At 37.8% G+C, this 72,089-nt stretch overlaps 1 protein-coding gene across 1 annotated transcript; it reads right to left on the bottom strand.

The window, feature by feature from the left end:
* Positions 1 to 4,738: 4,738 nt before the first annotated feature.
* SEL1L (SEL1L adaptor subunit of ERAD E3 ubiquitin ligase) lies at positions 4,739 to 58,889 on the bottom strand. Its single transcript, XM_046647154.1, has 21 exons — positions 58,733 to 58,889; positions 53,478 to 53,515; positions 52,413 to 52,644; positions 35,733 to 35,900; positions 33,983 to 34,088; positions 32,976 to 33,138; positions 30,233 to 30,286; positions 30,083 to 30,142; positions 28,530 to 28,611; positions 28,016 to 28,170; positions 25,051 to 25,107; positions 22,719 to 22,787; positions 20,769 to 20,846; positions 19,643 to 19,705; positions 18,229 to 18,316; positions 17,731 to 17,879; positions 16,798 to 16,963; positions 16,166 to 16,240; positions 15,242 to 15,414; positions 11,257 to 11,385; positions 4,739 to 8,889 (listed from the first exon to the last, which is right to left on the bottom strand). Exons 1-21 carry the CDS (start codon positions 58,800 to 58,802, stop codon positions 8,680 to 8,682), a joined length of 2,385 nt encoding a protein of 794 aa, XP_046503110.1. The 5' UTR covers positions 58,803 to 58,889; the 3' UTR covers positions 4,739 to 8,679.
* Between the last annotated feature and the right edge of the window lie 13,200 nt (positions 58,890 to 72,089).

Genomic DNA, 72,089 nt, shown 5'->3' on the forward strand with positions numbered 1-72,089 from the left:
GACCAGTAGGATGCAGCGGAATGACATTTGGGACTTCCAAGGCCAGGTCCTAGGAAGCATTGCAGCTCTACTGGGCTCTTAGAATGCTCATTCTGAGGCAATTTGGAAGACTCTGAGACCCCCACATGTGAAGAGAGTGATGCTGGCCAGCGCCCAGCTGTTTTGGCCAGCCCAGCTCAGGCTCCAGGTGTGAGTGAAGGAGCCTTCTTGGATATACTGGCCCTGCCAGATGTCAAACAGAAACAGGCTTAGGCCCCAGTCACATGGCTCCTCAAACCATTCAAGCCTCTTCAGCAGAGGCTCCAGGCATGGTGGAGCAGAGATGAGCCAACGCTGCTGTGCTCTAGATGTTTCTTTTGTGCCTTTAATTTGTAAAGCAACAGTAGAGGCCTGCAAACCCTACTCTAGCAGCACAAGCTGAAAACAGAACAGTGTGTTAGCATGCACCAGAACAGGGGTGACTTGTAAACTGGAGAATGTCACACATTTTATTGTTACTCTTTCCTGTTCCCCACAACACTTTGTCACACCTCCATTATAAACCTTACCATGTTGCATTAAGGAGACAGCATAGCATACTACTTAAGAATTTGGGTTTTGGGGCTGGCCACGTGGCTGAGTGGTTAAGTTCTCGTGCTCCACTTTGTCAGCCCACAGTTTCCCTGGTTCAGATCCTGGCCATGGACCTAGCACTGCTCATTAAGCCATGCTGAGGCGGTGTCCCACATAGCACAACCAGAAGGACCTGCAACTAGAATCTACAACTACACACTGGGGGGCTGCTTTGGGGAGAAAGAAAAAAAAAAAAGAGATTGGCAACAGATGTTAGCTGAGGTGCCAATCTTTAAAAAAAATTGGGTTTTATAGTCAAGACAGTCTTTCATTTAAATTCCAGTTTTGTAACTTATGCTGAGTGAATTTGAAAAATTGCTAAGCCACTCTAAGCCTCAGTTTCCTCCTCTGTTAAATGGGAATGACGTGACTAGTACCCATTTCATGGAATATTTAAGATTAAATTCAACAATGCGTGTAAAGCAGTTACTGCCTGTCACATATTCACATACTGTGGTCAATCAAATGGTGACGGTGAGCCCCAGAGGACAAGAGCCTGATCTTTCTCATCTTTCAATTCGTTGTACATTTCAGTGCCTGGAGCATAGTAGGTGATTAATACAGGCTGTTGAAAGAATGACAAGGTGAAACCCTACGTTATAAACTTTCTAACAGAAAGGGCAACTTTGCCTGAAAATTATGTGGAGCCAAGCATTTTAGGACAGTGGAATGCGTCATTTCCACCATGAAGTCCTGTAAGAGTCAGAGGTTAGCAGAAAAAATGTCAATTCAATTGCTTTTGGCATTTAAGACCTCCGAGGGCTGGCAGGACCTTAACAACCATCCAATGAAACCAGACTCATGACGCATGTGTAAAGTGAGTGGCTTGCCCAAGGCCATCCACCCGAGGACTAGAGTCCAGTCCAGAACTCTCGTCCCCCTTACTATGGCATTCCTTCCTCCTTCCTTTGCATTTCAGGGTCCATTGAGGCGTCAGGACTGATCACTCATCTCTTTTATGAAGGGATTTGGCAACTCAGGAGGGTCAGTGGGAGAACATCATGGGAATGCAAGACCCAGCTATAGGTCATGGAGGTTGTGTGTGGACCCTTCCGTGATGCACCTGTTTCACTTGTCATCACTACTCTTGATTGGAATAGCAGAAGAGTGGAATAGCACTGGAACAGCGACTCGCAATTAAGAAGTCCCTTTTGTTATTGGTAACAGGTCTAATGGGATGCAATTTAGTTTTTCTGTAGTTAAGGCTGGGGTTTCATCCCAGTCCGCAGACCTTTTTTCTATCTCACTGCTCTAAGGCATAAATGTCCTGTCCCTAACTTACTTTGCTGTGTCCAGTGAGACCTAATAGATTGTTCTTTGGTTTAGCGAACTTCAGTACACAAAGTATCAATTGAATTAGTTATGCAGTTTTAATTACTAAGTCTTAAATGAGTGATGAAATATAGACACCGATTAAACGTAAGTCTTCTTCAATTACTTCTTTTCTTGCCTTTGAAATAATACAGGCTGCTGTTCACAGCTCCGGTGTGGACAGCTCCCCTTGAGCATTTATTTCATTGAGAGTCAAAATGGGGACCATAGGAAAATAGTGTGCGGTTTTCACGTCTCTGTCCTGGTAGTAAATTTCCATGCCTCGTGTAAGATGTTACCAGCCAAAGAACATTGTCCAAATAGTATGCAAAAAAAAAAAAAATAACACACATATGTAGGCTGGAAAAATTCAAGTCAATTCTTTACTAGAACATAAGGGAAATAAGACCAGCTGGATGATTCCCTCCACTTCCTCCCCCTCCACCCTTGCACAATCAGGATTAGTTTTTGTCTCAAAAGATTTCATCTAGAACAAAAAAACTCAGTTAATCAAATTTTCCTAAGAAAAAAAATTATAGGCAAGGCCTGGGTGAAGCGTGGGGAAACCCAGATGCAAACTCTGAAACCCACAGCTGCGCTTTCACATCTTGAAATAAATCTGTTTCTAAGAATGGAGGTTTCTGTTGTTCACATGTAAATCTTAAATCACGCACAACTCAATGACGTCTTTATTTTCAAAGTTAGAGTCCTTGTTTCGGTACTTGACTCTCATATCTAATACTTACAAGACTTATGAGAAATTCTTTTCAATTCTGACAGGCTAATTAACAGTTTTCTAATGGGAGGCAGAGAGAAGGCAAAAGGACACTGGATTGGGCAACAACAGAAAATATTTATATGAATGTTCTGAAGTCAAGTAACTGACCATGTTCTACTCAACTTACTTTAGAAAAAATTATGTGGGGTTTTTAGAAGTGGCATTTGTCAGGGAAGTGAGAGAGTTCTCCCCCACTTTTCCTTAAGGTTCTTATGGCTGGTTAAATAATCAAAGAGGCAGGTTAGCAAGAGAAAATCAAACAAAATTTAATAGCGTGTATACATGGGAGAAACCCAGAAGAAACTGAGTAACTCGGCCATCTGGCTGAGTCCGCCTGTTTAAGTACCCTCAGCTACAGACAAGGAGGACATTAGGGTAGTGATTTGGGACTTCAAAGGGAAGGAAAACAATTTACATAGAGATGGAATGCAAATGTTTGTTAAACAGGTTTTGGTAGGCCCCAAAATGGGTTTGTTGGTGTCCTTTTATCACACCTATTTTCCATCACACTATAGCTGTCACATGATATGAGCTGCTTCTATGTTCAAGTCTTTTACACAGTTTGTAGGGGGAAGGTCGGATGCTCTTCCTGAGTCTTTTGAGCCTTTATTATCTTCAGCTCGAAACAGTCTGTATACCAGAGTGGCCCATCTTGGGGCGGCCTGCCCTGAACCCCATCAGATTTAATACACAATTCAGTATTAATCTTAGGTCATGTTTAAAAGAAATTAATCCAGATAAAAAATATCTGGGCACTAGGAAAATCAAGCGTTTTGCTCAAAGTCTACTACTAACCATAAATTACAAAGTTGGCAGAATTTTCAGGATCCAATCATAAGGTTGTTCAATCTGATAGTTTGAACATCAGAAAGGGTGGCAGAGATGAAATTGGAAGAAATATACAAGACCCGTAACACAGCAGCACCTCCTCTTGAACTGGTCAATTCTACAGCTCATTTTATTTTTACTTGACTAGTCAAGTATTTGGAAGATATCCAAAAAGTAAAAGAATCTTCCTTCTCCTGGTTTTTTTTTTTTCACTTTCTACTATAGAAATTACTTGTAATTTTTCCACTTGTACATATTCATATACATGCTGTAACATAGTATAAGCAAATTTCAAAGCTGGTATAACCAATCAAAATTAGTGTCATCAAGGAAGTTAAAGGAGAGAGGCTGTTTTTCCTCAAGTTGCATCCAGTGAAGACTCATTTTAATGACTTGTCAGAAAGGCGCTAAGTGGTGAATCCCGCACTCCAACTCCAGGTTGAATGGTCAAACTGCTGATGTTATGGCTCTGACATCTGACTGCCCCACAATTTTTATTTTAGCCAAGGTCAGTCAAGGTCATCTGGGGTGGGTGATTGTGCTCCCACGAGTAAAATTTGAGGTCCAATTTCTCACTTGCCACAGTCTGCATCGTTCAGACTTTTAATCCAAGGATCTGATGCTTCTAAGCTGGAACATTTTAGCTCAATTTCCTTTTTGAGTTGGCTGCGGGGAAGTTTGGGCCAGATCTGTAGCCCATTTCTGACATGCATTTTGTGTACGAAGTTCACTCTCAATTTAATACTGTTTTCTTTTTCATTTCCCCTTTACTTAGATCATCTGAATTATCCCACCTAAATTTGATCGTTGTATAGTATGCAGCTCTGTAAGCCCCCTTAAAAACTTTCTGGGACAAGGCAACTGCATAAATCAAAACGTTAGATACATTTTACTACAGTCAGGATTAAAGTGAGGCATATTTACTATGTATCACAGGCTGATTCAGGTCAAATATCTCAGATTAAAAAAATGGTAACAATTCTTAGCAAATTCATATTCTCCGTAGGGCAAAATTCAACTTAAGAGAAATCTGAATTTCAGGAGTTAAAAGTGAATGAAAGATGGATTCACGGTGCCCCAAATGAATGTTTCCAGAAGCTTCTGAAAGTCTCAAAAGGTTCATTAAAAATTCAATCATTCAGGTTTAAAAAAAAGTCTGACTGGAAAGCTGCTTGGTCGTGGGACTAATATTATAGTATACAGGAGGACCAGAGGTGGAATCTTTATTTCACAAGTTTCAAGATACAGTACAAAATGAATCTGTACATCTCTCTATTAACAGAATTTGTTTACACAATTATATTACACTTCACCAGCCTTTATACTGCATTTAATTACATACAAAATAAATTTACAAAAGTCTACCGTGGTGTTCCTTCCAATGCCAGTTTATGGGCTTTTTAAACTTCTACTAAATATTGATAGTGGTTACACCTTGATCATATCAACATTATGATTTTTTTTTTTAAATCAAAGACAATAGTGTCAGCTTGCTTGTCATTCCTAATAGGAAAAACAGTGCATGTGAGATGACTCCCTGCACATAACCAAGACATTCTTGTCATGCACACAAAATTGGATTTTTACTTGTGCAAATAGTCACTTTAAAAAATAAAACATTTTTACTTGGGGTATTTCCACTTTTCTTGAAATACCAACCGGAAGGAGAAATTTAGCTTCTTGTCAATGCCTAATACACATTCAGAAATCAGGTAGTGCCTCAGACAATATGATATTCAGAAATTTTATATTTTCCTTTGAGAGCAATGACTCGTGAAAAATATTTTCATGAATTCAGAAGTTCCTTTTGCTTTATTTCTTGCACACTTCTAGTCATAATATTGTGTAACAGATTAAATTCACTTTCAAAACAAATACTAGCTGTCGTTGGGACAAATGTAGCCCACGTTGCTCTTCTTGGCAGGTAAAGGGGCTGTTTACTGAAGCATTTGTTTTGAAATGTGCATGTGAAACGTCAGTCCAAACCTCTGTAAAGGAAGGTTTTTGCAGATGTAGCTAGACAATAATACACATGCTACACACGTGAAGAGTTGTGGTCTTCATTTATAGGCTTGCATGCATACCTCCAAGACGCTGCTTTGAAGAACAAACATGAGGAGCACAGAAAGGAGGGGAAAACAAAGCAGAAAAAACAAAAAGAAAACCTAGACAAAATAGTTTCCTGGAGGCAACAGCAGCTCCTTATTTATAAAGCATCAGAATCAGATCATCGCCAGATTATGGGCAGAAGTTTCTAAAACTTCCCAATGGTACACAGAAAAAACCAGCTAAGCAGTAAAACTCACAAATTAACTTATATGCACAAGGGTAACAAATCCTCAAGAGTATTACTGTTAACGATTCACAAGTTATTCTCACAGAAGTGCTAACTAATGAATTTTGGAAAAAAAGGTGGTTTTTGATGTACTTTTTCTGTGCCATTGAATATTAACCAAAAATAAGATAAGCTTTACTCAGAAAATAGAAAAAGAAACTGCAAACACAAAAAGAAAAAAAACCCCAAGACCAATGCTACCTTTGTAACATAAAAGAGAAGCCAAACAGATATTCTCAAGACCCTGAAACAGCTAACCAATAAACCAAACGCACAAGAGAACAGCAGCTGAGAGAGTACTGCTGTCGTCAGCTTTGAGGCAGGAAGACAGACTATAAAAGGGATCAGGAGAGACGGGCCACCATGGAGAAATGAAGCCGCACTCTATCTGCGAACTCTAAATTCTAACATTAAAACTCCTGAATCCTGGAGTTAGTTTAATGTCACTGACATTAACTAGCTTTAGTTATTGTCATTTTATTCAAATGGATGCCATTTGATTAGGTAAGTATTGAGCATTATTTTAAGAGAAACACCAAACCCAGTTCCTATTTGCTATCATGTCCCATGAACAGAAAAAGGGAGCAAAGCATTGTGAGTGAGCATGAGGACTGAAGTCATGAAGCCATAGGAACTAAGTTATTTGAAATATACCATTCAAATTTCTAGTAGCAAATGACCCAGGATAAAACAGGAGGTGGAAAAAAGCCAAGAAAAAGCTATTTGGAATATTAATAATAAAAAGGACATGGCGAGTGGTAAACCAACAGGAAGTCTGCAACTGCATGAACAACAAGACTGCGCTTTCCCATCTAGCTTTAGGTGGGGAAAGATTTCAGGAAATGTGTTTTCCAAGTACTAATGGAGGGAAGTAAAGATAGAGATAAAAATGTTGCTAAAGGAGAAATTAGGTGGACAGGGGAGGGAAAAAAAGGAAGTTTAGTCATCTTAAAGGGTTTTTAAACTTTTAAATAAAGTACAACAGTTCCTTCGAAATGAAGCGTGGCTGCTGCCGTGGATCAGACTTATTCTGAAGGGCAGGGAGATGAGGCAGTGGTGGGGACGCCAGTATATCGTACCAACTGCACTCACGTCTCTCAGTGTAAGAGATCAAATCAGTCTGAATATTGACAAGAGCTACCCCAAGCGACATTACACTTTGGAGGGTAGAATTTCCTACCTTTCAGATATGCTTTTATCCACATGGTTCTCTCCGTGACCACCCCTGCAAATTTGGCAGCAATTATCTAGGAGTAAAGTTTCCTGACCAGGCTTCTCATAATACTCTAAACCAAAAAAGCATACAATTTCACATTTAAAGCCTTCATGTTCATTATAGACTAATTAAATCTAGTTCTAAATACAATCCCAACTTCAAAAACCAGTCTTACAACTCTACAGGTAATAAACTCTTCAAGTCTTCTGGCAGATGAGGGGTTATGGGAAAAGAGTATAGAGGTTGATATAAACAGACTGAGGTCAGTAAGCATATAAGCCTGCTCAGATACTAACATAGTCTCCGACTGGATACAGGCTGGTGAATACCACCATCTGACAATAAAAAGAAACACCATTCGGTTTACGTTTCAACTTTTCCATTTGTATGATTTATGAAGTTCTCATTTGTCTTTGTTGTTGTTTTCGTTTTCCATACAATTTAACCTGACAATTCTGAAGTGTAACAGCCTTGATTTTCTGAACGTTACCAGGGGCGGCTGGTGAATGTGAGAGCTTAGCAACCGCTGAGTTTAATGCATCTTAGATTCTCTGAGTTTCAGTATTATAGTGGTAGTCACTGTATGCCACATCTTGGCAATAATATTTCATATTTAAAGAATTCAGGAGGGTGATTCTGTTCTTTTGCAATAAGAAATGCAAAGTAAAATAAATCCTGGGAACAAATGCTTCAACTTTGGGGAAAGTGTGTCTCTGATTTACTACCCCACCCAGAGTTCTTTAATATTGTTTTCTGATTTCTCCCACCTACTCTATCCTGACTTCCAGATTAAGGCTCTGTATACTCAAAACAAACAAGCAAATTATACTGAGTAGGTGGGGCAAATTCACATGCTGGCTCAAGGAGTCAGTTCACAATTTTTTATATATATTCCGTTTCAAAGAAGTGAAGTTCACATCAAACTCTAACAAGGCCTTTCAGTCTCTGAAGGAGAGAAGCATGGTACAAAGTATGACAAATACCAGTAATAAGAAACCTCCCAACCTGCCCTTTTAAAATAACAAATATGTGGAATATGTCGACTTGCGTGTGGCTCGGTAGAAGTTTCTGTTATTGTAGTTTTGAAACACTTTGAAGACTATTTTTTCTTTACTTAAAAGGTAAGTTCTATTTTCAGACTTTCAAATATGTTAAGGTTAAACTTGCAACAGACTGGGTTTTCCTTTTTACATTGATCAGTTTTTAGTGTCGATGCATGAGACCTTAAAGATGGTTGATAGAAGAAATTATGCACATTGAGAGAACGACCAAAAGGACCCAAGAAAGAGAGCTGGATACAGCAGACATTACTTTGAGTGTCTCACACATGTTTCCAGGGGGAGAGGGGAAAAAAAAAAGGGGAAGCCACTGAGAGTTGTTATTCCATACGGCACTGAAACAAACATTCAACTTAGTTTAGGTAAGAGTTACTTATCCCTGAAAATAAAGGCATCGGATTCTAAGCAGCTTTAGGAATTCAATGCTTCCTTGTGCCTCTTCCAGGAGGTGGCCACTGATCCAAAGTCCTAAATCAAACGCAAATGTTCTCAGCAAACAGTTTCCTTGGTTGTCACTGATCAAGGCTGGACACAGTGGCTGTTACTGTGGCGGCTGTTGCTCTGGGGGGCCCTCCTGCTGTGGTGGCACTGGTCGTGGCCCTGGAGGCCTGGGTACAGGCAGATCTTGGTGCTGCCTCTGCCTGTAAGCTATAACTGTTCCCAACAGCAACGCGATGATGGTCATGAGGTAAAGGTCCCACTCAGGTCCCAAAAGCTGGTCCATATCAAGTTGGGTGAATACATCTCGAATCTTAATGAGAATAATATAAAAATCATTATGATCACTAAAATGTCAGAGAAGGAACTAGGAAAGTTACATCAAAACTAGAGATACAGAACTTATTAAAATAACTGGTTTTAGAAACATTTTACACTGTGTTTTTAAGAAGAGGTTTTAAAAGCTTTCAATTGGAACTCAAAATAATGTGTCTCAGGAACTAGTTATGATTTCGTAACACTATATAAAGTGTCTAACAGGGTTTCTTTCCATCAGTAAGCAAATGCACTAATTTCTAACCATTTTTCACAGAAAAATACTTGAAAGGAACACTGGGGATGATGGAGGACCAAGAGGAAAAGCCCCCAGCATCTTGGCACGCTCGTCACCTATCTGCTGTGCTGGCACACCACTGTTCTAATGACAGCCGGGGGTATTTTACTACTTCTCCCCTGCAGTTGGAGATGGCAAGAATTCAAATGTTCGACAGCTGAATGAATAATGCTTTTTAGTTAGGATTTAACTAAATATTTAACACCTGAATTTGAACTTAAACGTTATGTTCTTGGTCTATGATATTTCAATTGCTTTAGTGTCACTTAAATTATTCCTGCTATTTTCCGACTGCTACTTACCCATAAAGAAAGTAAATATGGGGTATAATCCTTTATGTTTAAATAAAATTACATGTAAAAGGTCCCCATAATGTTTTCATAGGTACAGGTGCTAAATTTTTCTGGGAAAAAATTACATGAAACTAATAACTGTGTTTCCTGGGGAGGGACCTGTGATGGGAGAGTTTGTGTTTTTCTGTTCTGTGTGACTTTCTTACCATCAATAGTTATTACTCTTTTTTGTAATTGGAATATCCAGGTGGTAAGAGTATGGGGCATTTTACTGTCTTCTTTATACTTATGAATTAAAAAAAAACAAAGATATAACCTACTTAGTATGGTATATTGCATGACTGAATCCTAGACCGTAATCAACAGTTTATTAGTGATAAAAACTGTGAGAAACAAGGATCTGAAATAGTCCTGAGAGAGAGAAAGCAGGCTGCTACACTGTTAGCTTTTTAATTAAAGGAACAAAGATCGTTTCAATTAGCAGAGAGAGTACAGCACACCACGACTTATGCTATCAAGCAATTATAAATCTGACATTACAAAAGTACAAGCAACTGGGAGGACAGAGTCCAACATCTCCACTCCTCTGGAGCCCTGTACTTGGAGGACCTCAGTAGCGCGGCTAGGGTTGCAAAAGCAAGAAGTCGAATTTCTCTTTATAGATGCAGGAGCAGCATGGACTACATTTCTATCTGTGTCATGTAGGAGGGAAAGCCTGTTCTGGATTCTAATGCTGAAATGGCATATCGACCTTTTCTGAAAGAGGTTAACAAGAGGTTGAAACATCATTCTTTTCTGGTCTGGAATGAATTATAATAGCCCTTGTGTTTGCACACATTTCAGGACTTTCAGAGTTAAATGCTGCACCCGTTAATCCATTACAAGGAACTACAGGTACTGAAAACAAAATGTACAACTGGAGAAACCAAGGCCACCTACACACAAGTACTGGTAACTAAAGCTGGCAGTTTTGAAAGGAATGGGTAACTCATCTCCTAGCTAGGTTCTACTATTAGCTTATTTAAATAATGCAAGGTATTTTTAGAGGACAAAATTCCGGTGGTGTTTCAACGTTTCACTATCAGAAGAATCTGAAGTACAAGAGCCTGGGCAAGTTCACAGGTTCTACTTCTTCTTCCTTTTTTAAAAATTCTCTTTTTAAGTGACTGGTGTGAGTCACTGCTAGGCAGTCATCTGACTTACTGTTTACTAAATTTAGTTAACCACTGTTTCAAATTGCCTTGGGTTAGCCTCAGTTTTCCTTAATGCAGAAAATATCTGCATCTTGGAGCTGGCCCCGTGGCCGAGTGGTTAAGTTCGCGCGCTCCGCTGCAGGCGGCCCAGTGTTTCATTAGTTCGAATCCTGGGCGCGGACATGGCACTGCTCATCAGACCACGCTGAGGCAGCGTCCCACATGCCACAACTAGAAGAACCCACAACGAAGAATACACAACCATGTACCGGGGGGCTTTGGGGAGAAAAAGGAAAAAATAAAATCTTAAAAAAAAAAAAAAAAGAAAATATCTGCATCTAGGAAGAAGGCTTTAGCATTGGGAGCCGCCCCATCAAATGCTACCTGAAAACTTGGACTGCTTTGGGCTGCATTCATCCCTCACCTGATGAGGTCTGCTGGTACTTCACCTGAGGGGACGGAAGGAAGAGACCAGACACTTGCAGGACACTCCTCCCCTCCCCTCTCTTTTAAATACAAACCTCGTGACTGAGAAGGTTACATCATTTGTATTTTAATTAAGAGAGGCATGGACCACTTACATTTGTTTCCCGTATGTACTGCAAGAAATACACAACGCCTAATTTGCAGAGTGCTAGGAAGACTGGGACTTGTGCATCTGGGCTGGCTTCCGCTGCCATGTCATAAAAACGTTTTGCAAGGTGAATATCCTATAAAATAGGTAATAAACCAAAATCAATTTCTTGTTAAAATAAATAAAAATAATTATTTAGTTTATATATTAGGAAAACTTATTTTACCTTTCAAGTTTTCATTTTAAAATTTCCCTTACCTAAAGAAAAAAACCCAAGCTTTAACTGGGTAATATTTCTTTAATTATCTAACTGCTTAATTTTGAAAAATTGAATTGAAAAAATTTAAGACTTAGCTCATGTTCCTCCCATCTGACATCCCATTTGCTGTGCAGATGTGCTGGATTCAGCAATATATCTATGTATAACACTTTTTTCTTTTAAAGATTGGCACCTGTGCTAACATCTATTGCCAATCTCTTTTTTTCCTTCTTCTCCCTAAAGCCCCCTGGTACATAGTTGTATATTCTAGTTGTGAGTGCCTCTGTTTGTGCTCTGTGGGACACCTCAGCATGGCCTGATTAACAGTGTCATGCCTGCGACCAAGATCAGAACCAGCGAAACCTGGAGCCGCCGAAGCAGAGGCACAAGAACTTAACCACTTGGCCACAGGGACGGTCCCTGTATAACACTGTTAATCTGAAGATTTCCAGGGAGATCTATAAACCTCAAGTTTATTTTTTCCTAAATTTTTTCCTTAAAACTTCAGTCAGTGTAAGCAATTCCTGGTTTCAGTTTGGAGCAGTGATCTTCAAACTGGGGAAGACATACTCAAGATTTTCCAAAGGGTACCTGCACAAAGTAAGGGACTCATATCGTGTGTTCCCATGTCTTAGACATATTTCTGTAAAGGGCAAAAGAAGTCATTATTAATTTTGGCTCAGACTAGAGCGTTCTGCATTCAGATATATGAAAATGGGATGGTGGGAGCTGTGAAATTTTCATTTAACAATCTCACTTCTTCCATGCCCAGACTATTGTCAAAGAACACCAAACTCCTAGGAGACATGGGAAAGAAAGGCTAACGTTAAAAATGACTTTTTCCACATGTTTAAATATAAGCAGTTATTTTCAGTTATTCCCTATACTTGTCCCTTGGGTGTGTTATTGCAAAGAAGAGCACCTTCAAACAACAGTAGCAGTATGATTAGTGTCTTTGAGTTTTAAAGAAACATTACAAATTTTTTTTGGAGTGCTGTATTTTTCAAGATCATAGATTAAACTTTATGTGACAACAGACTCTGTGTGGATGATTCAATAGGGTAATTAAATCTTGTCTATCAATCATATCCTGAATTATATATTCCAATTATAAGCAAGCTTCATCTTATTTAATACTTAATGGTTTTCTAGTTATTTCAGATGCTGGACTGATTAGTTTTTAGTAGTATGAATGTCTCTTTCATTTAAAAAATAGTAAAAAAATAGGAAAAGGTGATCATGTCATAAAAACTAATGGAATTATTCTGATTTTTATATATAATTTTTCTTAAAAGTTGAACCTCAGGGTTCCTTCCCCCTACTCTTATCAAAGGAATACTATGCCTTTTCTCATAGTCTTTATTTACAAGAATTTATATAAGCTATAGATTGTTACATTATAAATCAAATTATGAGATGAGAAAAACACTGATTTTCTTGTTTTATAACCTATTATAAAAACTTGAATTTTGATTTTTTCAGTAAATTATTACTAAGTGTATCCCATAAAAACCATAACATATGTGTGATCTTTATATTGGTCAAACACATATTAATTTTATTTGAATTAATAAATGAAGTCAGACTTTCTGATAGAAATGAAGTCTGACCCGGCTGGCTGGTCTGATGGGGAGAGGCTTGAATAACTATGCTACATGGCGGGGATCTTCCATAGACTGCACTCAGCCTGCAGCTCCCGAGTCTTGACAAAACTGTATTCAAGTATCTAATAGTAACATAAAGGAAAACCATCAAAATTTACATATTGGAATAAAAATTAATATTTAAATGTGATAAAATAAAAAGCACTTTGACAAAAGATAGTGCATTAGCAAAATGAAATGAACAACTTTCCTTGAAGCACCTTAGGTCAACCAAGTGTCTCTAAGTGACAGAGTAAGGGGTGTAATAAGCTATTTGATAAGCTTTGGTAACACCTTTTAGGTATTCCTCCCAGAAACTGAGAAAGTGAATGACCTCAGGGATAAGGGAACACATCTTTCTGCATATCTCTAGTTTCTAATTCTTTGTTTTCAATAAAATTGAAGGGCGATGTAACCAAGTTGTCAGGTGACAAATCATTAAAAACAATTTTAATGATAGATTACTCTAATTTTTGGCATATGTTATGGGGTAAATGTTTGTGTCCCTCCAAAATTCAGACATTGTAACCCTACCCCCTAAGATGACGGTATTAGGAAGTGAGGTCTTTGAGAGGTTATTAGGATTGGATGAGGTCATGAGGGAAGAGCTCTCATGAATGGAATTAGCGTCCTAAGAATCTCGAAAGAGCTTGCTGCTTCTCTCTTGCTCCTTTCTCATGTGAGGACAAAAGTGAGAAGACCACTGTTTATGACCCAGGAAGTGGGCCCTCACCAGACACATAATGACCTCAGGGATCAGGGAACACATCTTTCTGCATATCTCTAGTTTCCAATTCTTTGTTTTCAATAAAATTGAAGGGCGATGTAACCAAGTTGTCAGGTGACAAATCATTAAAAACAATTTGAATGATAGATTACTCTAATTTTTGGAGACATAAATGTCTGTTGTTGAAGCCCCCCAGTCTATGGTATTTGTTACAGCAGCCTGAACTGACCAACAGAGCAAGTAACTCTAAAGCAGTTCCAAGAATTAAGAGACCTTGATATAATAAAATTCTTCCCATTCCCATACTTACTTATGTGAACAAACTTCAAATCATACATTTATAAAAATGAAAAATAGAATTAATACTAAATCTATAATACTTAAACTAATTTTTAAAATTTAATTCATCTCATTAAAGATACATTGTTAATAATTAAAACAAAAAGCAAAATTTTATCAAAATTTATAATATTATGTTGATTTGATCAACAGTATATCAATAATTGGCCAACTATGACGAATAATTTCTCAAGAATTTCTCTTAACACCTAGAGCCTATAATCACAGGAAATAAAATTCAAAATTTGAATTTATATACTTGTTTGCTTCAGATAAGTACAAGAGAGTGATCGGTAAAAGATCTAAGCATTAAAAACATTACATTACTATACAATCCTATAAGAACGTGGACTGAAACTGTAAATTCAGGGAGAAAAGGAAAAGATACAATTTTCATTTAATGAATTTGCTGTGTTTTTAACAATTTAATAATGGAGTATCAAATTATTTTGGTATTTAGTGTAGTCATTTTATTTAAAAAGTTAGTGTTTAAAATAGCTATAACTTAGACCCTTTGAAACTAATGATGAAAAACTTTAAATGTCAAATTGAAAATGTGCAAGAGGAAACATAGTTTTTAAAAATTCTTTTAAGGGTACACAGGGAAAAGCTTAAGACTATGGGTCTAAGGAACGTTAGACTTCATTAGGAAGGTATAAGAATCAGAAATCAGTTTATCAGTAGTAAACATCTTAATTCATTTCAAAATAATTTAGAAACAATAGAATTTGGGTGAAGATGGACAGTTTCTCAAACAAGGAGTTATCGAGAGAGGAGCACTGCAGTTCCACTTCCATGAGTCTCTGGCTTAACAGCCTAAATGACAGTGTGGATATCAATGTGTGTGTGCTCGAGGATGAGAGAGATGCAAGGGCAGCCTTCTGAAGCATTACACAACTGTGTCATAACTTCGAACCTAAAATCTGAGCACATTCCAAAGAAAGCCTGTTTTCTATAAAAATGCTGACATTCTCCCCGAATCACAATTACAGTATTCAAACATTCTTCTTGAAGCCATGCTCACCTGTTTAATGCCTAGTCCTTTCTCATGCATGTACCCCAGATTAAACATAGCTTGTGCACTGTGTTGCTGCTCAGATGCCAGACGATAATGAATAAATGCAGTCTCGTAATCAACGTCAGTGCCAAATCCATAGAAATGGTAGTCTCCAAGTTTAATTCTAGCCACAGTATAGCCTTAAACAAAAGTTAAATGAAAACTGCCAATAAATAAAGTGTTTTTAACACAGACCAAACGATTATTTCTCCTCCTGTTAACATGCTTACATAAAAGACTTTTAATTTGTAGTACACAAACTTTATAACAAATCCTTCAGCTAAGCTATAAATTCAGTAAAAATTTAAACCAGAAGTGTCGCTCTTCTGAAGAAGACTTTGTAATAGTCAAGGAGAAATAAAACAAGGTGGGTGGTACTCTCAATTTCACTAATAATAGGCTTCAAATGGTCATGCTCTATTCTATCATGTCATTTACATTTAAAAATAGTTCAAGTGGACCACTGTTTAGGCTTGGAGAAGGGATAGGCAGACAATGTTGAGTAGTTTGTGCGAAAAGAAATATTCAAACGAAATTAGAATCTTCTGGGTTTTAGACTAATATTCTACTATACATTCTATTCAATTCTCATTTCACACAACATACTGGCCTCAAACTAAAAACCAGAGAGTAAACCATAGCATATCAATGTCCAGTACAAAGCCCTTGCAATTCAGTTTAGAAATTCTGGGACTAGAACTTTCATTTTAAGAATAAATACCAATCATGATGTAAACAAGTTAAGCAATAGTATCTGTGCTTAGTTTTAAGGTGATAAATGACATGATTAATCTTTATGGGAGATAAAAAAGCACAACAAAACCAAATGTAAAAAACATAAAGAAAGGTGCATAGGTGAAACTCTTATCCTAGAATTAACCCACCACTCACCTTGAGAGGCAGCCCTGTTCCAGTGCAGCAAAGCTCTGGGGTAAGTTTCATTCTCCCCGACGATGGTTGCTTCTCCTACAGGGAAAGATGGAATAGAAATCAGCCATGTGAGGAAAGGCACTAGACCTTTAGGCTTTGTTTGCAAACTAGGGTGGATATGTGGAGCATAATTTAAACAAGAATTGGGATATAACAAATATTAAATGAAAAAAGTATTGAAATCATATAAGTATTAGAATAAAATGCTGAGTTCCAAGGAATCAGTGCCTTCAGGACATTACTCCCTGAAACACGTTGTGTCCACAGAACTAATAATGAGACCAGCCACCGAGCCACTTCTAGGGACCTACAGACTGCTGGAAAGGCAATGTTTTTGTATCTGCTGTGTTTTGAAAAATGTATTTATTTAAAGCAGTTAATTTTATGATGAATGTCAAATCTATTCCTACTGTCAATTCTAATTATGAAACTTTGAAGGCTTAGAGATCTGAGGTAAAATAACTTCAGCACGTGTTAAGCTCTATTTACAGCAATAAAGAAGTTAAAGTCTTTGTGGCTTTTCTTCTTAAACAGGTTAACCTGAGGCGAACCCTTGTACTCTAAACCCAAGGCAGAACTCAAATGAACCTTACTCTGATCGAGAATGAAGGCTGCATTGCTTTGTGCCACTTCGTAGCCTTGTTCGGCCAGCAGGAGGTACTGGATCACGGCCGCATTGTAGTCGCCATCTTTATAGCTGTTATAGGCAGTCATAAGCCTCTCGGACCAGCGGCCTCGTTCACATACATTCTTAAACAACTGTGAGAACAGGAAAGGAAAAAATGTCAATTAAAAAATAAGATATGCCAGAAAATCATTTTTGCACTTTGGCTATCAGTGATTGCTAAGCTTGTTCTTTGAATCTCTGGCAGTTTTATTAAATATATATAAAAGTCTGGGATATTTATCTGAAGCTTTCTCTTAGTCTTTAGAACAGGTTTACAAAAGTAACAGCAAACAACTATATACCATTTACTCTGGCCAGGCACTGTTCTAGTGATTTATGTATAGTCTGTATATTAACTTGCTTAATCCTCCCGGGAGGTTCATGAGGGACCACTCTATGAGGTCAGTCCTGTTAACAGCCGCTGTTTACAAGTGAGGAAACCAAAGTGTAGAGAGGTTTAGGAACTTCTAAACATTTATCAATGTCACTCTGAGGTGCCAGTTATGAGTTTGCTCAAGAAGAAAAATTCCAGTTGGGAGATATTAGATTCCCCTTTGCAACATCTGTTTAACACACACTTTTTTGACAATGACTATGTCTCAGATACTATCTTAGGTGTTGGCGAGACTGCAGATAACAATCTCTGATGTTGTAAACACTGATTCTAGTAGGGAGAGACAAATGAAATAAATAAATGTGATAGTAACACATAGACTCTCCGAGTCTCCCCTCAGTATATCTATGCTCACAGGCTGAGTCTGCTTCTACTCTAAGGAAATCATGCAAAGAAAACCAGAAATAAAACGGGAGACTTTCCTACTGGGCAAATTAATTTCCTGTGTACAAGAAAAGCCCTCACCTCCACTGCGGTGTGACACGATCTCATCACTCCTGTGCCGCTGGCATGCATCTGTGCCAGGTTATAGAAAGCCAGGATGTGGCCTCCCTGAGAGGCTAAATTAAAGTACTTCAAGGCCTGCTTATAATCCCTCTTGACTCCAATACCATCTGTGAGGAAAATCACACGACAGGTGAGGCGTAGTCTCAAACAAGATTCAGCTGAAGCATCAGCAAAGCTTTACATAAGGAGCCTTACGTTAAGCCTTTCATAAACTAAGCGAAATTCAGAATTCTTACTCAGGAAAGATGTCAATCTTATTAACACAGATTTATCTATTAACACAGACTAATATAATTTACAATGAGAAAACAAGATGCACAAGTCATTAAGTTGGGAGAACATTAATCAGCCCGAATTCAAAAGCTCTCATTTCCATATCACAGTGGCATCTAGTAGAAAATAGGTAATTTAGATCTTGGTGTATCCATCATTAATTCCATTAGATTAATTACTTACTATAATACATAGAGCCAAGCTGTAGTTGCCCATCCACCCAGCCTTGTTCAGCAGCTTTCTGGAAATACTTCAGTGCCAGATCATAATTCTGTAGAAAAAGAGGTTACATGATCACATGATGAGAAAGCTCAAAAAGAAGTTAGACTCATTCATTAAAAAAAATTAAAGTGCACATAAAATATTCTTGAAGAGCCACTGAAAGAATTACCTTCTAAGTTTTTAAAATATAAAGATGGTAATATACTTTAATTCATAGGGGGATATTTACAACTGTGAAGAAAAGCAAATAGAGTTTTTGTGAAACAATTGGTATGTCTGCTCTCAGAAAGCATCAACGACACTAGTGAAACACAAGGACAGGATTAACACAGTCATATCTTTTCTATTAACCAGCAAATCCTTTTTAAATCTCACTTTTTCTAATATTAAGTAATGAAAATTATCTTCTCCTTATCCATTCCTTCCCTGTGTAGCTTATCAAACACCCTATGATTATTAGATTTCAAATATCATACATATCCATAGAGAAAAATTAAAACAAAGATCATGACTGAATTTTAGTATCCTAAAATGACTAGGAGGAATCAAAATGAGACCACATTACTGTCTTTTGTGCTAGAAAATACCTGTAGATTAGAATCCTAAACCTAGCTCTTAGTTTCAGGCCCAAACTAAAAGAACATATTGTTTGGAGAGATCATTTGAGGGGAAAAGAGGATAGCAATGAAAATCCAAGGGTATCCAACTGAGGAAGCAGCACAGAAAGAAGAATGAGAGGCAATGGCCCGGAAAACCAAGAAAGCTTACAGTCACAGAACTCCAGGGAAGAAAGAGTTCAAGTGACAAAGAACCAAAAAATGTCAACTAGAGTTGACACTTCGGAGGTTACTGGTGACGTGCATAGAGCAGTTACATGAGGTAAAAGCCTGACTGCTAAGATCTAAAGAGTGACTGGAAGCAGCTAATATAGTTCATTCTCTGCAGAAACATGGCTTTGCAGTGAAGGGCTGGACAGAAGAGACGTGGTAGCTAGAAGGGCAAAGGGTAGTCCCTCCTAAATGGGAGGGACTTAAGCATTTCCGTAGGCTTGAGTGAAGAAGCAGTAGGGAGATGTTTAGGTCTTGGAGAGATGGAAGAGTAGGCAGGGTGGAGGAGCATAGATGGAAGAATGAGAAACAGCTTCACACCTTTATGAGAAAGTGCCAGAGACAGAGCCATTCTAAGAAGGCACCTGGAATGGTGGGTATGGGTCAATGGGTGGTAGGGAACCAAACTCAGAGACAACAGGACAAGGTTCAGCTTTGGTTAGAATGAAATAACCTCACCTGGGCTAACTGGAAGCTAGTGAAGGAATACTCCCCTACCTCACCAGCTGACTGCGTGTTAAAGTCAGAATGTCAGATTGGAAACTTACAACTTGAACCCCTCTCCCATAGAGGTAAGCCATGCCAAGCCCACTCTGTCCAACTGGGTTGCCCTGCAAACCAGAGACAAAAGGGTGAAAGGATTCATTAAAAAATAAATAGGCAAGAATTAATGACTGCAAAAGAAATAATTTACAAGCATACGCAAAACATGTCTTAGCACTTTTCAATGCAAAACAGAATTTTCACCTTCCCATCAGGCTACATATGATACTGATTTTTAGAGACTGGGGGCTTTCAATAATTTGATCAAAAAGAGTAAATAGTAAATTCATTTAGAATTAAATTTTGGTGACTTACCTTACGACCATCTGTTTCATAAATTTATGAAACAAAACATGACTAATGTATTTCATCTCTAAAATAAAAGTCGGTAACTTTTTCTGGATAGGTTTTCATTGGTAACCTCCCTTGCCAATAAAGAAGGAAGATGCCATGGGGTAGAGTCAACCACTAATAAAACCCAATATTGGGACTAATTGACAAAGATATGCTTAAGATTACTCAAGTGTCATGGAGCAAAGATGATTATTCTTTTGAGACCTAAAAGAGAAAAATCTGGAATTCACCTAAACTCAGAGGGACACAAGGCATCTTTTAAAAAAGTGTCACAGCCCTCCTTTGGGAAATACTCAAATGATATTTGGAAGCACAGTAACGTGTAGTTCGCGAAGAGATAAGTGTAAACACTGGAGGTGTATGGGGTCTTAAGTATTCATATGTAGTTTTCTTTGGGCCAAAGAAAGCCTAAATTATGTATTATGATTATCAAAACTACCAAGTTATGTAAGTTTTAAACCTCAAGTTGCAATACAAATAGGACAAATTATATAACTCTCAATTCCATTACTAAAATCACTATTTCCCTGATCAGGAAACTTCTCAATGAAATTGAGACAGAGACTTAATATTCAATAATCTCCTAAAAAAAAAATTAAACTGCTTTTTATTGGGAATGTTTTTCTAGTCAATTCATTCACATGAATCATTTAAATAAATGCTTTCAATAATTTATGGTATTAGTTGGTTATGATTAATCCTTCAATATAATAACTTATTTATTAAAATAATAGCAATATGGTACACATTTCAATACACTGAGTCATGAGGTCTTACCATGTCAGCAGCTTTCTTAAAGTAGTGAAGAGCAGTCTCATTACTTTGAGGTACAATATCACTGCCCTCTGAGTACATCTGGAAAACAGATCTCAATTTTATTAAGAGCTAGAACTCTCTCCCCCATTACATTTTTCTCCTGTCTTGTCTTATTTTGGTTTTTCTTAGGTCTCATGAAATTGTTCAACAAAGTTTAAAATTCCCCACAGGGTATTTTAGAATTAAAAGCAAAACCTTAAAAGTAAATACTTTTATATCATTATATATTTTATGTCATATCAAACATAGGACTTATCTATAAACATGAATATATAAAACCACTTCACAGGTCAATCTCAGGAGAAGATTTTCATCTCAAACTCCAAGATGAATCTTTTTTTCACTCTATTCCAAGGCCGGGTGATAAATTACTGCAATCAGTGATTAAATGAGGAAAAGGAGAGCTGTTAGCAATGTCCACTCTCCCTTCTCCTTCACCACTACTTTCCCCAGGATAAGATAAAGGGTAGGTCTTAAGTTCAGGAAAAGAAACAACTAAAAGGCTATTTAAAAATGTTTAAGACACTGAATGATTAGAGTGTCAGGTATGGCCCATGAAAAAGGGCCATGAGAAAGAAAAGAATGACCAATACTGTTTTTATCCATGTACACAGTAAGAAAACAACAAAGAAAATCATTTTTTTTGTGATAGGGCTAATTAGTAATTCAGAGCAAGACTCTGAAATGAAAAGTTCTTATGTACTTAACAGAAATAGATGGGAAACACCAATTTCTATGCTGTAATAGTTGGAATGGGTACATGTAGGGTTCTCAGGCCCCAGTTAACTAGTTGCGATCATGTGGCAAATACTAATTAGATTTTTCTGTTTGTAAAAACTTCTAAGATATATTTTATCTGAGCCTCCTAACCTTAGAATTTGGTTACAGATGAAAATATCCATTGGTTTACACTGTATTCATTTTCAAAATAATGAAAAACGAAGTTTGAAATTGTGCCGTGACACATGGAATCTATTTAGGAAGTCTCTAGGTGTAAATGTTTCCCTGCTTAAGAAAAGAAGAGCACTGAGAGATGGGAGATGGCTGTCACACTTAAGATAATTAAAAGGTCTGCAGACAAATTCCAACAAACTCTACCTGCCTCTATTCAGCATGGAAGGAAACAGGCAATTATGACAGACTTAGCAAAAAACTGCACAGCATAAAGGATAAATTCCTGGGGCTGGCCCTGTGGCCGAATGGTTAAGTTCGCACGCTCTGTTTCGGCAGCCTGGGGTTTGAGCGTTTGGATTCTGGGTGCAGACCTGCTCCACTTGTCAGCTGTGCTGTGGATGCATTCCACATACAAAGTAGAGGAAGACTGGTACAGATGTTAGCTCAGAGCTAGTTTTCCTCACACACACATTTACACAAAGAACAAACTCCTCATTATTGTATATGATACATAAAAAGTAAGAGCTCAGACAGTAACAGCTAATTTTTTTTTTTAGTGAGGAAGATTGGCCTGAAGCTAACATCTGTTGCCAACCTTCCTCTTTTTGCTTGAGGAAGATTGTTGCTAACATCTGTACCAATCTTCCTTTATTTTGTATGTGGGATGCCACCATAGCATGGCTTGGTAAGTGATGTGTAGGTCTGCACCTGGGATCCAAACCTGTGAACCCCAGGTCGCCAAAGTGGAGTGTGCAAACTTAACCACTATACCACCAGGCTGGCCCAGTGATAGCTAATTTTAACAGAGAATTAACATAGCTATGAGTAAATGCTATGTTACATGTAAGTTACCTAAGAAAATACCTCAGAATAGCATTTACCTTAAGATACAGTGTTCTTACATTGGAAATTTTATTTCCAGTTTATTTTTGGTACACTGTAGATCCGGAATACAATATGTGCTTACTATGAAAACACCTCTTGCTATACATAACACATTCACAGGAGGTACAGTACCTTTCCCAAGAAGGCCATGGCATGTGAATTGCCAGCATTAGCTGCTAAATTGAAGTAGTCAAATGCTCTCTGTGAGACAAGAATTTATTAAAATAGTTAGTTTTTAATAGAATCTACTCTTGGCTTTTAACCAAAATAATTATTTCAGGAACATTTAAAAAATCTTGTTAAACTGCAGTATCTCAGTTTAAGTAAATGGCAATACCATGTTGCTCAAGGTACCCATCCCTCTTCACTCTCATATCCAATGCATCACTAAGTCTTGTCACATTTACCACCAAATACACCTTGAATTCATCTACTATCCTCCATTCTCACAATGCGACTCTAAGCTACACTCTCTCTCACCTGAACTTTTGGAATACTCCCCTCCCTGATCTCCTTGCTTTCACTCTTGGCATCATCCAAAGTGACTGCTCGTAAATTTCAACATGCTGGTCCTTACAGCCCCTTGGCATGTTGCAAGGAATATACTGTCGTGATCACACACTGCCAATCCCAGTATTGCTTCATCTTGCTCTCTGTGTATACCAGCCATGTTCCTTCCTGCCTCAGGACCTATACACATACTGTTTTTTTTGGCCTGGAATGATCTTACCTCTAGACTCAACTACTTCTTCTCAGAGAAGTCTTCCCTGACAACTGCCACCTCCCACTCATTAACCTGTTATTGGATCCTTTAATCCTCCTTCTTAACAATAATCACAATTTATCACATATTTCTTAGTATGATCATTTTAAAAATATCTAATGCTTCTATTATACCTGAAGCTCTGTAAGGGCAAGGACCAAAGCTATTTTGTCTAGCACTGTATCCTGGATGCCTAGCAGTGAATGGCACATAGTTGGTACTTAAACATTTGTTGAATTAATGCAATTACATACTCGGAACTCCTTTTCCTCCTTCCGTGAAGCTGGTCAAATCATTTATCATTGTGTAGTTGCTTCACAGGTAGGCAGCATACACCACCACCAAGAACATCCCAAAACTTGTGTAAAAGGTAGGCAGCAAACTCTTACCCAGAATTCTATTCTCTCACCTGACATTTTTATCAACCAGTTCATCTGATGCTTCACTGGCCTAATGACCTACATTTTAATGACCTATAGACAATGAAAGCTGTCAAAATGCCATCTAAATTAAAAAAAAAAGCACAGATATTTGATATAGTTTTGGTGATAAGTGTATTTTGTTACAATCTAAGTCTTAATGTTCATGGGGTATAGTATATGAAATAACCTGAATAAGAACACTTAATTGGCATGTAGCAAAACAGAGTTTTATTAGTCTGACAAACATTTACTGAGCACTTACTATGTGCTAGGCACTGTCAGGTGCTGGGAATTAAAGTGGCAAACAAGGCAGGCCCAGTCCATGCTCTTTTGGACCTTATGTTCTGGCAGACAAAACAACTTAATTATACAATTAGCTAATTTATAACAGACAAGGGCCACAAGGAATACAGATTTTCAGAAATCATAACTGTGGTACACAACCTATTCCAGGAGCGGGATCAGGAGTCAGGGGAGACTAGTTAGAAGAGATATTAAGAGTTGAGTTCTGGAGGAGGAGTAGGGATTAGCTACATGAAGAAAGTAGGTGGGGTAATATTCACTCTGGACTGAGGGACTAGCATCCAGAAGTCCTGAGACAGGGAGGTTTTTAATATTTTCAAAGACCTGAGAAAAGGTCAGTGTGCCTGTGACTCAAAGCAAGGGGCTGGTGAAGTAAAGATACAAGGCCTTGGAGGTGATGTTAAAGGTTCTGGTCTCTAAGCTACTGGAAGTTGTAGACCACTCAAGAATTTTAAGCAAGGGAACCACACAATCAGATGTGTGGTTTACAAAGATAGGCTATTGCTTAGGAAAAGCAAGCAGTAGATTATTCACCCAAGTGACAGGTGTACTGATGGAAAGAAGGGAAGAGATGAGTGATATGTAGGACATAAAGCAGCCAAAAGTCGGTGACTGTATACTCCTAATTTCTCACAAACTCAACACTGAATTTTCCTCAGTTGTATGAAAAATTTTACAACAGGAGTTTTAAGACTCACCTCTATCACTTACCTCTAGAAAACCAAAACACTGTTTATGTATTTTTGGGAATATTGAGAACTAGGTGTTAGAACTAATAAAACCTTTCGCACCACTATGTGGTATAATCACATTTTTATTCTTCAGCTTCCTCAGGGGTTAGTTACATCTTGAAATGTCATTTGTGACGGTTGTCTTAACACAAATTTGATGCTATCATTGACTTCACAAGAAATACATCTGGAGAATCATTTTTTGCTACAACATGAAGTGCAAAGCCCAAGGAACAGAAAGTTACCTGATGATTTTGCTCTACTCCACGCCCTCCATGCAGATGCAGTTGTCCGAGACCAACCTGAAAATTAACCAAAATGAGGCAAAAGTAAATGGTAGCATCTGGCAGGTAAATAAATTCAACCAACAAAAAGCCACTTGGTCATAAAAAGGTTTCTGTTCATAATTCAAGAAATTAAAGATTTAGTCTTAACTCCTGAAGATATTACACTACTCTAACGAACCTACATTTTTTAAAAACTAAAAATGTCTGCTTTTAATTATAAGGTATCCTTCTGAAATGGAGGTGAAATAAAGGTATTTTCAGACAAACTAAAACTGAATTTGTCACCAACGAATCTACTTTAAAGGAAATACTAAACAGTGTTCTTTAGGAAGAAGGAAAACCATCCTGGGAAGCTTGGAGATGCAGTAAGAAATAAAAAACAATGAAAAACTAAATTTATGAGTAAATGTAAATTATATGGACTGTATAAAAGAGTAATATCTTGCAGGGTTAAAAATATATAAACTAAAACACATACAAGTACTATAAGGTCTGCATTGTCCAGGAAATAGTGAAAGTGCTTGTTCATATCAGACTTTGATAAAAAGAGCAGTAAAAGAATATCTAACTATCATGCTAGTAGAGGAGAAGAGATGCAATAGCAAAAAACACTCAAACCAAAAGAGGGTAAAGAAAGGAGAGAAAAGGGAATGTGGAAAAGCAAAATAAAAGAAAGCAAGTTAAGACAGAAAATTTAAATCCAAATATATCATTAATTACTTCAATTAAATGACTGAGAATGGATTAAAAAAAAACTACTCATATGATGCTTACAAGAAACATAGATACCTTAAACCTAAGAAGGTTGAAAGTACAAGAGAGAAAAGACATTTCGTGTAAGAACTAACCAAAAGAAAGTAGTGTAGCTATGCTAGCATGAGGCAAAGTACAATTTGAAGCAAAAAATATTTCTAGAAATAAAAGAGGACATTTCATGATATAAAAGTTAGTTCAATAGAAAGATAACACTATTAAGTCTGTATGTAGTCAATGTGCCCTAAAGTATATATATAAATCAAAATTGACAGAATAGGAGACAAATCCACAATCAGAGTGAGAAATTTAAACAATATTGTCTCAGCACTGGACAGAAGCAGCAGACAAATTCAGCAAGGATTCAAAAGATTTGAACAACAGGATTAAGAAATATGACCCAATTGACACATACAGAACACTGTAACCAACAACTACAGAATTTATATTCTCTTTAGCACACAGAATATATGCCCAAACGGACCAAGTGATGGGGCATAAAGCAAGAAATCTCAAACAACTGAAATCATACAGAGCATATTTGGACCACAGTGGATTAAACCAGACATCAACACCACAAAAGTAGAAAAATCTCCACGTATATGGAAACTAAGAAAGTCACTTCTAAACTACACATGGGTCAAAAGAAATTGCATTATAAATTAGAGCTAAATATAATGAAAATATGACAGTGGGAGAAAGTATTCTACCAGATATGAAGGGTTATAAAGCTATGAAAAATAAGACAGTATTGGCACAAAGACGTGTATGAGAATATGCACGGAGCGTTATTTGCAACAGCCCAAATCTGGTGAGAGTAAAATGGATAAATTGTGGGTTTTTCATACAATCAATCTCATATAGCAATGCAAATGAATGAATTACAGCTATATGAAAACACATGGATTAATTTCAGAAACCTAATGCTGAGCAAAAGAAGTTGATACAAAAAAAATGTCCCATGATTTTTTTTTTTACGTAAGATTCAAAAACAGGCCAAACCACTCTACAGTGTTAGAATTTCTGTCAGCTCAGTGGGTTACCTATGGGGAGGAGGGGGTAGTTAGTGATAAAGAGTTCTGAAGAGGGGCTTCTGGGGTTCTAATTATGCCACACAAGAGGCTCACTTGGTGATAATTCATTGAGCTGTACATTTTAGATTTGTCTACTTTTCTGTATTCATGTTATAGTTTAATATGTAAAAAAAAAGAAAATTATATACTACACACCATACATGGATTTTTCTTTTAAGTCAAGTTTTTCAGTTAACACATTGAAATCAGCTTTCCACTTAAAGTAGTATTCTACATAATTTTTAATGGCTGCATAGAATTTCATTATATTGGAGTGGCATATTTGAGCTAAATAACTCCCTATCATTGGCATTTAGATTGTTTTGAATTTTAATTGGTCTGTAATGTGAAGAAAAATGTTTAATCGGGTAAGATACTTTATTATAATTTCCATGAGCTAAGATCTGGATTTTTCACTGTAGTTTTTTTTAACTTAAGACTCCCTTTTGTTAGTCTTAAAATTAATTGTTCTTAAAAAGTAGCTATTGCTCATCTCTATATATTGCTAAATCAGAAAGAACAGTAAATTTAATAGAAAAAAAGACAAATGAAGTTCTTTTTAATACCATCAAAATAACCCACGAAACAACCAACTACATGATACTTTGATGAGTATCACACAATTTACACTAAACAAGCCTCCTTCTGCCTGTGACCTTATGGTCATGAAAATTATGGTCTAAGGTGAGCAAAGGACACAGGACCAGTAAATAGTTCTGCAGAGCATCCGAAATTCCAAATGTTCCCAAGACATTTTGTTTAGGGAAAGCGACAGTTTTCATCCTTGGTGACCCCAGTGAGAGCTTTCATCATCACTGTAATACTGCTCCGTTCAAGCATCAGTTTTCAACTGTGGTGCAGAGAAGAGTTGCCTGGTCAGCTTTTAGGAACTATTCTATTAATGCCTGGGTCACATCCCAGATGAATCCAAATGGAACATCTTGAGAGTGTGGGACTAAAACGTAGCTAATAATAATGTAGCTAATAACTGCTCAGAGCAATGGAAACGTTACTTACAGATCTAAGTGCGTGCCCCTAGCATTTACACACTAATATACAATGCAGTAAGATATTCCAGGAGATGTTTAAACACATACCTGTGCTTGTACATCACCTTTTTCCGCTAGGAACTGGTAATACTGAATCAAATCTTCTTCTAGCATTCCACTGTTCATTCCGGGATTTTCCACCTCATCAGGCAGCCGTATCCTCTGTACCACTGAGCCTCCTGTCAGTGAGATATCACTAGCAACTGAAATGGGACAAAGTAATAATGTGGATGAAAGTCAGAAGGATTGTCCCACAAAGAGAAGTACAATTCCAGCTGCCAAACGTTGACAGACACTATGTTAAAGGAAACTGTTTCTATAGTAGTCTATGGAGTACAAAATAGCAATCTAAACTAAATTCAGTTTTCTTCCACAAAATAGTTGAGAAGCGGAATCCAAAGCAAAATTTTTTTAAAAAGTACTTAATCAACTAGTGTAAAGACATTTCCACTTGAGAGTCATTCACAATATTTCAAGTATCACAAAAACAGATGCATTTAAAATTAAGTCTATAATTTTTTTTCTTTTTTTTTGGTAAGGTGAAAGGCAAAACAATAGATACCATGATTGGCAACAAGACGATAATGAGTCAGCGCAGACTCACAACTCTGGAGGACTCCAATGCCAGCCCAGTATCGGTAACCCTGTAAAACAGCTTCAAGTGAGAAGACAGCAGTTTCACAGGCCTCAGCGGCACTCCTTTTGGAACAAATAAAGTTAACCATACTCGGAATATAATTTTTCTGTCCTTTGATCCAGGTACACCGTCACTTCATTTATCCTGAGTTTTAGGTTCTGAGGTAATTTATTCAGCAAGTTCAACAACCAGACTATAGCTAAGAAGTAGGAAATACAGACTATAAAGCTCCTAGAGAAATCAAAATAGATGCCAAGAACTTTACGTATGAAGTGTGCTAATTTTACGTATAAAAGAAAACTACTTAGCCTCTTTAGAACACATTTTAATTTTATTTTAGATACAATTTTAACAAAAATGGGTTAATCTTCCAAACTAGCAAAAAAGCAACAAATTAGCAAAATTCGGATGATATGAGACAACTAGAAGCAGGCACAATAACACCAGCAATAAATGACTTCAGAATCAGGGGAAGATAGCTAATTATAAAGAGCAGAAAATAGAAAGTAGCGATCTCTGGAGTCATTTACAACAGACTCAAATAACTTTGCAAACTCTAACAATCCTTAGGGGAATACTGTATAAAAATGAATAGCATTTAATGTTCTTATTCCGTAGCCACGCTATTTAAGAAGACTGGTAAATAACAAAAAAAAGATTGTCAAAAAAATTTAACATACTTTTGCCATACAAAAATCTAAGTTTCATATTTCTTGAAAATTCATCTAAAAGAAATTTTTTAAATACTATTTGAAAAATAAATGTTACTGTAGATTAAAAAACAAGTGGGAAAAAACCCTTCAGAATTAGTGAGGAATGTCTCCGAAAGTTAGCACAATCCCTTGTTTTTACTTGCTTAAACTCCTTTAATGGTTTCCCTCTGTAACAGGACAAAGTCCAAACTCCTTGGCATGATGTACAGTACTGCAGTCCTTTGGAATATAGTAACACGAGTTCGAGGTCACGTGACTTACCCAAAGTCAGTTTATAAAGCAGAAGGCAGATTAAACACCTCAGCAGAAAAGAATTTGGTGGAAGGATTCTATATTTACCACTAAGTCATTTAAGTGATCAATGCCATCAGATAACACATAAGAGAGACTCTTTAATGAACTTCATAGGACAGTTCTTTGTATAGTAAATCTTTCATCAATTTAAATGCAAAATCAGTGTAATCCAATCTGAAAAATGATTCTGACAATTCCAACTTACAGAAAATTTAAAAAGAGCCATTTATCAGATTTCTATTTTAAGGGAAATCAGCCAAACTAATGATCAAAGAAAAACTGTGAACTCTACTATCTTCATCCACATGTAGATTCAAGAATTAACAAGAATTTGAAGGAAGTTCAACTGACTATTTGGTCTTAATGAATATAAGTAAATCTCAATCAGGAAAGCTAGACAAGTTGTGGCCACTTGTAAACCATAAATTCTGTTACCCAATATCATTAGCCTTCCAAATCAGTCTGACTTACCAAAACCATGTGGGCTATGAGGTTGCCCCCAAGAGCTCCAAAAGTATAATATACAAGGGCCTGTGAAAGAAGAAAAGATGTGTAACTAAACATGGGCTCATATTTACTCAATTCAAATTGTAGTATACAATTAAGTTTTAATAGTATTACCTTTGCCTGACTTGAATTAACACCAAGTCCAGAGGCATAGAGAAAGCCAAGAGCCTGAAATAGAACAAGAAAACTGAGAATTCCTCCTTTGGTGGAAGTTTATCCAAGACTGACATAGTTTTTTGAACTATGAAAAGATGCATGCATCTTTAATGCTAAAACATTTGAATTGCACAAGTATGCACAACTGTGGAACTAAAGGACCTCAGAAATGCATTCAAGGTTTTACAAAATATACAATGAAATATAACTTTAAACAAGTCAAAAAGTTTGGCTTCAAGATCAAAGACAATTTAATAAAATATTAACTAGAAAAACAAAGCTCCACACACTTAAACTTGGCTTTACTTTGATGAATAGCTACTATGAGAACAAAACAACTCCTATATTACATCAACACATTATCTGTTTATGCAAGGGGGATACACAATGAAAATGGACAAGAGATTACCAAGATGGACTATCCCAGGAATAAAAAGAGCCTGCAAGGGGTAAAGGGAGAATGGTGCTTCATAATGCTAAAGCACACACAATTTAAAAAAACAAACAAAAACACAACCAAACAATGCAAATGCCCTTTGCCTTCTGAGGATCATCCTTGATGACATGAAAGTATAAGCTAAAGTTATAAAGGCAGAAGGGACAGGTATCAGTGCTCATTAAAATCCATGAGCTCTTTGATATTTCCCAGCCTCCCTTGTAGTTTAGGTAGGGCCACGTGCCTGGGATGTGGCTGGAAGGGATGTAAGCCATTTTTAAACCTGGCCCTTAAAAACTTTCCAGAGAATTCTCCAGCCCTGCCTTCTCCCTTCCTGATGGCTTGGAAGCCTTGTGCTCCAGATGGTATAGCTACATGACAGAAGCAGTCCTTGACCCTGAGTCACCATTTGGAAGAGAGTGGTACAGGCAGGAGAGCTGCATAGAACCTGGCACAAACAAGAAATAACTCTTTGTAGTGTTAAGCCACTGTGATTTTGGTGCTTTGTTTCATTAGCTAGAATTAATTACTGTGGGGAGAGTGCTTTGTCACATATAAAGCACTGTGGCATTGTAGGGTTCTATTATTGGAGGGAAAAGATGCCTTAAAAGTAAAACTATTCTTCAGAGCAGAATGTGTCTGAAGATAAAGACTAAGTGTGTGAATTTCATATAAAGTGATTTATGCAAAGAAAGGAAAAAAGCTTCGAAAACAAAGGGGAACAATTAAGATATAACCTGCTTATAAACTGAAACCAAGACTATGTAAGACTTGCAGACTGGTAAGGTAATCAGTCCTGTGGAAAACAATGGTCACAATTTCTGTTATTGTTTAAAGAGACTGAAAACAGACTTCCTCTAACTATGACTAGAAATTTTGTTAGATCTTTAAGCAAATCCAATGCCTTCAATAAACCTGAATTATCCTTTTTTTTGAGGAAGATTAGCCCTGAGCTAACATCTGCCACCAATCCTCCTCTTTTTGCTGAGGAAGACCAGCCCTGAGCTTACACTGGTGCTCATTTTCCTCTACTTCATATGTGGGACACCTGCCATGGCATGGCTTGATAAGTGGTGTGTAGGTCTGCACCTGGGATCCGAACCGGCGAACCCTGGGCTGTGGAAACAGAACATGTGAACTTAACTGCTGTGCCACTGAGCCGGCCCCTAAACCTGAATTATTGAAGCCATTTTAAATGAATGCGGTGGTCCCCTAAATCCAAGTGTCAATCTTACTAACAGGGAAATCAAGAAGGTATTATGTATCAACTACTGTGATGCAATATGGAACACAGAACATCCCCTATAATGCGGTCTAGCTGACTATCCCCTAGAATGCAGTCTAGCCAAAAATATTTTGAGTTCATCAGCCTTTAGCTGTGACATCTAGTTTATTGGAAATATAGATGATGAAGAAACAAACTAAAGGACACCATGAAGAAGCAAATAGACAAATTGAAGTAGGACATTCTGCAGAAAAACTGGCCTTATCTCTAACAGGAAAAAAAGAAAGGCAGGGGCTATGCTAGAAATAACAACCAAATATAAGGTGCAGTGCTGGACTGGATACCACTTTGGACAAAACAGGTATAAAGAAAATGTTTTGGTTTAACACCATATGAATATGGTATGGGCATTAAATGACGTAAAAATTTACTGGAATGGAAAGGGAAAGGTTGTTTACTGAAAAGAGCAAGTTATGGAACAGCAGACAGTGACATTTTATTTTAATAAAGAATTCACATGTACATATACACACAGAAAGGTCTAGAAGGGTATGCCTGCACTAACATGGTACCAATGCTCATGCCTGGTTGATACATATGTGATGTTTACTTTCTTAGTTTTTTATTTTGTGTTTCTAGCTTCCTATAATGGACATGTACTACTTCTGTAATAAAATTTTTTTAAAAAAACACCAAGATTAACAAGAGTTGGACCATCTGAACTTTGGAAAAAAAGGAATGATGAATAATCTCAGATAAAAAATCAATTACCTTTGTGTTTCATTCTCTACAGATATAATTTTGAAAACTACAAATATAATTGTGGCAAAACGCAAAAATGCCTAAAGTGAACATAAATGTTCTTAGACTAAAGAAAAAGACTAAGAAGATTGGTAAAATGATCTGCCACAAAATAACATTTAAAAATATTTTACCTTCCACTCTGACTTGTCAAAAGAAGTCAGGGCATAAAGAGTAAACTGCTCTTAAAATAAACAAGTGCAGTGAGTTGAGAGATTCTCCACCGAAAGTACACTTACAGTTTGTCCCTTGGGAGAGCCTTCCTCAGTCAATTTCTCAAACATCTCTTTGGCTGCCTGGATATTCTGTGTCAGGTAATCACCAAACAAAAGAGCATAGGACACTCTCTCCAGGGCCTTGGTATGGTTCATGCCTGCTGCCTTTTGAAGATACCGATATGCTCTTTAAAGGTAAGCAATTAAAAAACAAATTAGCAGTATTTTGGAACTGCCATTAAATTTTTTTTCAAGATCTACTAAAATGCAGCATAAATAATATCTTTATTCTACAGAATCCCTCTGACATCTTATTTCTACTAAATTGTATTACTTATGTATATAGAAAACATGCTGTCTACTTTGTTTTTATGGAAGGTACTAGTTCTCTCTGTTATCCTAGTATCTTAGAAGGGTCTAATTACACTAACAGTAATTCTAAAAACTCCTATTAAAAAAGTTAACTGGATTTGCAATGAGAGAATTGTAATACCATGGTGTCCAGTAAATAATCTAGTGATATGATAACCATTGCAGATAAATCTCTGTACAGACTATAACAAAAGTCAGCTGAAACTAAAGGGACATAAAATGTCAGAAGACAGTCACTTGTTTTATGTTCTTTCCAAGTGCAAATTCCTAAATTCCAGTCTGTGTCTGCAAGAAAATTACAAAGCAAAACCAAAAACAAAACACCTGACAGCAATTCCTTTTGTTTGTTTCATGTAATTTTAAATTCTGAATAGCATATGTATTCTTTGTTCTCAGAAACTACTGCAACTTCAGCCAATTATTTCTGTTTTGCTCACTGTTCATTCTTGTGATCAGTATTTATAACCTTTTTATCCCAACAAGCTAAATCTGATAAAAGCAATACCACTAATGTCCATATATCATATTAAGTTATCTTGTAATGCAACTTAAGAAATCCTCTGTCTTTGGCACAATACTTAAAAAAAAAAAAGTTCTTAGCTATTTGTCTCAGTAATGGCCCATCTTAGGGGAGGAATGGACTTGGCAGTGCTACCTACTCTCTTTTTTGGCTTTTCTTATTGCTTCCATTGAGGATTTTCATCCCAGTCTGGTACATCATCTCAGCTTCCTGCATTTGACGTCTTTTAGCAGCCTCTTCTTCAGCTAAAAACAAAAAGTAGATACATTTAAATGGAGTTTAATTCTACACCAATTATTTATCAAACATCAGTACTGACTCTTTCTCTTGGGTAGTCATACAAACACGGTTAATGATCATTCACTATTTCCAAATGTGACTCTAAAGAAACATGGTCTAAGTGTGGCCTTTACCTGACAAAAGATTTTTAAAAAAATAAATAAAACTCATTGAAATCACTTTCTTTTAGAGAAGGCAGTATCAACCTGGTTTCGGAGGGTACTTTTCTGCTAGAAATTCTAAAACTTTTTACATAATTCAACTAAAATTTCAGTAGAAGCTTATGATTATATGCCAAGATCAGCTAAAATCATAAGAACGAAAGAACATTAAATAAAAATAGAAAAATACTGTGTAGTCAAAGGACACTTTAGCCTCACCTGAAATACTGACATCTTTACAAGGAAAGTATCTGACCAATTACATAATAAAAAGTTAGTAAAAAACTGACTTTTATTAAATACAGATTCCAATCTAATAGTTCAAGTTCTCTATTTTTTTTCCTATTCACTGATGCAACACTGAAAATCACAGAATTGTTACAGATTTCTCAAAATTATTTTGCAAGTGTAATATCCATTTTAACAGAAATCTACAACTCATTAAGAGACATTTGAATATTTTATTAGGACCAACATTTATACAAACAGAAGTGAGTTGTTCTTGCAATATAGAAAAATCTGATGTATTAAACTGGAGTACCTAATCATACTAGCCTACATCCAAAGATGGACTAAACTTGATATTATCTTCTAGGAACGGTTAAATATTCTATCAGTCATTATTTTGAAAATGTTATTTGTTATGAAAGGATGTACATTCAAGATTTTCTGTTGTTCTTTTATAGTTAGAAAGTTTTTCCTGAAAACACAACTTGCCTTTAGAGCTCAGCCCCTTTATACTCGACATCAATATTTAGGATGGTTAAATATACTATATTTATCAAATATTATCTTAGCACAGCACATTTTATTCAAAGTATTTTAAAAAGGTATTATTTTTCTTCTAACTACTATTAACCTTTGCCATAATGTTCTGTTTCCTTTATTGCCAAAAAATGTTTTACATTAATTAATTTAGCAGCCTGCCTGAGGATTTACAGAACAACTTGTGCACACCAACAGAAAACCATCTCTAAATAAGACATGAGTGCGATAGGCTGCCAAGTGACAGCCTGGAAACAAGTAAATACACTGCATAATTCCTGCTCTTAAGTCCATTCTTTAATGTTATAACCAGGTTATCAGTACTGACCATTTCTGACCAAGGTGAAAAAAGGATAGCTAGAAAAAGGCCTTAACAATGTTGATGGAGAAGGCCGGCCCCATGGCCGAGTGGTTAAAGTTCCACATGCTCTGCTTCGACGGCCCAGAGTCCGCGGGTTCAGATCCTGGGTGTGGACCTGCTCCACTCATCAGCCATGCTATGGAGGCATCCCGCATACAAAGTAGAGGAAGATTGGCATAGAGGTTAGCTCAGGGCTAATCTTTCTCAAGTAAAAAAAGAGGAGGATTGGCAACGGATGTTAGCTCAGGGGGAATCTTCCTCACAAGAAAAAAAAATATTGACTGAGACATAAAGCAATATAGACACACCTGAGAAATACTTACTTTCACAAAAGCCCCACTTTTCATCTGCTTTATAGTCATAGGTTGTAGCACACCACAGTCTGCCATCTTCCCTCCCATCTGATGTACATTCATCATATTCTTTATCCAGGAAAAGAAAAGGGAAGTGGCAGGGCTCCCCATGTGCTGTGCCTTCAATGGCAGTCAAAGCTGGAAAGGTAAGAAAAAAAAATCTAAACATGAACAGCACCTCTCATATTCAATGGAGTGAACACTGTCAATTCCAACTATAGAATTTGAAGACAGATATGATTTGTAATGGGGAACATAAAAGGGACAGCACTGATTCTGTTTATGGACAGCCTGAGGGTGAGTCAACTTAGTGAGCATGGCTAGCTGACTACCCAGTTTGATACCTAGCTTAGAATTTCTGAAAGTCTTGAGATATAATACCCTTAGAATGTTATAAGTCTACTATAAAACTCTTGCCCAACTAGGGCAGCAAAAGATAAGGCAAATGCAAACGAATCCAGTGTTCAGCACAACTCTCCTTTTTCCTATCTGAATGGTGTAAGTCAGTTTCCTTAATAATATAGTTATATACAGAAAATGATCCACTAGGCAAAGTTAATCACTCATGTACTCTTCTCTGATCCCACACCATTTTATTAGAGTACTTATCATATGCACTCAAGTTCTTTCTTTACCATACTCTAGCTCCTACTATATTTTTTTTAAAGATTTTATTTTTTTTCTTTTTCTCCCCAAAGCCCCCTAGTACATAGTTGTATATTCTTTGTTGTGGGTCCTTCTAGTTGTGGCATGTGGGACGCTGCCTCAGCGTGGTTTGATGAGCAGTGCCATGTCTGCGCCCAGGATTCGAACCAACGAAACACTGGGCCGCCTGCAGCGGAGCGCGCAAACTTAACCACTCAGCCACGGGGCCAGCCCCTAGCTCCTACTATATTTTGAGCTTGCTAAGGGTAGAGACCATATCTCTGACTTGTTCTATAAGTTTTTTTCCGAGTATCTCTCAGGTACTAGGAATTAGGCTAGGGGCAGGAAATGAGGTGGGGCATGGGTGTCTGCTATACAGAACTTACTGCCTAGCAAGGAAGAGAGACATTAAACAAAAGTGTGATGGATGTTATGGAAAGGAAAGCCTTCCCTGTCAGGAAATGAAGTTTACACTGAACCTCACGGATGTGCAGGAGCAGGGGGTGGATGAAATGCTGCAGAGTAGGGTGGGGAGAAATACTGTAGACAGAGGGACAGTGTGTATTAAGATCAAATGAAAGAGAGCATGGCACAGTAGAGAAAATAAAGAAGTAAGTATGTCAGAACAAATAGTGAGAGTGCCGAAGTGGACAAGAGAAGAGGCTAAAGAAGCTAAAGAAGCCAGACTATGGAGGTCCTGACAATCTTATTAAGGAGTTTGGACTTTATCCTGAAAACAATGGAAACTCACTTAAGAGTTTTAAGTAGGAGTGACATGCTCATACTTACATTTTATTAAGGGAGTGGACAATGGAATGAAGGGAAGCAAGGCTGGATGCAAGATGACCAGTTTAAATGTTGTAACAGTAGTCTAACTGAGACGTAATGGTAGCCCGAAGAGGACAATGCAATGAAAGAAGTAGATGTACGCAAGTGATGCTACGGAAGTAGATACGGTACTACTTACTGACTGCCTAGATGTGCAGATGAGAGGATGGAGGAGTCAAGGAAGGCTCCCAGGCATTAGGCTTCAGGAAATGAGTAGATGGTTGTCCTGACTAAGGGAACACTAAAGGAGGAGTAGGTTACTGAGTAGGGATGAAATGGATCAGAAGAGAGACAAGTTAAGCTTTGATCTTGCTACATTCAAGGTGGCTATAAAAAAAACAAAACAAGTTGCGGCTGGCCCAGTGGCTGAGTGGTTAATGTTCCACACACTCTGCTTTGGCGGCCCGGGTTCATGGGTTCAAATCCCGGGGACGGACCTACTCCACTCATCAGCTATGCTGTTGAGGTCTCCCACATATAAATTAGAATAAGACTGGCACAGATGTTAACTCAGAGCTAATCTTCCTAAAGCAAAAAAAAGAGGAAGGTTGGCAATGGATGTTAGCTTAGAGTGAATCTTCCTCACCCAAAACAAAACAAAACAGGTGAAGATGTCTTAGACATCTTTTCAGTTGCAGCCAAAAAGTCCTCCAGTTTATAGATACATTTGAAGCCAAGAGTATGCATCACAATGCTGAGTGAGAAGTATACAAGAAGACCAGAGGGCCAGGGCTGAGCCTAGAACCATACACGGTAAGTATGATACATGTCAACTTGCACTCGTTGCTTTTTACATGGAGAACTGAATTAGGCAGCAGAGCTTAGTGATTAAGAATATAGGTTCTGGAATGAGAACACCTGATTCAAACCCTGTCACTTATCAGCTGCACACTTTCAGCAAATTATTTAATCTTTATCCTAATCCATAAAATTATTTGGAGATAACTTCCTTATCCACAAATAGGGATAACAGTCCTTGCTGCATAGAGTTACTTACAAAGACGAACTGAAATAATATGTGTAAGGGACTCACCATGGTCCCTGCCACTTAAGGTAATGCAAGTTTAAGAGATGGCAACTGCTATTGTTATTACTGGGACTCCTGATCCGAAAGGCTGGAAAATACATGTGCCTTCTTCCTAGCGTAAAGAAGAATATATCCTAAGATACTAATTTGAAAACTATTTTAAGTAAGTTATGAAAGACAAAATGAATTTCAAACGGTTTACCACCAGGTAAATGTAATTTATCATCCTGGTAATCACTGACCAGAGGCATATAACCTCTTTACCTTTGATCTGCCCACGTTTTTAAGAAACGATTTTTAAAGCAATGTATAAGCAAAGCATCCTTTAGCAACAACCTCAGAGGGGTCATTTTTTTTTTAATCTTTATTTATTTTATTTCCTTTTTAAATGGACCATATCTGGCTACATGCTATTAACTTATTTCAATATTTTTACCATGTGTAGTTAAATCTGAATAAAAAAGAACTGTCATTCCCCAGGGCATAATATACATTATAGAAAACTACTGTCATTCACAATTATGAAAGGGAAAATCTGGAATCTAGAGCCTACTTCATTTTCTACAGTTATTGTAAAAAGCAAATGTTCAGAGGGGTCATTTTGACTATAAAATTTGAAAAAGACACTCCTATGCACTGCTACTAGATTCAAATTTGCTTTAGAAAGACAGTGTCTGTAAAACTGCCATTTGTGAACCTGCATTTCAAACTCAATACCATACAATGGTTTAAAAGAACATTTGATTTTCTGTATGATAATAGAAATTTTTGTTTTAAAAACAAATAGCTTGTCACAAGAATTTTAGTTTGCCAAAACTTATACTTTCTAAGTGGTTCAAATACACGAAAGAATTCTCTTTCATCTGATGGAACTAAACAGCAATAAACAAACTAGCAGGAACTCAAAGGTTTTTGGCAACTAAAGGTTTTAATCTATTGCTGATTCAGCACTAACTTAAGCAGGAAGAACTCCCAGGGTGCATCTGCTTCATCAATTTAGTTAATCTGAATCTTGATCAAATAATCTTTATTAGTAAGTTACTAGAAAGAAAATTTCTCTCTCTCAGCTATCTTCTCCAAGCAAAATCACAATAGAGAAACTGCTTTTACCTTTTAAACTTGTTTTAAAGTCTTCCAAAAGTTACTGACTGGGATTTGCTAGTTTCAAGTCAATTATCTCAAGTAGACAGTATTCCTCACAATAGCATTAATTTCAGTTAATTTTCTTTCCATGGAGAAATTCTGCAATAATTTCAAAGCTATCATTTTAAAACTGCCATAAAAATAGTACCAGTTTAAAAAACAATGGTGATCAGTGCTCGGGCATAATGAAGCAGACTGATTATGCAATTTAAGTTAATGACAGCAAGTAATCAAATCCGACATTTAAAATCAAAGGGGAAAAATGTGTCATGAAGTCAATTCTGCACCTTCATATAAAAATTCACATTTTCTAGATAAGGCACTTTTTTGACTCTACAATAATGATACAGTAATCACAATGTGTTTAGACCTTGAGAGCATGGTATGTGAGAACATATAATAGTGAACAAACTGCTTTATGTTTAAACTAGTAGAAATTTGTTCTTGCAAAGTCAACTGAAATCATTCAAGAAAGCTAGGGAAAAAACCCCAAAACAAAAAAACAACCCAAACCTGAAATCATTTGGTGCTGGTCAGACTATGGGTAAATGGGAACTTTCATACTGTTGGCAGAAGTATAAATTAGTACAACCTCTTAAAGAAGGACATATGGCAATATCTATTAGAATTTAAAAGGTCCATACCTTTAGAGTCTATTTCTCACTTCTAGGATGTCTACTTACAGAAATACTCCCACAAGGATACAGAGACATATGTGCAAGAAAGTATTTGTGCATTATTATAATTTTAAAAACATAAAACCAAAAACTCAAAGGTCTATCAATAGGAGGTGGGTGAAATCAACTACACTGCAGTCTTTATAATGGAAACCTGGGCATCAACATGGATGGAATTAAAGGTCACTAGAGTAGGGTAGATAGGGCAGAGGATCAAACGCTGAGTCCCGGGGCAAGGTGATGTTTCAAGATCAGGCAGATTCTGAGAAACCAGCAGCCAAGTGAAGAAGGATCTTCAGAGAAAGGAAAAATATGTGAGGGGTCAGTAAGATGAGGACCAAGAACTGACCAGGTATTCTGCAGTTAGAAAGTGACTGGAGAAGAGTGGATTTAGTGGTCTGGAGGGCACCAGAGTCTTGCTGGAGTCAGATTAGAGAATGGGAAGAGAGGAAGTAAAATTAGCAAATACAGACAACTCTTCTGAAGAATGCTGCTATAAGAGAAGTGGGGTGGTTGCCAAAAGGAGATTTGGGACCAGGAAGTTCTGTTTTTTAAAATATAAGATATTACAGCATGTTTGAATGCTGATATGAAGAATCAGAGAGAGAGAGCAATGTAAATATGGCTAGAATATTGCTATATGTACTGAATTGAAGGCCCTGGGAATACAAACACTCACATCTTTTCCTCATTTTTAATTGTAAAATCAAAACAAAACAAAATCCAAAAAAGTCAACTTTTTGATCCATACAGAGAAAGGCAAGGGATTTAGCTTCACAAACTTCTCATTCTAAGAGCTTTTACAATACCATTAAAGACTGATACTGTATCTACAAGTTTAAATAAGAATACTATTTAATCCTGCTGCTTGTTTGAAGCAATCTTGTACTTCCAAACACACAGCAATAAGTAGCATTTTAGTCAAATACACTTGTAGTCAAAAATAGTGGAAATGCAATTATTTAATGTTAAAAAGCTATCAACCTCAAGACAATTGTCATATAATGTTCATCAATTTTAGTAAATATTGAGATTAAAACTCAATTAACCAATCAGTCATCATCAAAAATCCGCAAGTACAGTCATGTGCCACATAACAACGTTTTGGTCAATGACAGACTACACATATGACGGTGGTCCCATAAGATTAGTACCATACAGCTTAGGTGTGTAGTAGGCTATACTATCTAGGTTTGTGTGAGTACACTCTAAGATGCTCTCACAAGGATGAAATCGCCTAATGACACATTTCTCAGAATGTGTCCCCATTGTTAGGTGATACATTACGAAGAACAAAACACAAGTACAGATGATTTAAAGTAAACCATACTTGAGATAAAGCAAATGGTACAGGGCAAATAAAGAGCTATTTATTGTTGTCTGAGAAACACAGTATAGTAATCTCTTAGGGAAAAATACCAATGTTATTCAACTTGCTACAAGCAGATTGCTTTTACCCAAGGTTGAAAAATGCTAACTAAAGTTGGGAAATAACATATGTTAAGGAAGGAAGGAAAGACAGATAGGCAGAGTATCCTAAGGAAGGCATTTAAGGATAAAAACGTATTTTTCAGAAGAAAAATGAAATGTAGTCATATGGAGAATGAACAAAACATTCAAATTAGAGTTCATACAGCTCAGTTCTGTGAGAAACAACTAATCATTTTAAAGTAGAAAAAGAAGAGGCACTGGCCCATGTGCCCAGAAGAAAGTGACAAGCTTCCTGACACTTAGGTGACAGGCACTGTCAGGCACCACACAGAGTGAAACTTCCTCAGGAAAACTGCTATTTGAGAACAGTGGGTTTCTCTAAATAATGGCTTTAAAGATAATTTTTAGAGTTTCAAAAGCCCTGCTTTTCCATAAGGATGGTCTCCTAAAGGAGTTTCCTACACAGATAATTTCTTGTATAACTGAACAAAAGAAAAGAAAAGAAACAACAGTAACAAAAAAAATCTTTTCATTAAAAGTTAGGACCTCTCGTAGGTGATGGCCTACACTTCCTTAACCATCTACCTTCTGTTTAACCTGGTTACTAAATTAAGTTCTGTTTATTCCTTGCCACTCCCATGCAAGTGACAATCAAGAAATGTCATTCTCTTACTTAACCAACTTGCTTACTCCAGAACCCAATTTTAAGCATGATTTAGTTAAGTTTAAACTCAGTTCGTTTTGTGTCATTTGAAATAGAGCAAGATGCTGGTTATTTTTCTTCTTTTTATTATTTTTTAAATTTTTATTTATTTTATTTTATTATTTTTTTTAAAGATTTTACTTTTTTCCTTTTTCTCCCCAAAGCCCCCCAGTACATAGCTGTATATTCTTCGTTGTGGGTCCTTCTAGTTGTGGCATGTGGGATGCCACCCCAGCATGGCTCGATGAGCAGTGCCATGTCCACGTCCAGGACTTGAACCAATGAAACACTGGGCCGCGTGCGGCAGAGCACGCGAACCCAACCGCTCAGCCACAGACCAGGCCCTCTTCTTATTTTTTAAGACTATAATGTGTTTACTGCAGAAAAGACAATCCAAGCAATAGGAAAGAACACAAAATTAAAGAAAAATCACAGTCATCTTTAGCTACCATTACAAATTCTCTTTTTTCTCCAAACGTAATGACTGTTAGTAGAAAAGAAGTTCATTTTTCTTTTCACTTGCAAACATACGAGAAAAAGGCAGCTTTTGTTGACATAAGGGACGTGTGATGACTGTATGTATCATCTTGGTTGGGCCACAGTGCCCAGATATTTGGTCAAATATTATTCTGGACGTTTCTGTGCAGGTGTTTTTTTGGATGAGATTAACATTTAAATCAATGGACTCTGACTAGAGCAGACTACCCTCCATAATATGGGTGGGCCGCATTCAATCAGTTGAAGGCGTAACAGAACAAAGACTGACCTCCCCTGAGCAAGAAGAATTCTGTCAGCAGACAGCCTTTGGTTCTATTTCTGTGGAGAACCCTGACCAATGCAGAATCATACTAAGAGAATTATTTCCAATGTGACATTTTCACCTAACCCTGACATTCTCCCAGGTGGCAGAGTACAGACTGGCTCACCATTGATTCTTCACCCCTTCTTCACCTTCTATAGAGCTAGGGATGGTCAAGAGATAGTTTTAGCAGTTCTACGAGTGACTTCTGGGAGAGGTTTCTGTTCTTCTGATGCAGACATCACTTCTTCCTGAGGACCCAAGACATGGAGATACAGCTACCACCAGACGTAACCACAAGGAACAAATATGAGGCTGAAGCCAATTTGCTAAGGAGACTGGACAGGAGAGAAAGAAGGAGCCAGAGTCCCTGATGGCACAAATCCTAACCGCCTATCTGTGGAGTGCTGCTTAGATGAGCCAAATAAACATCTGCTTCTGCCACTCTTTGATGGATTTTCTGTTATTTGCTACAAAACATGTTCCTTTTAAAATAATTGAGTATTCTATAATGGGGAATACCACAGAGTAATCATTCCCCTCTTGATGGCCATTTACACATTCATTTTCAACAAATGTTTATTGAGATGATGTGCAGAAAACAGCTAACACAGCAAGTATGACTGTTATCTTCTCAAGGGTGGGCCCTTGCTGCGTATGGGAACTTAGATTTTGGGAGGGTCCCCACCTCCCTAACTGACAGAAGTGACTCACAGTGCCTTAAGTGTTTGTACAATGTGGTTTATGCTCCACATCTGTTTTCCTTCTGGGAGTCTGCAGTTTTGGCACACGGTGGGCAGAGAGTGATTATGTGACTTGTCTCTATTAAAAACTCCAGGCCCTGGGTCTCTAATGAGCTTCCCTGGAAGACAACATTTCACACGTGTTGTCACACGTGCTGGGGGAGTGAAGCGCATCCTGTAGGACTCCCTTGGGAGAGGACAGTTGGAAACCTGCACTTTGTTTGTTTCCTTTGGACTTCACCTCATGCTGATTTTGCTTTGCACCCTTTCGCTATAATAAATCATGGCTGTGAGTAGAGCTGAGTCCTCCCAGCAAACCATCGAACCTGAGGATGGTCTTGGGGACCCTCAGTATCAGTTGGTATCAGAAGTGGGATTTGATAGAACGCCCCTGACTCACTGAAATAATGGTGAAAGCACTGTTTGGGAAAGGAAGGATAAGGCACAGGGTACCACTCTTTGGTGCCCAGGGGGTTACGAGGTCATCTATGGCATGCAGCAGCAGATGAGCTGCTATCTATTGTGAAGGTAAAAGTCACCTGCAGAATTTGAAAATCACAGATCCAACTCTAGGAGAGTGAGCTTGCTGGATCTGCAGCTGCTTTTGGCCATGCAGGCTAAAGTAATATCTTTGGGTTTTGTTCTTTCCTCCAGATGTTCTCTTCCTAAAATTCCCAAGGTGAAAGGGCCAAAAATGTTAAAAGTTTGCATTGCTCTCTCCTCTGAGTGGGGCTGGGGGAGGGAGTTAAATCAGGTCCCAGGGCTGGAGCAAAATTTTATATAAACCAGAAAAATAAGGCAGGGAAGTAACACTCCAGCAACTTTTTTCAGCCTAGCTGCTGCTACAGTAGCCTCCCCCTCTTCCCTTCCTCCCCTGCCTTCCAGCCAGGATCTTCCTTGGCAGCTGTAATGTTAACACTGCAAATGCTGAACTTACTGCTAGGAGTTTAAGTAAATTTGCAACGAGAAAACAAAGGAAATGTTCTTAGTGGCTTTGTATTTCGTTTCCATCACAGCTGGATGTATGGTAAAAACTGATATAAAAAGTTAAATGCTTCTAATTCCATACATGCCAGAGGAATCATCCTGATCACGGGAAGGTGCAAAAAAGAAATGTGTTAGTGGGACACGACTTCCTTGCTTTTTGCTGCCAGTGGGCGGGTTGGAATTTAAACTCTGAGTACTGGAAACAGAACAAGTCTCTGTAACTGGTGGGTTTTGCTATGGAAGATTTGGAGTTTTGCTTATTGGAGCCTCCGGAAAAAGGAAGATAGTAAGAAAGAGAGGTAATCTACAGATGCAGATATACTTTTGGAGTTCTAAAACACAGGTTGTAGTCGGCTAATGAGTGCTTGTGGAAGCAAAGGTGTGACCTTAGAGACTGATGTGCGTATCAGTGAGTGGGTCAGTTTGGACTCAAAGACTGACATGACGAAAAGGGCTGAGGAAAGCCTTCCCTGCCACTTGGACTTTCTGGTCCTGCAGCATCCTGACTTTGCTGTTAAAGAAAAGCCTCTGGCTTTTTAAAAATCCTGAATTCACAGATCCTAATTGCTTGGATTTGTTTTAAGCTAAAACCTGATACTGTCTGGTATAGGTTCCCAGCTCAGTGTGGGCTGTGCTGAACTGGGAGCAGGCAAAGGCTCGATAAACAGAACTCAGACTATGACCTCTGCACATCAGGCCACCTCTCTGTGAGGCCCTACACTGTGAGGAAATCATGAATGTTTGGCTGGACTGTCTGGGACACACAAAAAAGCCCACAGGAAAGGGCTTGTTCTCTGGTAGGACGACTGAAATCCAGCTGCTGACTGGCTGTATATTTCTGATACAGAGACTCACTGTATTCTTAACTTGCAACTATTGTTCAAAGCCGCAATTTGCAAGAGGGTACATCACAGGGACTGTGACCCTCTATTCACTCCTGACAGGTCAAGCTGATTTCCAACCCCTCTGGAGCATGTTTTTCTGGGGTTGACTCCTCGTGCCCTGCTCTCCTGATGAGCTGCAATTTGCAACAATGGACTGATCACCTGACTCTCCCCTCACACTCTCCTGCTGCACACCCTAGTGCCATCTGAGTGTTCGATGCAGCTGTCCTGAGAAAGAAGGTGATCGTTTCCATGCTGCTCACTGGATAAGCAATCAGGGTGAAAGGAGTGGGCAGTTATGTAAACCCACTTTGAAATTTTTTGAAAAGTCAGGATTTTCTTCTGACCAATTCCTGAACATGATGCCTTTCTGGTTTACTTGTATAGAAGTGTTTTTCTGTGAAGATCTTTTTCTCCTCTTGCACACAACCCCACCGGGTGAAAGCTCTGGATGAGAGGAGATGATTGAAAAATATAAAATTACGATCGCTGAATGGAAACACTGGTTTTGTAACAACTAAGGAAAATAAACCAAACCCCTTCCCCTTGGAGAGGCATGAGGGAGGGGAGATGGCATTATGATCTTTGTTTTTTGAAACTATTTAGGAAGCTTCTCTCCATTCCTAAAGGAAAACTCTTCACGCGCCTCTCTAAGTTGCTGAGAGGGCTCTGAATTCAGACTGTTGAGCCTGTGATCATACCTGACAGGGCTGACTAGGAGGCAACAGGAGGTGGCCCAGCCTCAGCACTTTCCTCCAGATGTTGTCCACACTTACAAGGTGGATAAACTGGTCTCGTGAAAAAGAAAACTGTTTGGAACTGACTGGCAGTCCCTCTGAAACCAGGGAGTGAACTAAATTATTTGGACTGGACTAGGAACACTAGGACAACATGCCCATGGCAGGAGGCCACATCATACTGCCTAATATATGTCCTGCTTGGGGTGCCCCAACAATTGTAAATACTGTTTCCAGGGTTACCAGGTGTGCCCTTTGGGATCGTACTCCTGTATGTGTACCCTGACTACCAGGACACTGCCTCAGCCCTGGAAGGCTTTCAAGTCAGCTTCAGCTTACTGGCGAGAGTTGTGCTGGACCTGAATTGATACTTAAGGCCAGGTAAAAAGGTTAATACAGAAACTTATGGAGGAAGCCACCCGGCTTTCTAAGATAGACCTTTATGATGAAAGGGATTTGTTAACTGGCCAAGTCTGGGACCTGTGAAGGGCATAAATGAAATCAATACTGAAGCTTCTTGGTCTTACTCTGCTGCCTGGGTCTTACTGACAATAACTTTGCTGTAAAGACAGGTTGGCCAATGACCAAGGGCGTAGACTATGCAGAGAAGACCTAGCATAAGTTTTCTCATAGGTTAACAGAGCAGACCTAAACTTCTGTCTTTGAAAAGGCTTGCTTACAAGGTTGGCCCTTGGCTAGTGGCTGGCAACTTAAGATTTTGGAAGGGTTCCCACTACCCTAACTGTTAGGAGTGACTCATCACAACTGTACAAATGATATGGTTTATGCTGAACACCTGCTTTCTTTCTGAGAGTCTGCAATCTTGGTATGTGCCAGGCACAGAGTGCCTTGTGATGAGCCCCCTATAAAAACTCCAGGGACTTTTCTTGGTAGACAACATTTCGTACGTGTTGTCAAAACTTGTTGCTGTGGAAATTAAACGTGTATTGTGTGACTCCCCTGGGAGAGAACCCTTGGAAGCTTGCATCTCGTTTCCCCCAGACTTCACCCCATGGGCCTTTCCCTTTGCTGATTTTGCTTTGTATTCTTTTGCTGTAATAAATTATAGCTGTAAATACAACTATATGCTGAGTCCTGTGAGTCTTCCTAGAGAATCATCAAGCCTGGGGGTGTGGTCTCGGGGATTCCTGATATAGTTGGAAACGAGAGTGAAATCTTCAATAAACAGCAAGAAGGCAAGTGTGGCCGGAGTGAAGGGGAGTGGCAGATGATGAAGTGAGAGAGACAGGAGGGGCCTATCACAGAAGGCCTTGTTTGGACTGTATTCTGAGCATGACAGGAAGCCACTGGAGGCCTCTGAACAGGAAGGAGGATCAGTCTGGCTGCTGTTAGAGAACCTACATGAGGGGAAAGGATGAAAGTAGGGAACCAGATGGGAAGTTCTTACATATGTGAGACTCTTCAAGCGCCCTTGGGTGTTTCCGGAACTGCTTCGGAAAGGAGAAACTTAAGTTCATCTTTAAGGGTGAGTAGAAAGGTGATAGATCAATTGGGCAAGGGGGTGAGGAAGGTATTTCAGACAGTAGGGAGAACTTGTACAAAGGCCCAGAGGCATAAACTGCATGGTGTATTTGAAGAACAGTGATGAGTTCAATGTCACCGAAAAAGGGTGCTTGGGGAAGAGCCACAGGAGATGAAGTCACAGAAGCTGGGAGGCATGTCACACACAGAAGGCTTTGTGAATCATGCTAAGGAGTGTGCACTTTATCTCACAGAGAAATGGGGAGATAATGAAGGGCTGTAAACAGGGGAGTCATAGGATCAAATCTGGGTTTTAGGAAGATCAATATGGCAGAGACATGGATGAGAGCTGACAAAGGATGCAAGCCTAGAAGTAATTGTCACATAACCCAGTTCCAATGTAGTTGGGACTCCACACACACAAAGCTACGCATACACAACTTATGTTACACATAACTACACAAGCCTTTTCATGTATTAATGCTAAATTAAAAACAAGTCTAAATGAAAAGAAACAAAGCAATTAATGAAAAACTAAAACAAACCAAAGCAAGTGAATCTAAATGTTTACAAAATTGTTGGTATAACCACACAGAATTATTCAAGGGATTTAAAAACACTGTATTACAAATCCCTAGTAAAATATATACTAAGAACAAAAAGAACCATAAAGAAAACTCAAACTGCATTCAGTCGTCTTGTTGTTAGTAGTAAGGTTGCTATTGTTATTTTGAAACTATACATACATAGGTAATAGGATAAAGCAATCTAACAATATTCTTAGGTACCAGATTTTCATCATCAGGGAAAGACGACAATACAAAAGGAAGAAGCAAAACCCTTGATGGGCAGAAAGGGATAGGAGCAGACCTGCAATCCATTCTCTCCTTTTACTGCCCAAGAAACATGGAGACAAGGAGGCAACAGGATTAAAGCATATTAGAAACATGCTAACAAGAGACCTTCTGGCAAACACACTAAAGGTATTTACCACCAAGAACGTCCTTACTTTTTTTTTTATTTTAAGATTTTATTTTTTTCCTTTTTCTCCCCAAAGTCCCCCAGTACATAGTTGTATATTCTTCGTTGTGGGTCCTTCTAGTTGTGGCATGTGGGATGCTGCCTCAGCGTGGTTTGATGAGCAGTGCCATGTCCACGCCCAGGATTCAAACCAATGAAACACTGGGCCGCCTGCAGCGGAGCGCGCGAACTTAACCACTCGGCCACAGGGCCAGCCCCAAGAGTGTCCTTACTTAACGGATGCTTTAGCAGGATGGACTTGCTCTGTCTAGACTGCTGACTATACATAAACTTGGGATATATGTATTTACGAGGCATGACTTCCTAGAAAATACCATGAAAGCTATACAGTTATCAGAGAATAAATTGGAGATGTTTCATAATGAAAATAGCTCCCTTTTGTGGAAGTCACACTCCATATGCATCACTTAGAGGCCTTGTCTTAAAATCTGGGCCTAAGCACATCCTACTTGCGGCAAGAGAGCACCTGGGAGCAGCTCTGGCAGTCATGGAATTCTCCATACTTAGCCTGTGTCTTGTGATAATTACATCTTTGAAAATATTAATCAAGTTTGATACTCTGATTCTTGTGAGTCCAATTTGTCAATCTGACCCTTTGTGTTATCTCACCTGTAATATTTAATTTGAACTGGAACAATCAGTATGAGTAGTACATTTCCTAACCCTATCCGCCAAAAAGGCCTATTAGTAATGACAGCTCAGTTGCAATGCATAGCCCTTATCACTAGATTGCAGTATTTAAATACAATTTCCCACTAAAAGGAATCTGGGTTCCTTGGAGAAATGGCTGACATTCATTTCTGGGTCAGGAAACATATAAGATAAATTTGGGACATCTTGTCCTGTCTAAAAAGAACTAAGTTTAAAAGTCACCTACAATTAGTTGAAAGGACAAAGGAATGAACTTAAATGGACGCTCAATGGCCAAAAATGGGATAACATGAGCAATAAAAAAGAATTATGGCAATAGAGTAAAGCATAAATATATAAAACCCATGGATGTGTAATGATGCTGAAAAGCAAAACAAACAGAAACAAACAAACAAAAACATACTCACTGGTCTCCTTTGGAAGAGGAGGTGCCCTTTGCTAGGGCACCAAATCATTATTTGAATATATTTCAAGGGAAAGAATCAAGCATTTACCCTCCTTTCCCTTATGGACTATATTTCAGGGTAACCAAATAGCTGATGAGGGAAAGTTCTTTATAAAAGAATCCCAGGTAACAAATCCAGGAGGAATGACAAATTAGAAAGTCATAATTTTGCAACTCCTAATGAAATACTAGATGTAGATAACAAACAAAATGGGCCTAAACCTCTAGGTAAAAGGTCAGTGAAGAACTTTTGAATGGCTGAATCAGGCTGACAGCACCCAACCTCATTCATCAATCCATCACTAGAAGTGGGACAATCAGATACTCTATGCCTCCCAATGTAATACAATAGGAAGGATACACCACCATCTATGAAATACTATCAAGAAAGAAACAGAACTAAATCTACCCAAGCCTCTAGAGCTAACTTCCAGTTTATAGACTAGACAGCAGACAGTGGAACAAGTTCAATGACATTACATGGATATGACCGGCTAGATCGAGAATGTGGGAAATTGTATAGCACAAAGGACATTATCTCTTTAGCCAACAAAATGACACTTAAAAACAAAGGAGGGAGAATTGTTACAGATAAGAGAAACCTAAGATCTTAACATGGATACTAATCAAATAAATCAATTCTAAAAGGACACTGAAACAACTGGGAAACTGAACAGCCTGGGTATTGGGTGCCAAAGGAATAATAGCTAATTTTGTGGGTGTTATACTACTACTGTGGTTTTGTTGAAAAAAAATTTTTACTTTTAGAGATACGTAGGTAAAACAACATGTGGAATTTGCTTTAAAATCTCTAGGAAAGAAAAAAAAGAGTAAATGTGAGGTGGTAAAGATAAAACAAGAACAAGAGTGTTGAGAGCTGTTGAAGCTGGGTGGTGGTGGGTACGGGGGGGGGGGTCATTATGCTCTCTACTTTTGTGGACGTTTGGAAATCTCCCTAATTAAAAATTAAAAGGAATGAAATAAATTGTAATATTTGGCAAAAATTTAAAAATGGAAATACACAATTGGCTGAGGTACAGGAAAAGGAGTAGTTTCAAAGGAAGTAAACAGAGTTACATTTCTGAAGAACAATTTAGCAATATGTGTCAAATTCTTTGAAAATTATACATTCAGTCCAGCAAATTTACTTTTAAGAACTAATTCTCAAGAAATTTTCATAGAAGTGCACAAAGATACATTTAAAACAATCTCCTAGCAAGACAAACATTGTAAACAACCTATTTCGCAGTTATGATATATTCACATGTAAAATTTTTTATAGCCATCAACCATCGAATTGTAAAAGAATACTAAATGATATGGGAAAATGTTCAAGATAACTGTTAAGTGCAAAATGAAGGCTGTAAAATAGTATACACATTTTGACCCAATTTAGTCTTCTTAAAACCATACATCTAGAAAAAAGCCTGAAAGAGCACTCTTTATGATGTTAATAGCTGTTATTTCCAGTTGATGGGATAAAGGTACTCATAATTTTTTAAAATAGTTTTTCTATTCATGAGTATGGAATATTTGTAATTAAAAGAAATTATATTTTTAAAACATAAAATCTGGATCAATTCCTGAGAGTGGCTAATAACAGAATAAGAAGTGGGCATGGCGGTGTTCTTTGAAATAACAGACTAAATGACAGAAGGGTGGTGGGGCAGGGAAGAGTGGACACATTAGTGGTGGTTAAATTTAGACACACTGCTTCAGCGGCCCGGGATTCATTGGTTTGGATCCTGGGCGTTGGACCTATGCACCACTCATTAAGCTATGCTGTGGCAGTGTCCCACATACAAAATAGAGGAAGACTGGCACAGATGTTAGCTCAGGGACAGTCTTCCTCACCAAAAAATAAAAAATAAAAAAATAATTAATTTTTAAAAGAATAGGAATTTAGAATATTGTGAGAAAGATCAAGTTTTAAATTTAAAAATAGAGGGTGTCAAGAAGGTGAAAGTTAGAAGAGGATTAAAGTTGACATAAGCTTCAACTGGAGAGGGATACACACCTAAATCAAATTACCTAGGATGACTGAAAAGGTTATTGTAGTAAAAATCCTAACACAAATCCGAAAATAAGGAAAGCAGCATGTTAGACAATCCTTCACATCTGAGTTTCTACTTTGTGTACCACTCTGACAGATTATTACATACTGGAGTCCAAAGAGAAATGTTAGGATATTAATATGATACAAATGCAAGTCTGACTATTGAATTCAGCTTATGTAACTTGGGTCAAATCTGCTAAGTGAATAACTTTGACATACTAAAATCTAGAAAAGCCTGTAAAACTATACTTAATACATTATATGTGGTTAATAATCAGTAAAATCAGACTTTTGCATCTTTCTACACTAGCTTTAGAATTTCAGTTGTCTCCTTCTTTCATCAGGTAAAAGCAAAGAAATGGCTAGACTACCTGGTTTCTGTACTTTTGTTGGTTCTTCATAGTCCTTGTTTTCTGGATTTGGAGATTCTAGAAAGCTGATTTCTTCTGTGACACTTTCCCCTTCTTGGCTCCTGAGGCTGTCTTCCTCTTCCTGAATAGGTGATTCTAATTCTGATTCTTCTGAATCAAGAAATATCTGACCAGCGACTACTCTGCCTGCTGTGCTGTGGTCCTTTACCGACTCATCTGATGGCAAAGAAGTCTGAAAATATAAAGTATTTTTAGTTTTCAATAGTACCAGGACTCTCTCCAACCTAATTTCACCATTACTTTTACTAATTCAGATGGATCTCCTTCAACTCCTTGAATGTCCACACTTGCTCATTTCTATAGACTTTAGGAGGTTTGTCACATGCCTTCATCACCTGTCTACCTCTGATTCTTTCTTCGAATTTCAACTTAGATGTTACTTCCCCAGGGAAGCCCTTCTTAAGTTCCTAAGTCTGGCTTAGGTCTTCCCCTACGTGCTCCCAACATACCTTATACTTCTCCTTATGACAGCCCTGTATTATAACTTCCTGTTTCTTATCTATATTCCTTCTAGAGGTCAGGGATCATAACTGATTGGTCGCCTCGGATACATAATAATCAGTCATTCATTCAATCAACCAATTTAAATGCATTAACTCAATAGACTTTTTAAAATTGTTATAAGTGGAAACAAATGGCAGAGGTTGTCTTCAAAGTTTTAAAAAACTAAAAACAAATAGGAAGAAAATCAATCTCTCATAAGGCAATTAAAAATATTATTGCCTTAAGCCTCTTAAATATACACACAAACAGCACATTCAAGTTGAAATTAAACCTAATAACCAACATTCTTAATGGAAATATTTATTATTCTCTCCCCTGTAGGTCAGTGAGTGATCTTTTTTCCCCCAGAAGAACTAGAACTAATGTTGATACCAGCTATCTTCTTCTTTTAATCCAACTCTGTTGCTCAAAAGATGCAGATTTCATATCCTGTCTCAGATAAATAATTCAGGCTTTTAAATTGGGCATCAAATACTGGTCAAGGCAAATTTTAGTACACACCTTGGAATCTAAGGATTCATCCTGGCTGCCTTCTTCATCTGTAAAGAAATTTTAAGACAACTTAGTTATATTTTTTGTTGGGAAAGCACAAGTATTATTAAAAGAAAGTATGTGATAAGTACAACCAGTAATAATCAGACACTGGATAAATAAATCTAGAATTATCTAAAAATTGGTTGTATTTAGCAACTGTTCAGAAGATTAAGTGAAAAGAAAAAAAAAGGGGGGTTAGGAGGGTAGTTTTCCCTCCAGGAAAAATATTAGCTTCCTCTGTGACACAGGAAGACCAACCACCACTACCAAAAACAGACATTTCTTCAGATACCATCCAATTCTTCTGTATATATTTAGTCTACTACTGAGAATGAGTTACTAAATTTATAAAAATAAATCTCTGATTTTGTGGTTCAGGACTCCAACTATTCTTTTCCTCTGCTCAGACTCTGGAGTCACACTAGCTTATTTCAGTGCTGATTAGCATTTTACTGTTCACTAGGCTACTAAAGATGGACACTCAGAACTATTATTTGACAGCAGAGTTGCCAGACTAAGATATTTAGGATTTGTGTTCTCCTTTACTGAAGAGATAACCAGATACAGGTAAAAAGTAGCACCATACTACCATGTATTCACTTACATAAGATCTATTTATTAAGAAATCAATAGCTTATATCAAATAAACAACTAATCCAGCTACTAGTTACACCTTTCTTGCAAATTTATATCAGCTGCTATTGGCTTTGCCCAATTACAATAACTTTCCTTCTATTATTCTTTCTGCGTTTTCCTGCTATTACTTCTGTTGTGGTTGTTTGTATTCTTTTTCCTGCTCTTATATAAACACATTCAACAACCCAATGTCCATATGCAAATATTTGATCTTTGTATTCCAGGCCAGTTAAAAAAAAAACAACAAAAAACAACTGTCAGATGATCTCTAAATTTTCTTCTTACTCTTAAAATTACCTGATTTTATCCAGAAGTGAGCTTCAGTATTGCCTGCTTCCTAAGTTATATGAGAAATTAACTAGTAGACACAATGCTATAAAACCATGTGATTCTTACTACAAAATTTGGTGTTATGGTTGCCATTTATCTTTATTTCACAAGGTTATATCCTAAATATTATTTGTAACTTGTAAATCTCTAAGTTATAACCAAAACATGTTTTGTAGTTTATATTATCAAAGAACTGAGCTAACTCTAAGAAGCATAATCAGCTCATGTACAAAATACACAACTCTATTTCACAATATTTGTTTCTTTTGAATATTTGAAAAAACCAGTCTACTAGAGGTTTTGCCATATATGAAAGTGCTGTCAATTCAAATAAAACTTAAATTACAGCTTTCAAATAAAACTTTCACATTCACTACTTTTAGATTACCTTCCAAATATGTTTTATTTCTGGTGGGTGGAGAGGAAAAGGGTATAGGATGTATTAGTCCTGCTGTGCCCATAACATTTAGGATGCCAATTAATTAACAATTATCCTTCATGCTAACTTCTTCACAAGTATTCCCCAAAGCCCAAGTTCTAACATATGGCTCAAATTCTATTCTCAGCAAATCCTTAGATAAAGGAAAAATATTCACCTCTATTATAAAGTTGTATGTGCAGATGTATTTAATTAATCACAAACATTAACTATTTAATATATCAAGAGCAGATATTAGATGTATATGGTATACCCCAACATACTGAAACTTCAGATTAGCTGGAACTCTTAAATTACTAATCACTAAATTTAGTACTTTGTCCAACAGGTCACACACATAGCTAATAGGTGAATAATATAGGTGCCTATAAATAAATTTTAAGAACTACATTTGAGACACTACAAGTTGTTAGGCATTAAAGTAGCAAAATGTGTTTTTGAACTCCAAGAGACATGGGAACTTGTGACAATCAGGGTTATTTCACATATATTGCATCATGCTTCTCTCTCTCTCTCTCTTCTCAAACTAGGAATATACACTAAGGTTACAGGTAAATAAGAGTATTCTCCCTCATTTACTAAACTGGGAAAGCCTCCTCCAGATGACAGTCTTAAAGCATAAGCTATTTTCTCTTTCAAACTAATATATCCTTTCAAACTGATATATCCATTCACATAACACTGATAAAGAAGTTGCTTACAACCTAGAAACTTCTGATATGTAGTAGTCAGGTAAGGATTAAAGACACTGAAGCTATGCATAAATAAAAACAAAACAGTAATGCTTTTGTCAGAAAGACATCAAGCAACAAGAAAAGTGCAAAAGGATTCAAGGAAGAGTTACGGATTTCTCATGCTACAGTATCACATCCAAAATACGATGGTTTACATTACTTCAGTAATCGTATGCCTCCCTTTGAAAAAGACCAATTTTCATTTTTATTATATCAGCTAACAAAACTGCAAAGTACCAGGGACATTCTTCCAGGGAGATGTGATCATTACAAATTCATTTTCCAACTTGTCATGTAAATTAAACAGACATACACTTGCAAACACAGAAAGTCTTAAGAGTTTGGCAAAAAGAGACCAGACACCCTGTCTTCTGCTTTGCCATTGAATCTGTGCCGATCCTAGGATACTCCTGATTCTTAACTACTCCAAATCTGAGGCCTGAAGAGCTAGGGTCAAAACCTGGCTTCGTGACATTCATTTTACATACGTGGTTCAATATGGCAAGCTTGCTCAGCCTCCTTTTTCTCAATGTGTCAAAAGAGAATAATACCATCTGTGCCGTTGCCTCAAGAATGTTTTAAGGAACAAAAGAAGAGTGTATAATACATCCTCCGCAATTTGAAACCTACTCTTTGAATATATAGTATTAACATAACTAGTACGTGAAATACCCGGAAGTCGACCTAATTTAAAAGACTGTAACATTGTTTGGCATAAAGAAAGAAAAAGTAAACCATTTGCCTCTTCCTGTGGAAAACAAGAAAATGTATTTCTAAGTGAGCAAAGTTATACACTTTTCACTACTACCCTGAGAAAATGGAAAAATATCTTTTTAACCTCTTTTAAATTAACTTATTCACAGAGAAAAGAAAACACTTCTAATAAAAGTATCATTTTCTTTAACGTGCCTCTAAAACAAGATATTAGATAATAGTTACTAATAGCGATACAATCAAGACTCCCTTTGTTGGCTGATCACACTGTACCTGGTAATTAATGCCACTTGCTCTGGGTAACCACTAGCATTCAAACTTTAAGTTAAAACAAACTATGACCAAAAACTTGATTTTTAAATAGGAGCAAATCTTTAAATCTAAACTAAAAATGAGGTTGATATCTAGTATATGTAGACAAAAAGTCAACTGAAAATCCATGTACTCAATTTATAAAACTTTATCTCACATAAATGTTTTATGATATTTGCACTATACGTGAGCACAGTATTGCCTTTATTACCTGCCAGCATGCACATCTATATTGTTTTAGTTCTGGTTAAGTAAGATTTTTGCCTCTACCAGGGAAATGTTTTGGCACAGTTTAACTACAACGGAAATCAGAGCAGACATTTCTTGAACCCAGTCCTCTGCTTACATCAACAGTACTCAAAGACTTAAGACTTCAGTAATAATAGTCTTCTATTCTAACGTCCTGAGAATCCCAATTGTGGATTAAACGACTTCTTCAAGTATCATCTCCACCGACAGGAAGCTCTAAGTATATGAAATCTAGTCAAAGGAATACATAGGAAAATGTATGCTTTAATTTTCTTTAAATTCTGCAAGCTGAATTCAGAGAGCTATACACCATGCTCCTTACCCAACAGTTCTCACACTTCAGTGTGAAGAATCAGTGGTGAAGCTTGTTAAAATACAGATACTCCACCAGTTTCAGACCTAAAACAGCATTTTTAACAAACTCCTAAAAGGAATTATGATGCTGCTGGTCCATGGCCCATCAGGTACTCTATCCATTACACTCAACAGTTTCATTTGATACCTCCTTTGATCAAGTAACTGCTAGCAGTGCTTCAGGAGTTATGTACAGTTTTAAAGATACAGTCATGAACACAAACCATCACTAAAAGGTGGGGGCAGATCTCAAAGCATGATGCTGGCAGTAAAGTAACTAGCATATGCTTTTTGCTTTTGAAATGGTATCTCAAACCACATTATGGATAGAATTTTGGGTTTAGACCTCTTATTTTAGAAGCAGAATGACGTTATGGCATTGACTTACAACTAGGACAGATAATTTGGGGATTCAAATAACCATCTGGGAAATTTTCTGTCGGAAAAAAAAAAGGAATTGACATTTATACCCTGCCTTGTTCCAAAAAGATTTAAAGCCACAGAACAGCTGTCTTGTTAACTGAACTGATTAAAATTCAAAAGCTTTACTGTACCAATTGTTTCTTTACCAACATAAACACACTAAGCGCTTCTTTATCAACACTCTCAAAATAGAAGTTTTCAGATGCAGGCAGATTAAACTACTAAAAAAGAAAAATAATTTTCAGAACCAGAGTATTAATCAGCTAATTGGAAAATCAATTCGAAAGCACATGAATTTCTACATCTATATAAAAAGTTAAAGCTAGCTGCTATCCATTTTCAGTTTACAGGGACCAAGATTTTCTCAAAAATCATAAAAATACTGTCAACAAACATGGAGCAACTGAGAAACACTGTGACAGAGGTAAACCTCACTTTCTCACGAATATTTCCTAAAAAAGGGTAGGGAGTGGACACAATTACATCAAAAGTGTTCATTTTTAAATAGACAAAGAGACCAGGGACTCTGTCAAGTGCTAAGCAAACCGACAAACCACTGCCAACATCCTGGTTTTGATGGACGTGGCTCTGCCCAGTGACAGCCTTAGGAGTGTCAATTATTTAATTTTTAATCCCAAATGCGGAGTTTCAGACCCAGTGGAGCACATAATCTACACGAGAGTCCAGGAAGCTCCAGCAGAGCTCATGTGTCACTGTGGGTCTAAGTCAGCTGTCGAGGTTCTTTCCCATGGAGCCAATTCCTCACTCGTGAGGAGCCGTGTAAAGTTTGTTAAGTGAGGAGAGGTGTGGGCAGAGTGACCGTTCCTTCTTTTCCTCCCCTCTCTAGCTCCCTTAACACTCTCTCTGGTCCACGCCAACAGACGCCCAAGGAACGACAGCGAGTGACAGGCTAGTGCGAGGTGTGACCAGAGAGAGTGGAGTCTCCAGTTGGAGCCCCCACGGCCCCGGCCGGGGATGGAGGCCGGGGGGCGGTGGCTCCGGGCCTCCAGTCCGAGGGGGCGGATACTGACCTGAGGACGCCGAGGCAGAGCCCAGCAGCACAGCACACAGCAGCAGCAGCAGTCCGACCCGAACCCGCATCCTGCTCTCGGGGCCGCTGCCACCCCCTAGAGCTGTCGCTTTCGCCTCTACCACCACCGACTCAGCCGCCGCCTCGCCGCTGCTCTTCCTGCTCTGGTCTCCTTCCTCCGCCCCTTCCCAGGCCTCCCTGCCCTAGCGTGCAGCCAATCCCCGCCCGCCGCCGCGAACTCCGAGCCCAATCACCGCGGTCTTCCCGCCTCCCTTATTGCCCCGCCCCCGAGGTCGTGTATTGGCCAATCATTACGCGAGGCTCCCACACTGGCTTTCCCGGTTGGACCACGGCCTCACCGACATGGCCCCAGCTAATTGGTAGCTCCTGGGTTCAACCATCCCGGAATCAGGGCGTGAGTCCTGGGCTGGGAGAAAAGTCACCCAGGACTACAGTTCCCACAATGCACTTCATGGGCCCCTCTCCGTGTTAGTTCTTGGGAAACGCAGTCCAACGTCGGGTAAGATTTAAAAGTGCAGGTGGCTGCTAAGTTAAAAGAATTTCGCTAACACCTGGGCTAGACGCTTACTCAAGGCCAGGAACCCACGGGTTGTTTTTTTTTTTAGCCAACAAAAATATCAAGGAACAAATGTTATAAGGTTAAGAGTTTGTAATGTGTTAAGCTCTTCCTCTTTGTTTTATTTAGAAAATTTGAATTGGACATATTGGTAACAACACTGAGGAAAAATACAACAGCTAGACTGAATTTGAGGGTTTTTTTAAACTTAGATAAAATAGTACCATATATACAGAAGGCAGGATGGAACTCACTACCTGTCCTTCTCTTCCCAACAAGAAGAAATAAACCCCACCTAGTGTGGATCATTTCAATAATAGTATTCATTGTTATGAGGGTCACCAGATAACAATCATCTAGAAAACGTGCCAACAACCTTTGCAAAACCCTTTTAAAGGCTCATCCTCATCTTTCTCTTTTTGTAAGTTACATTGTTCCCTTCTTCATGGATTAGTTTCAGGAGGCTAAGATGATGTATATGGAGATAAAGGTGACAGTGATTGCATTGCAGAAACAGAAATAGCCTTGTGTATTAAGTGTCAACTCCAGGCATGCTCCCACTGAGTAGCAGGGCCGTGGCTTGGTGTTCCCGACCCTTCATCAAATTGTGTCATTCTGCTTTCCCTAGCACCCATCCACAGTCAGCTCTTAGGCCTGGAACTAGGCAGCCTGAGTTCAGGGTTTCGGGAAAGTCCACACTGGCCACATATCTTAATACCTCTGGGTATATGTCTTCCATCTTCTTTGATAGCGAGTCCTCTTTTCCAGGAAAAGGATAAAAACTAACTACTGTTTCGTATTCACATCGGAGGGGATGAAGGAAAAATATTGTTCCACGAAAATGAGTTCTCTTTTCTGCTACTCCCTCCTTGACTCTCATTTCTCTTTCTGTCACTAACAATATTTCCTCAGAGTTCGTCTGATTTTAAATCATAGAGTAAAATCTGGTATATTTTCCTCCCTTTTTCATCTTATTGATGCTCGAGTCCTAACAATTTGAACTATGTGATTACTCTTTTATGTGACCATTTTTCTCTTTGTCACTGAAAACTTGCCTACTGGTCCTTATCTTCTCTTACCTGCCTGGTGCACCTGAGTTCTAGCCATATTCACCAACATCATTCTCTCTTCACTCTAACCTAAACCATCTACCATGGCCAGATTAATTTTCCTTAATATTTGAATATTTCCTTTCATATTCCTACTCAAAAATTTTCAGTGGCTGCCTTTGTCATAGAATCAAAAAATACCAGAACTTCTACTGACAAAATAGGAACTTGTGCTGATATTTCTACTTTCTTGGGGAAGAAACTTTTGCCTTCCACGGAAGCAGTGATTATCTGATTGATAAGATGGGTGAAAGTTCGCTGCTTACTTAAAACCCAACGTCTTTTTTCATCTTTTTCTTTACTGATTGTGTCTTATATTTAAGGCCCTGTGCTTGGTGCCGCATGGACAAATTTCCCACCTTTCTTTTACTGCTTTCCAGATTTTAACATTAACCCACTCTTGCCTTCTCGTGGACTCCCTACCCTCTCCTCACTGCCTTTGTTTCTTCTTAGCCACAAACCTGGCATCCTTTCCAACTTCACTTGCATTTCATCTTGACTGAGCCTTCTCTGACCAGGCCAGTTCTCATTAATCTTCATTTCTCTAAGTGTCTACAGAACATTCACAAACTTGCCTTTTAAATGAGTTGGAAGCTTTCTGAGGCCAGAGACAATTATATAATTCTGTCTATGGTTATATAGCCTTGGACTTGCCACCTACTAGCACTCAATAATTATTTGTTGACTAATAGATACACCTTACCTATAAAGTCTTTTAATAATAAAAATTTCAAAGTATTTGCTATCTCCTATAAGTTTAATCTTAAAACATCTTATAGGGAAATATTAAGGAGCATGTGCACCCCTGTTTTATAGGAAATTTACTTCACTCCTGTGCACATTGTCTGTAAAATGGGGATATCAATAATACCCTCTTCATCAGGTCTGTTGTGAGGTCCAAAAGAGATATGAGGAAAAAAGTGCTTTCTTCATTATAGAATGTTCTACAAATATTGTTTCTTACTCATTGCTTGGTTGAAGCAAAGGAGCAAAGCAAACTAAAAAATGAGGTTTTATTAAGACTAATACAATTAGTTTTATTCCCTTAATTTGGAAAGGGTTTAGAGCTGCTAGCACTAGTGTCATTAGCCAGCAATGAGTAATTGACGTGTTCTGAGAATGATCAGAGGACCTTGACTTCCTGGGGAAATTCCAAGTCTCCAAAGCAGGTCTAGAATATGGTGTGGGAATGCCAGGTTTGTTTCATCAGCCTGCTACATTGCATGATGATTAATTGGTGAAAAGGTTGTGAATTCTCCATGGACTTATCCAGTCTGAGCATACGCTTCTCGAGGTTTCCTGCCAACATTCCCAGTTAAAGTTGTGTACTCACTCCACTTGTTCAAAATGTTAACGTTATTTCTTAATTCATAGACTTCTTCATATTTGCTCAGCTGTCTGCACTCAGTTCCACTTGTCCGTATCAGTGTTCTGGGTCATTATCATAGATTTCCAAGTTGCAGAAAACCTGTTTGCTCTGCATTACAACACAGCCTAGGATGTAGAGGTAGATAATAAGTGCCTTTTTATGCAGATGACAGTGATGTGACCTTATTCCATTGAATGCTTCAAGCAGTCAGCCAATGTTGAGAACCTCCTGAAAGTGGTGAAGACATAACTCTAGCTTGCTCTTCACTTAGAGATGGTGAGCCAACTCCAAGAACCTTTTCCTGAGAGTGGAGTGACTGTCAGTAACTCTAGTTGAGTAGATCCTATTCCATGCTATTCTTAGGGATCTATTTGAGTTGGCAATGTGCACAGGCTGCTGGCACTTGTGACAACATATCTGCCAGGGCAGGATTAGGGAGTGGCAAGGAGCAGGATATTTCCCCTCAGGGCTTGGAGAAGAATGTACTTCTTTGATATAGATGAGGTGAATTAAAGTCATTATTTTTGTGTTTCTTTTTCATGGATGTGTGAAAATATAAATACTTGCACCACATCATGAGAGAGAATGTGGCACCTCATATACATTCTGAGCTCCTTGCGTAAATGGGCAATGCTTTATACCTTATTGTTTATCACCTGTAATACCAGGGTTGTGTATGGCAGGTACACAATTAATATCAAAATATGTAAACTTTGAATGTTCATGTAACTTTCTATGATTATAATTACATGTCATAAAGGTCAGAGTGTGGATCCCATATTGTGGAGCTGTGTATTTGATATACCTAAGCTTTGAAGCTGATAAAATGAATGGGATGGTGTGTGTGTGTGTGTGTGTCTATTTACCAGGTTTCATCCTGAAGTGACATTTACTTTGGAAGTGTGCATTCTTTCTGAGTAGTGTTGATTCACAGCAGATAAGGGAAAAGCCAGAATATCTTTATACTCTTAATAAATGGACAGGCATCTTTTGGTTCATTTTGGAATTGCTGACTTCAAGTTCTTTGGATAGATACCCAGTAGTGGGATAGCTGGGTCGTATGGTAGTTCTATTTTTAATTTTTTGAGGAATCTCCATACTGTTTTCCATAGTGGCTGCACCAGTTTGCATTTCCACCAGCAGTGTATGAGGGTTCCTTTTTCTCCACAACCTCTCCAACATTTGTTACTATTAGTTTTAGATATTTTTGTCATTCTAATGGGTGTAAGTTGATATCTTAGTGTAGTTTTGATTTGCATTTCCCTGATGATCAGCGATGATGAACATCTTTTCATGTGCCTATTGGCCATCAGTATATCTTCTTTGGAGAAATGTCTGTTCATGTCTTCTGCCCATTTTTTGATCGGGTTGTTTGATTTTTTTGTTGTTGAGTCATGTGTTTTTTATATACTATGGATATTAAGCCTTTCTTGGATGTATGACTTGCAAATATTTTTTCCCAGTTATTGGGTTGTTTTTTTGTTTCAATCCTGTTTTCATTTGCCTTGAAGAAGCTCTTTAGTCTGATGAAGTCCCATTTGTTTATTTTTTCTATTGTTTCCCTTCTCTGGGAAGACATGGTGTCCAAAAAGATCCTTTTAATACTGATGTCAAAGAGTGTACTGCCTACGTTTTCTTCTAGAAGCCTTATGGTTTCAGGTTTCATCTTTAGGTCTTTGATCCATTTTGAGTTTATTTTGGTGAATGGTGAGAAAGAATGGTCAATTTTCATTCTGTTACATGTGGCTTTTCAGTTTTCCCAGCACCATTTGTTGAAAAGACTTTCTTTTCTCCATTGTAGGCCCTCAGCTCCTTTGTCGAAGATTAGCTGTCCATAGATGTGTGGTTTTATTTCTGGGCTTTCAATTCTGTTCCATTGATCTGTGCACCTGTTTTTGTACCAGCACCATGCTGTTTTGATTACTGTAGCTTTGTAGTATGTTTTGAAGTCAGGGGTTGTGATGCCTCCCGTTTTGTTCTTTTTTCTCAGGATTGCTTTAGCAATTCGGGGTCCTTTGCTGCCCCATATGGATTTTAGAATTCTTTGTTCTATTTCTGTAAAGAATGTCATTGGGATTCTGATTGGGATAGTGTTGAATCTGTATATTGCTTTAGGTAGAATGGACATCTTAACTATGTTTATTCTTCCAATCCATGTACATGGGATGTCTTTCCATCTCTTTATGTCGTCATCCATTTCTTTCAGAAAAACCTTGTAATTTTCATTGTATAGGTGTTTCACTTCCTTAGTTAAATTCACCCTGAGGTATTTTATTCTTTTTGTAGTGATTGTGAATGGTATTGTGTTCTTGAGTTCTTTTTCTGTTAGTTCGTTATTAGAGTATAGAAATGCTACTGATTTATGCAAATTGTTTTTATACCCTGCAACTTTTCTGTAGTTGTTGATTACTTCTAAAAGTTTTCCAATGGATTCTTTGGGGTTTTCTACGTATAAGATCATGTCATCTGCAAACAACAAGAGTTTCACTTCTTCCCTCCCTATTTGGATTCCTTTTGTTCCTTTTTCTTGCCTAATCGCTCTGGCCAGGACCTCCAGTACTATGTTAAATAAGAGTGGTGATAGAGGGCATCCTTGTCTCGTTCCTGTTTTCAGGGGGATGGCGTTCAGTTTTTGCCCATTGAGTATGATGTTGGCTGTGGGTTTGTCATATATGGCCTTTATTATGTTAAGGTAGTTCCCTTCTATACCCATTTTGTTCAGAGTTTTTATCATAAATGGCTGTTGGATCTTGTCAAATGCTTTCTGTGCATCTATTGAGATGATCGTGTGGTTTTTATTCCTCAGTTTGTTGATGCGGTGTATCACGTTGATTGATTTGCGGATGTTGAACCATCTCTGTGTCCCTGGTATGAATCCCACTTGATCATGATGTATGATCCTTTTGATGAATCGCTGAATTTGTGTTGCCAAAATTTTGTTGAGAATTTTTGCATGTATGTTCATCAGTGATATTGGCCTGTAGTTCTCTTTTTTCATGGTGTCCTCGTCAGGCTTTGGTATCAGCGTGATGTTGGCCTCATAGAGTGTGTTAGGAAGTGTTCCATCCTCCTTAATTTTTTGGAACAGCTTGAAAAGGATGGGTATTAAATCCTCTCTGAAAGTTTGGTAGAATTCCCCAGGAAAGCCATCTGGTCCTGGGGTTTTATTCTTTGGGATGGTTTTGATTGCTGTTTCAATCTCTTTCCTTGTGATTGGTGTGCTCAAATTGTCTGCTTCTTCTTGAGTGAGCTTTGGGAGATTGTAGGAGTCCAAGAATTTATCCATTTCCTCTAAGTTATCCATTTTGTTTGCATAGAGTTTTTCATAGTATTCTCTTATAATCTGTTGTATTTCTGTGGAGTCTGTTGTTATTTCTCCTCTTTCATTTCTGATTTTGTTTATTTGAGCTTTCTCCCTTTTTTCCTTTGTAAGTCTGGCTAGGGGTTTGTCAATTTTATTTATCTTCTCAAAGAACCAGCTCTTTGTTTCATTGATCCTTTCTACTGCCTTTTTTGTTTCAATAGCATTTATTTCTGCTCTGATTTTTATTATTTCTCTCCTTCTGCTGACTTTGGACTTTGTTCGTCTTTCTCTAATTCAGTTAGGTGTAGTTTAAGATTGCTTATTTGGGATTTTTCTTGTTTGTTAAGATGTTTCTGTATTGCAATGAATTTACCTCTTAATACAGCTTTTGCTGTATCCCATATGAGTTGATATGGCATGTTATCATTTTCATTTGTCTCCAGGTATTTTTTGATTTCTTCTTTAATTTCTTCAATGATCCATTGCTTGTTCAATAGCGTATTGTTTAGTCTCCACATCCTTGTGCCTTTCTCAGCTTTTTTCTTGTAATTAATTTCTAGCTTTATAGCATTATGATCGGAGAAGATGCTTGTTATTATTTCAATTTTTTAAAATTTGTAGAGGCTTGCCTTGTTTCCCAAGATATGGTCTATCCTTGAGAATGTTCCATGTGTACTTGAGAAGAATGTGTATTCTGCTGTTTTTGGATGAAGTGTTCTATATATGTCTATTAAGTCCAATTGTTTTAGCTTTTCATTTAGCTCCACTGTTTCCTTGTTGATTTTCTGTCTGGATGATCTGTCCATTGATGAGAGTTGGGTGTTGAGGTCCCCTACTATTATTGTGTTATTTTTAATATCTTCTTTTAGGTTTGTTAATAGTTGCTTTATGAACTTTGGTGCTCCTGTGTTGGGTGCATAGATATTTATAAGCATTATTTCTTCTTGATGAAGTGTCCCTTTGATCATTATATAATGTCCCTCCGTGTCTGTCTTCGCCTGCCTTATTTTGAAATCTGTTTTGTCTGATATAAGAATTGCGACACCTGCTTTCTTTTGTTTGCTATTAGCTTGGAGTATTTGTCTTCCACCCCTTCACTCTGAGCCTGTGTTTGTCCTTGGGGCTGAGGTGTGTTTCCTGGAGGCAACAAATTGTTGGATCTTGTTCTTTAATCCATTTTGCCACTGTGTGTCTTTTTATTGGAGAGTTCAATCCGTTTACATTGAGGGTGATTATTGATGCATGAGGGCTTAATGCTGTCATTCTGTCACTTGTTATCTGGTTTTCCTGTGTATCCTTTGTTTCTCGTCCTGTGAGTTTTAGCCTACTCATTGACTTCTGCAATTTCTTATGCTGGGTTTCTTAGATTTTTCCTTATTTATGTTTTGTGCCTCTGTTCTGTTTTTTAGTTTAGTGGCTACCCTAAAGTTTGTATTCAGAATCTCGTGTATAATATAGTCCACTTTCTGGTGGTCTCTTACTTACTTGGCCTAGACTGATTTAGTCCTTTCCTCTCCCCCTCCTAGATTATTATTTTCATCTCTTATTCCAACTCGTGTTGTGAGTTTGTGGTTAGAGTGATAAGATTGTCTTTGCTTTGGTGGTTTCCTTCCCTTTATCCTAATGCTATAGTTGAATATTTGCTATCCTATTCTGATTCTATCTAATTGTCTCCCTACTCTGTGATTTGTGACCCCTTTCTCCCTTTTCTTCTTTTTTCAGGTATGAGAGCCTTCTTGAGGATTTCTTGGAGTGGAGGACTTTTGGTTACAAAGTCCCTTAGCTTTTGTTTGTCTGGAAAAGATTTAATTTCTCCTGCGTATCTGAAGGATATTTTTGCTGGATAGAGTATTCTTGGCTGAAGACTTTTATCCTTTAAAGTTTTGAATATGTCATTCCATTCTCTCCTGGCTTGTAAGATTTCTGTGGAGAAATCTGCTGAAAGTCTGATAAGAGTTCCTTTGTAGGTTATTTTCTTCTGCCTTGCTGCCCTGAGTATTCTTTCTTTGTCATTCATTTTTGCCATTTTTACTACTATATGCCTTACAGTAGGTCTTTTTACATTGACAAATCTAGGAGATCTGAAAACTTCCTCCACACACATTTCTCCCTCCATCCCTAGATTTGGGAAATTTCCTTCAATTATTTCTTTGAGCACTCCTTCCATTCCATTTGCCTTTTCCATGCCCTCAGGGATTCTGTTAATTCTTAAATTGGACTTCCTCATTGAATCCGCTATTTCTCTGAGATTTTCCTCATTCTTTTTAATTCTTAGTTCTCTTTCTTCCTCTGTCTGGAGCCATTCAGCCTGTCTATCTTCAGTTATGCTAATTTGCTCCTCTATGGTATCTACACGTGCATTCAGGGAACCTGTATTCTGTTTTATCTGATCCATTGTATTTTTCGTTTCTAGTATTTCTTTTTTTTTTTTAAGGATTGGCATCTGGGCTAACAACTGTTGCCAATCTTTTTTTCTTTTCCTCTGCTTTATCTCCCCAAAGCCCTCCTGTTCACAGTTGTGTATCTTAGTTGCAGGTCCTTCTAGTTGTCAGATCTAGTATTTCTGATTGATTCTTCTTTATAGTTTCAATCTGTTTTGTGAAGTAACTCCAGAACTCGTTGACTTGTTTCTCTGTATTTCCCTTTACCTCATTGAATTTTTTGATGATAGCTACTCTGAACTCATTTTCACTTAATTTACCTATTTCCAAGTCCTCAGGACTTAATTCTATGTTTTTATTGTTTTCCTTCTGGTCTGGAGCTTTTATAAATTGCTGGATGGTAGAGGAGCGGTTTTTGCACATGATGCTATGATTTGGTTGCAGTTACAGCCTGTCACCACTAGACGGGGATCGAGAGCCACGCGTTCTGAGCCCTCTGCCTTAAGTCGCAATGGTCGCGTGCAGCGTGGGTTGGGGGAGGAGGGACACTTTTTCTCCTGTGCTGACCTGGATTCCGATCAGCTCTCGCTTTCTGGTTTTCCGGGGCCCTGGCTTGATGGGGTCCCCACATGCAAAAGTTTTCCCCCATTAGAGGATTTCCACTTCACAGGTGGTGGGAGTCCTGGACGATCTGGCAGATGCGTGTCCCCTCCCCCGCTCCTTCCTTCACCTGCGGCAGTGATCCCAGTCTCTAGGGGAGGGAGTGAAGTTCTCTCTTACCCTGTTCCAGCTCCTCCAAGGGCAGCTCCAGCCTCTCTGCCCTCCGTGTTTGGCTGCTGTGGGTCTCTGATGATCTCTGAATTATTAGAATTACTGGTTGAAGTTCAGTTGTTCGTTTTTTGGTTGTAGTTTGGAGGGGAAAGAGTCCTGGGTGGGCTCACTCCACCATGTCACTGACCTCACCCTCACTTTTTGTTTTTTTACAAAAGATAGCCACATTGTGATTAACTGGTTTGCAAAATAAGTGTACTTTCAATAAAACTTGGTCCAATTATTTACATAAGTGCAGCAAAAATAGCAATTGATCATATAGACTCTTTTAATTCTGCTTTCCTGGAATGTTTTATGAAAAATCTCAGATTGAACTTTAAAGGCCTCTCAAGGCCAGAAAAGCCAAGCCAAGGACTTGCCATCAGATTTTTCCAGCAATACCTACAGATTTGGGTGGATTCCTCTCTTCTCGAGATTCTCCAAAATATTTTGAGGTTCTAGGCACCTGCCAGATAAGTCATCTTCCCTGTTTACTGGGTGAGATTGCTGGAATCTCTGTAAACACAGTACCAGGCCAATATTTCCAAGTGGCTTTATTCCAGAAAGTCAACCTGATTCCTCAAAGGCTGTATTGTCATATCTGAGTCTGTATGTTTCTCTCAAATATGACAGTCCAGTCAAAGCCTTGGTAATATAACCAACATTTCCAAATGTGTCCTGTTATGAGGAGGACAGATTCTTATTGAACTTATGCAAATAACTATATTGCCATGAAATAATCATACTTACTCACTCACTAAGTTTCCAAATTCTGGAGGGATCAGGTAGGGAGAAAACAATAAATGTTTCAATTCTGCTCACAAAAGTATAATTTCACCTAATTGCTATGTCACAGTTAGCATAAGAGGAAAGAGAAAACTATTTCCTTAAATCTGAGAAACAAAACAAAGCATCAAAAAAATCAACATTTCAAACAAAAGTCATAAAAATTATAATCATTCTCATCAGTTCATTCAATCCTGTGTAATTGATTCTTGACCTTGATCTTCTGTCAGCAGTTTCATGAAGTCATCAATTTCTCTATTAGAGTTCTGTAATTTCTTACCCAGTTGAGTTTTATGATATGAAAGCTTATCAGAAATCTGTATTCTAGAATCCTGTGTCAGAATCCTTTCCACGAGTTCCTCTGAAGATGAAACATTTGCAAAAGCAAAAAGCATCAGAGTAACATGGCAACTATCTGCAAATGACAAAAGATTCAAGAGGGCAATTGACAAAGAAGCTTGGTTACTTCTATGATGTCAAGATAGTAACTAGGATTATGGCTGATAACCAGGACAGATCAGAATTTTAGAAATGTTATATGCTTTTAAAAGATTTATATCAATAACATTTATCCACATACTACCACCTAAGAGAGTTTATCATCACTTATTTGACAATGCTTCCCATGTAATTTAACATACAAAATAAGCCTAGTAAGTTTAGTGTCTTCCTCCTTACAGGAAGAGAGAGCAGATTTCTTTGAGAAGTCTCAGGGGCTCTCTGAAAATCCTCAGAGTAATTTTCTTCCTTCTACCAAATCAAAAGAAAGCCTTCATTCAGGATTTCAATATTTTTTGAGAGAGAAGCTTGTCAAAAATAGCAAAATGGTTTAAAACACTTGTTCAAATAAGAAACAACACTTACTGAGAATCATGCTCAGTTATCTATTCAAAGTGACAACAGAAACAGTCAAAAATTCTTAATAGAGAGACCTCAGTCCTTCTGAACATAGGGAATTATTTTAACCAAACATAGATTTTCTGTCTTTTAGGTAGACTTACTCAAATAAAAGCCTTTTATAACCTCTTTATCAAGAGCAGACCAAAAGTTCAAGAAAATTATCCTTTTGAGAGAGAAAACCAAATTTTAATTTTTGCACCAGCTTATTTTTGACATTAAAACTCATTTACTTAGCTGGATTTACTTTAGTCTTAGCCAACTTGACCAAGCATAAAACTGCTTTCAGAATTTCTCCTTCACAACCTTCTACAACTTTCTCTTTACATTCAGAATTTGTCCCATGTTTGCTTTCTTCCCTTCTAGTACTTTAAGACAAATTTATCTTTCCTAACCCAACAAAAACACTTCCGTTCTTTATACCTTCTTTACTGAAAACATGCATTTTAATTTTCTTGGATACAGAGCTGTTTTCCTTGTTAATTTCCAGTAGCTTTAATTATACATATTAATTAGAATTTTTAATCCTTAACAGACCCTAGTGAAAACTAAAAAGGTAAGCAATTATGAACTGTCTTTTATATCAGCATTCTAAATACTTTTCATAATTTTTTGGTGTTCCATCCTATCCAAAACTGACCCAGATACTCAACAGATTTTTATCAGATAACTTGACTTGGCAAAACTCCAAAGTTTGTTACCAATAAGAATTTGGAAGCTGTTTTTTGATGTATACAGACCATAAAACGTAATTATTGTACCCCAAAACCCTTACCCATTTTAATCTACCTAAATCATTTGTTTCAAACAATTATGTTCAGATTACCCACGAAAACTTCATGAGACATTAGACAAAATTAGCTATCATTTAGAGCTATTATTTTGCTGATGAATTTGTAACAGACAACACGAGCTTATTTGACTAGTAAACCCAGGCTGCATGTCTGCATTGTATCCAAATGCAAACAACTCTAAGGACGTGCCTATTTCAATCAAACCAACAATCTTAAACAAGCTTTCAGTTACTAAAGATTAATTTACATCACACTAATTTGAAAGACATTGTGTTAATTTCTATTACATTTAGAATTCATGTAAGTGATTACTTTAAGCTAATTAAACAGAGCTCTTAATTTTGGCCATACCATCCAGAGGTAAAACATCGCACATGTATAAGATACATATAGACACACACAGAGTCTCCACAGCTATTGTTTTAAAAATTACTGCCAAGAATTGGGTATAGTAATACAAAGCTCACCAGTTATGAATCCAAATTTTGTTTTGAGGCTTTTTACTAATATTTGTGGAGAAGACATTCAAGATGTTAGACTTTTTGGCATGGGTACACTTGTGGCTGTTTTTTGCTTTTTCCCTTTTTTTCCTTCAGTCTTAGGAATTAGTGATGAGCTAGATAGTCCCCAAAGAGTTTGCAAGCTCTTTGAGATAAGGGAAATGCGTGGAACCTGAACTGCCTCTAGAGCTGCATTTCCAGTCTTACAAGCATTTTTTAAGGACAGATGCTCTTGATTGCTCAGAAATTGGGTTGTAACTCAAATGACATTATAGGTTGATCTACCTGTCCAACTACATCATAAAAGCACAAAGAAGCCCCTCAAGTTTTCTCCAAGATCAAGTTTCTGTGGCATAACCCATCCAATTGAAAGTGTTTCCAATTAGTTAAAATGCACCCAAGGGGTGAGTTTCTGGGGATGCTTGGTGTGTTCTGCATGGCAGTAAAGCCAGTGTCTGACTGACAGCAGCTGGAGAAAGAGAGCAGAGCCCGACTGCAGGTATCAATATAGTTATAAAATGCAGTCAAGTCCTGCTCAGCCCAGGCACTTAGTCCCTGAGCCAGCACAAGGCAAGCCAGGGAAGCAGGAGACAAAGGCCTGGAGCTGGCCAGGGGCTGGGGCTCCCAGTGCCAGGGTTGAGAGTTAGGTCCCTGGCAAAATGTTTCCAAATTTTCGATTTTACAGAAGGTCCAGGTTCTGTTCAGGTCCAGCCTGAACTTAACCTCGACTTGGTGACAACAAAGGAGATGGCAAATGAAACAGACAAAGAAAGGAAAAGAGGGGATCAGGCCTTGCCGTCATGGCTTCTTCCCAAGTGTTATCAAGAATAG

The sequence above is a fragment of the Equus quagga genome, chromosome 20 (genome assembly GCF_021613505.1).
Source record: "Equus quagga isolate Etosha38 chromosome 20, UCLA_HA_Equagga_1.0, whole genome shotgun sequence".
NCBI classification, from domain to species: domain Eukaryota; kingdom Metazoa; phylum Chordata; class Mammalia; order Perissodactyla; family Equidae; genus Equus; species Equus quagga.

Bases quoted from the DNA above. Each gene is read 5' to 3' on its own strand.
- SEL1L (XM_046647154.1), bottom strand. From the start codon at position 58,802: ATGCGGGTTCGGGTCGGACTGCTGCTGCTGCTGTGTGCTGTGCTGCTG. The intron at 18,317-19,642 runs GTAAGTTTCCAA...CTTTTTCTACAG, and splicing joins ATGGGAGAGGGGTTCAAGTT to AATTATGATCTGGCACTGAA. The intron at 15,415-16,165 runs GTGAGTGGTGGG...CTTTTGTTTAAG, and splicing joins GAACAGGGCTGCCTCTCAAG to GCTATACTGTGGCTAGAATT.